The 72,089-nt window shown below is 35.8% G+C and overlaps 1 pseudogene across 1 annotated transcript; it reads right to left on the bottom strand.

Moving 5' to 3' along the window:
• Nucleotides 1–14,637: 14,637 nt before the first annotated feature.
• On the bottom strand, nucleotides 14,638–65,657 carry LOC143245324 (melatonin receptor pdcr-1-like; annotated as a pseudogene). The gene is made up of 3 exons (XR_013025570.1): nucleotides 65,453–65,657; nucleotides 44,403–45,444; nucleotides 14,638–20,195 (listed from the first exon to the last, which is right to left on the bottom strand). The product of XR_013025570.1 is annotated as a melatonin receptor pdcr-1-like (transcript).
• Between the last annotated feature and the right edge of the window lie 6,432 nt (nucleotides 65,658–72,089).

Here is a 72,089-nt window from a genome sequence, read left to right as displayed (position 1 = left end):
TCCATTGGTGAGTGAGTTCTTTCTTAGTGTTCAAGATAAGACTGTGGTGTTGTAACGGTTTCCATTGGTGAGTGAGTTTTTTCTTAGTGTTTAAGATAAGACTGTGGTGTTGTAACGGTTTCCATTGGTGAGTGAGTTCTTTCTTAGTGTTCAAGATAAGACTGTGGTGTTGTAACGGTTTCCATTGGTGAGTGAGTTCTTTCTTAGTGTTCAAGATAAGACTGTGGTGTTGTAACGGTTTCCATTGGTGAGTGAGTTCTTTCTTAGTGTTCAAATATGACTGTGGTGTTGTAACGGTTTCCATTGGTGAGTGAGTTTTTTCTTAGTGTTCAAGATAAGACTGTGGTGTTGTAACGGTTTCCATTGGTGAGTGAGTTCTTTCTTAGTGTTCAAGATAAGACTGTGGTGTTGTAACGGTTTCCATTGGTGAGTGAGTTCTTTCTTAGTGTTCAAGACAAGACTGGGGTGTTGTAACGGTTTCCATTGGTGACTGAGTTCTTTCTTAGTGTTCAAGATAAGACTGTGGTGTTGTAACGGTTTCCATTGGTGAGTGAGTTCTTTCTTAGTGTTCAAATATGACTGTGGTGTTGTAACGGTTTCCATTGGTGAGTTCTTTCTTTCTTAGTGTTCAAGACAAGACTGTGGTGTTGTAACGGTTTCCATTGGTGACTGAGTTCTTTCTTAGTGTTCAAGATAAGACTGTGGTGTTGTAACGGTTTCCATTGGTGAGTGAGTTCTTTCTTAGTGTTCAAGATAAGACTGTGGTGTTGTAACGGTTTCCATTGGTAAGTGAGTTCTTTTTAGTGTTCAAGATAAGACTGTGGTGTTGTAACGGTTTCCATTGGTGAGTGAGTTCTTTCTTAGTGTTCAAGATAAGACTGTGGTGTTGTAACGGTTTCCATTGGTAAGTGAGTTCTTTCTTAGTGTTCAAGATAAGACTGTGGAGTTGTAACGGTTTCCATTGGTGAGTTCTTTCTTTCTCAGTGTTCAAGGTAAGACTGTGGTGTTGTAACGGTTTCCATTGGTGAGTGAGTTCTTTCTTAGTGTTCAAGATAAGACTGTGGTGTTGTAACGGTTTCCATTGGTGAGTGAGTTCTTTCTTAGTGTTCAAGATAAGACTGTGGTGTTGTAACGGTTTCCATTGGTGAGTGAGTTTTTCTTAGTGTTTAAGATAAGACTGTGGTGTTGTAACGGTTTCCATTGGTGAGTGAGTTCTTTCTTAGTGTTCAAGATAAGACTGTGGTGTTGTAACGGTTTCCATTGGTGAGTGAGTTCTTTCTTAGTGTTCAAGATAAGACTGTGGTGTTGTAACGGTTTCCATTGGTGAGTGAGTTCTTTCTTAGTGTTCAAATATGACTGTGGTGTTGTAACGGTTTCCATTGGTGAGTGAGTTTTTTCTTAGTGTTCAAGATAAGACTGTGGTGTTGTAACGGTTTCCATTGGTGAGTGAGTTCTTTCTTAGTGTTCAAGATAAGACTGTGGTGTTGTAACGGTTTCCATTGGTGAGTGAGTTCTTTCTTAGTGTTCAAGACAAGACTGGGGTGTTGTAACGGTTTCCATTGGTGACTGAGTTCTTTCTTAGTGTTCAAGATAAGACTGTGGTGTTGTAACGGTTTCCATTGGTGAGTGAGTTCTTTCTTAGTGTTCAAGACAAGACTGTGGTGTTGTAACGGTTTCCATTGGTGAGTGAGTTCTTTTTTAGTGTTCAAGATAAAACTGTGGTGTTGTAACGGTTTCCATTGGTAAGTGAGTTCTTTTTTAGTGTTCAAGATAAGACTGTGTTGTTGTAACGGTTTCCATTGATAAGTGAGTTCTTTAGATTATTCGGTTAAAAATTCAATGTCTATTTCACTATGTTATAACAAACAACGTTTTATTTTATGAATTTCAAGTCTAGTAGTTTCAGTCTGTAAATCAAGGCCGAACTTTACAAGTAATCTAAACAGAAACCTAGAATTTACTGCAGTTAACTGATAAACTGATTAAATCATGCACTGATTACTGATTAAACATCTAAATGACTCACTCACTAACTATAAGCCTAACTGGCTCAAACTGTTTTAAAACTATTTACAAAATCCTGTACTTTAAACCGCGTTAAGTCAAATCTCTTTCTGGCTAAATAATAATATAAATGTATAAACTATTATAATAATAATTCCTTTTTATTTTTCTGTCCTGAAAACACGCGCCTAACTATGTAAATACGCGTGCGAAGGCACTTTATTTTAACGGATAACAGCAAGAGGTGAATGTAAATACACTTAAGTACAGTAAAACTTAGCCTTAGTTAAACTAAAGTGAAAAACGTAAACAAGTTACAGTCTTTATCGAACATAAGTCGTACTTAATAAAGGCTTAACTAATTTTAGGCCTAAGATTAGAGGACTTGGGCCTCTGCGATTGGAAGAATTTCTGTATTATTCTATATATCCTCTTTTAAAGAAGTTGCAATGAAGATAATAATTTGAAAAACAAACGTAGCCTACAATAGCCTACTTAATTTCATATAATACCACCAGGTGACACTACATTAACGATTTGACAATTTTTTATCCTTTTTGTTTGAACAGTTCAAGGAATCGAGAGATATTTTTGAGATATTTTCATAGGTGAGTTTCTCTTCAGTTCCTATTAACGGAATCTCTTTCCCGTAAATGAAATTCTTCTCACTTGGATGGTGTTTGTGGTATTGCTTGAAAGCAAGTCCACACCTCTAATTAAACATTGTCAACCATTGTAGTAACTTCGTCTGTTTATCTCGTAAATATTCTTATAATTCGTATACTTCTCTTTATCGCATATTTTTACCATAAAATATTCGTCATAAATTTCCACCTCTCATATAACAGGTTGTTTTTTACTTGTAAATGTCATAACTCTGAATACGATTATAGTCTAATGACCACGATACCACTCGGAGGCCCAGCGAAAAGTTGAGGGCTACTTACAACGTTAACAACTGAGTTTTGAAACCTGCAGTAAACACAGATATCCCATTATCTAGCCGTATATTCAATAACAAAAGAAACAATGACTATCTAATTAGCTGGAGAAATTTGATGACTTAAATATCACTTATATTTAACAACATACTAGAAGTAAAAAAGTATCTTGTTCTCCCAGTAAGGCCCCGGCATGGCCAGGTGGGTTAAGGCATTCAAGTCGTAATCCGAGGGTCGCGGGTTCGAATCCTCGTAACACCAAACATGCTCGCCCTTTCATCCGTGAGGGCGTTATAATATGACGGTCTATCCCACTATTCGTTGATAAAGAGTAGCTCAAGAGTTAGCGGTGGGTGGTGATGACTAGCTGCCTTCCCTCTAGTCTTACACTGCTAAATTAGGGACGACTAGCGCAGACAGCCCTCGAGTAGCTTTGCTCGAGTGTGTGTTTTCTTATAGCAAAGCCACATCGGGCTGTCTGTTGAGCCCACCGATGGGAATCGAACCCCAGATTTGTCTTTGCTCGAAATTCAAAAACAAACCCTCAATAGTGCAACGCGAACGTTTCTTTCTGCGGTAGAAATTGTTTTTCCTTTACGGCTATACAAGCAATGTACGAAATTATTGATTGTGTCAGGAAATAGAATTATTTTCTGCGTGAATAAAAGACGTTTCTATAAACACAGAATTACTTTTTTCAAACTGGTGTTCTCGCTTTGTTAACTTCGTATATTGGACGAGAACTGAAGGCGCGTGAATTAGTAGTTGTATATATATATTATTACGACAGTGAGTTATTTTTCAACGTTTAAAACTATCGTGTTCACAGGTTTATTACGTTTCATTTTGTTACTGGAATAAGAAACTATAACACTAATGATAAAGGTATAATAGTTTGAAACACTTAAAACATTGAAATTAAGTTCTGAAAGTCTAGAATATTATTCGAAAACTTTCTCAATATTACAAATATATATAATGTTGTTTTTTATTTAAACTTAAAAAGTAGGTTGAGAAAAGAATCAACACATTTCCGGTAGAGTCACTGGCCTTCAATATATTCACCGAGAGTTCTGTCAACGTTTTCACGAATCGGTTTCTAGCTTATGATTCTCTCTGAATAAAAAAAACTACGTTTCAATCTGTCCTGATACTAATTGACAATTTAAATGTTTTTTTATTATTCAATTTAAAGAATTTATTTTAGCAGGTCTATAATTTGTTTTAAACATAGTTATACAATCTGACGTTACATATAAATTTCTTTGTTTGTTTGTTTTTTTGAATTTCGCACAAAGCTACACGAGGGCTATCTGTGCTAGCTGTCCCTAATTTAGCAGTGTAAGACTAGAGGGAAGGCAGCTAGTCATCACCACCTACCGCCAACTCTTGGGCTACTCTTTTATCAACGAATAGCGGAATTGACCGTCACATTATAACGCCCTCACGGGTGAAAGGGCGGGCATGTTTGGTGCGACCGGGATTCGAACCCGCGACCCTCGGATTACGAGTCGAACGCCTTAACACGCTTGGCCGTGCCGGGCCCTCACCAGACGGAATGGAAAGAAAATGCAACGAGCGACTTACGAAGTCTGTAGATTTTATGGAACATTATGGGTGAAGTTAACCATCTAGAAACACCCGATATATTTACATTTGATTTTACTGTTACCTGGTAATTAACAAGAGGAAAGTAGGGGCACGAAAACATGAGTAGTTAAACAACTGTTATGGGCTTTCTGCTTTTATTCAAGAGGATTACTTAACTAATAAAGAAAGAGAATTGTTACTGTTGTTACAGAAGAACTGTGTAAGTAATGTGGAAGAAGAATTGTTACTGTTGTTACGGAAGAACTGTGTAAGTAATGTAGAAGAAGAATTGTTACTGTTGTTACAGAAGAACTGTGTAAGCAATGTTTTTGCTGCAGAAGTTAATAATAGTGTGACAGAATCGACTTTGTAACATTGTGGGAAAATCAAGTTTGTAATAGTGTGGCAGAAACATGTTAATAATAGTGTGACAGAATCAAGTTCGTAACAGTATGAGGTAAACTGGTTAGTAAGAGTTCGACAGAATCGTGTATTCATCTAACAAACGTTTAACACAGATAACAGTTTGACAGAATCGTGTATTCATCTATCAAACGTTTCACACAGATAACAGTTTGACAGAATCGTGTATTCATCTAACAAATATTTCACACAGATAACAGTTTGACAGAATCGTGTATTCATGTAACAAACGTTTCACACAGATAACAGTTTGACAGAATCGTGTATTCATGTAACAAACGTTTCACACAGATAACAGTTTGACAGAATCGTGTATTCATCTAACAAACGTTTCACACAGATAACAGTTTGACAGAATCGTGTATTCATCTAACAAACGTTTCACACAGATAACAGTTTGACAGAATCGTGTATTCGTCTAACAAACATTTCACACAGATAACAGTTTGACAGAATCGTGTATTCGTCTAACAAACGTTTCACACAGATGACAGTTTGACAGAATCGTGTATTCATCTAACAAACGTTTCACACAGATAACAGTTTGACAGAATCGTGTATTCGTCTGACAAACGTTTCACACAGAAAAACTGCCACACCTCTCTTTTACTTATCTCTTACTGCTCGCGAGAACTAGTTACATCAGTTAATAAAAATAAAGAGACCAGGGAGTTGTGGTATTCTGGTGTTATTTGATTGATAGCAGTAGTGGGAATTTCTTTTGACAAATGCATCCATGGTTTTCACGATAACGTACAAAGTTTTAATCTAACCAACCAATATGTACATTAGATAATATAATGTAACCGTTTTCCAATTACAATGACGAAATTTTAGCCGCCTGGGCAGATTTTCTGTTCTCGTGAAATAATAAACTATTAACCATATAAAAATATGAGAGGATAATAAACTAATAGTCATATAAAAATATGAGAGGGTAATAAACTAAGTGTCATATAAAAATATGAGAGGGTAATAAACTAATAACCATATAAAAATATGAGAGGGTAATAACCTAATAACCATATAAAAATATGAGAGGGTAATAAACTAATAGCCATATAAAAATATGAGAGGGTAGTAAACTAATAACCATATAAAAATATGTGAGGGTAATAAACTAATAACCATATAAAAATATGAGAGGGTAATAAACTAATAACCATATAAAAATATGATAGGGTAATAAACTTGCGGGAAATTATGTTAAGTGAGCACGTGTGAGCCAGTGGACTACGTTTTTTTGGTCCAGGACTGACCACAGGCCATAACTGAAAGCGCAAGCGCGGTTGTATCTATAGTCTTCAGCATGACGTTTCTCATAATATATCAAGGTTTGAAAAATATTTATTTAATAAATATTATAGAAGTTTGGTCTTTTATAACAAATATCACAGATAAACTAAAGAATACCACGAAGGTAACGGGTTTGAGTAATTGTATATATATATATTTTTTTTTGGTTTATTTCGGATATTTCTTTATAGCTACACAAGGAATATCTGCGCTAACTATTCCTTATTTTAAACTGATTAACATAGAGGCATGTCAACCACTTAACAACACTCTGGGGAATAGGGCGCTTGATTACCAATCTGCAGATTGTGGGATCGAAACCCGACGCCGAACATGTTCATTCTTTAAGCTATTAGGGCGTCATTAAGTGAGGTCAGCCACGCCTTCTTTGGCATTAAACAGCCAAATAGTTGGCAGTGGATGGTGGTGATGGTTAGATGTCGCTCGAATAGCTTTGAAAATAAACAATAATATTGGACTACTCAAACTCGTAAACTCGAAACACTCTCACCAAAATGGGAAGCCGTGATGGTTATCGAAATTATAGTCTGGTGCACTATCCACTATGCCTCAGCCGATCCGTTTTTTAAAACTTATTATTTTTGTAATTCAGGAAAGGAAATTTTGTTCTTTTTTTTTAACTTTGGTCCTCTTTGTTTCATTTTTAAGATTTTTATCACTGACAAAAAAAAAACTGCACATGTCTCTGACGTGTTGCTTATCTTAAAACTGTCCAAAGTTTTCAGGTAGAATAATTTTTGAGAGAAAGTCATAAGTATCCGAAATACAGTAGTTGTCGGCCATGTTAGGTAGCGAATAATGAAAAAAAAACCCACAAGAAAACGTAAATATACAAATAAAACAAAATACTATTTATAAAACCAATATTGCTGAGGTCATAATACATACGTATCATCTTTCGCTCAGGTACCGACTGCAACTGGCTGTTAGAGTAGCTCACAAATATGACAAAGACAAGAATACTCCACCTCCAAGTCAGACTAAAACACTTGTGCGGTATCCTACAATACAAGGTTACCGACGTCATATATACTAATTTCTCGTAGTTATGAAAGGTTAAATAAACAATTGTTGCAATTATAACATTTTCACCTTAGTTTATGGCAGATAAGCCAACTGAAACATAAACTCCAGTTATGACATTTTCACCTTAGTTTATGGCAGATAAGCCAACTGAAACATAAACTCCAGTTATGACATTTTCACCTTAGTTTATGGCAGACAAACCAACTGAAACATAAACTCCAATATTAATCTTTAATAATTCTTTCTTATGTATACATTTCTTATTCTTTACGTTTCAGGCGTGTATTTAGAACAACCAGTTTTATGAAAAGTCGTCTCCCGCTGGTGCAACTGTAACTTTACGGATTTACAACGCTAAAATTAGGAGCTCGATTCCCCTCCATGGACTCAGCAGATGTACCTGTATGAGACGTCTTATCACAATTATACACACCTATATATATCACATCATTAAAGAAATGATTCATTTTTATCCAACTTTCCTTTTATTTTCATCCCTTGCGTGATAAGGACCGGAATACAGTTTCTAACGTAGTAATTTTGTTATCACTAAAAGTTTTTCTTTTTTGTTGTTTTATGTGGTTGATGCAAACATAAAACCTAAAGTTTTCTAAGTACAACTCACCAGGACTTTACATAACAGTATATCCTGCTTTATTTTCTGAAAAAAACAACAGCAACTCGCAACAACGGATTTTACTGCGTTGTAGTTCAATGTTTCTTTCAACTTTGTAACTTAACAATGTGACACGACGTTTGTTCTCAGTATTGTAATAACCCAGCATGGCCAGATGGTTAAGGCACTCGACTCCTAATCTGAGGATCGCGGGTTCGAATCCCCTTCGCATTAAACATGCTCGTTCTTTGAGTCGTGAAGGCACTATAATGTGATGGTCCGCCCCACTATTCGTTGGTAAAAGAGTAGTCCAAGAGTTGGCAGTGGGTGGTGATGACTATCTGCCTTCCCTCTGGTCGTACACTGTTAAATTAGGGACGGGTAGCGCAGATAGCCCTCGTGTAGCTTTGCTCGAAATTCAAACAAACAGTACTGTAATTTATCTGCTTCATTCGTCATCTATAATGTAGAAGTGGCACCTCCTCTTAAATATGGCACTGGTGTGCATACAGGATTACACCCAAGTAACAGATCTCTGTGATATTTTTAAACCACTTTGGTTTGCTTTAAATCTGTTTGTTCCACCAACTCTTGCTTTTTGTATTAAAACTGGTTGGGAAATCATTAACCTTGAACCGAAAGTGGCCCTATTTTAACACCGTATCGTCATAGCAACGGTGCATTCGTTAAAGGCTGCACGAGCAGGACCTTTAAGAAAATTGATGATATGCGCAAATTTGTAATAATCGTACTATAGTAAATCAGCGCGAAAACTGGATATCCTCATAATAATATTAAACCACGAGGTTGCGCCTTTCCAAGATGAGTTAACTGTTGGTACCCGTTACAGACAGAGAGTATCTGTTTGGATAGCCTGTTCTGTTACATAGGTGAGAAGAACAAGGTCGTAGTTCTTAACGATACGTTGTCTTCAGAGGCTTACTTACATATACCCTATTTCTCTCTCTGTGTCTGTTTCTCTCCATATATGTGCAGCCCATGTTTCGCGTCTCTCTTATAACTGGTAAAAGTAACTTCACATTTTTTTTTTATGACTGGTAAAAGGTACTTCGCGCCTTTTTTATAACTTTGAAAAATTATTCCGCGTCTTTCTTATAATTCTAAATCAGTTCAGGTGCAAAAGATTAGTCACAAATATAGTGTAACGGTCTCTGTCTGTATGTAATCAAAGTTGTTTAACTTGACTTCTGAGTAAATGTATCTATTCAAGCCACAACTCACATAGTGATACAAGAAACCAGTCATGAAGACCAAGGAGCTTTTCTAAGCCAGGGATAAAGTGGTAGAGAAGCACAGATCAGAAGAGGTTACAAGAAAAAAGTCACACATTATCTCTTTATGTCAGTAAAGTCCATCATTAAGAAATGTACTTCATACCACCCAGTCACTATCCAGATCAGTCCACTCTTCCAAAGTAAGCAGGAAACTGGTTAGGGATCACTGGTCTGTATGGGTGAGTGGCACAATGTTCACATACTGACAATATCCCTGTCTGTATGGGTGAGTGGCACAATGTTCACATACTGACAATATCCCTGTCTGTATGGGTGAGTGGCACAATGTTCACATATTGACAATATCCCTGTCTGTATGGGTGAGTGGCACAATGTTCACATACTGACAATATCCCAGTCTGTATGGGTGAGTGGCACAATGTTCACATACTGACAATATCCCTGTCTGTATGGGTGAGTGGCACAATGTTCACATGCTGACAATATTCCAGTCTGTATGGGTGAGTGGCACAATGTTCACATATTGACAATATCCCTGTCTGTATGGGTGAGTGGCACAATGTTCACATACTGACAATATCCCTGTCTGTATGGGTGAGTGGCAAGAAATAAACATGTAACTTGTACTGGAGACGTGTAGCAGAATATTTTGTGGTGAGACAAAATAGAGTTGTTGTTGTTGTTGTCTTTTTTCTAAATTTTAAAGTCTTATGTGTGGCAGAAGTTTACCACAGTAGACCATCTAGTCATCACCATCCCAGCTATCAATCATGGTGACAGCAGCACCATGTTATGGTGATACTTCTTGTCATCAGGAACTGGATAGCTTATTAGGATTGAGGCGAAGATGGATGGTGCATAGTACAGGCGAACCCTTGAGGAAAACGTGCTTGAGTTAACCAAGGATCTAAAACTGGGTCGAATATTCACATTTCAATGGAACAATGAGCTGAAGCACAAAACCAAAACCACACTGGAGGGGTTTCAAAAGAGGAAAGTGGATATCCTAGAGTGGTCTAGTCAAGGTCCTAACAGTTTATTACATCATACCTTCAGTTGAGTTAGTTGTTAATAGTCAAGTTTATTACATTATAACTTTAGTTGGGTTAGTTGTCAATGGTCAAGTTTATTACATCATAACTTTAGTTGGGTTAGTTGTCAATGGTCAAGTTTATTACATTATAACTTTAGTTGGGTTAATTGTCAATGGCCAAGTTTATTACAACATACCTATAGTTGGGTTAGTTGTCAATGGTCAAGTTTATTACATCATAACTTTAGTTGGGTTAGTTGTCAGTGGTCAAATTTATTACAACATACCTATAGTTGGGTTAGTTGTCAATGGTCAAGTTTATTACATCATAACTTTAGTTGGGTTAGTTGTCAGTGGTCAAGTTTATTACATCACTAACTTTAGTTGGGTTAGTTGTCAATGGTAAAGTTTATTACAACATAACTTTAGTTGGGTTAGTTGTCAATGATCGCGTTTAGTACATCATGGTTTTCATTTTTAGCAAAACTACTCTTGAACTGTCTGTAGTAGTTGTTCCTAATTTTGAAACAACAGACTAAACTTGAGTGATGGCAACTAGTGAACAACACCAACCGCCAACATGTAGGTTACCTTAATCAAACATTATGATTTGACTGACAGTGCTGTAATGCACCATGGCCCCAAAGTGTGGAGCAAGAGTTTTTTTGGGGGGTGGGGCGCTAACGGGTAGTGAACAATAGAAACTCGGATCTATATCCGACACACTAACGCCCTCCACCGAAGTTATACAGCACGAGACACTAGTGTTGTCATTGTGAAACTTAAGGATTTTTTGTTGAAATAATACAAAGCACTGTTACCATTATAATTATGCTCATATAAACCGAATAAAATCGGGGAGTTCTTGTCTATGGTGAACAACAGGTTCGTGCTATTGTTTCCTCCAAGCAACAACAGAAAGAAAGAAAGAATTCCTTCTCTGCCGCACCGCAAGGATTCGGTCCTGATTTCTATCGATCCTTCTTGAGACTGAGATATTCTCTGTTACCCAGATGTTACGTACGTAGCTTGCTGGGGTCGAGTTTATCTCCTGAATGACATCGAATTTCACTAACTGTGAGTACGAATAAAGTAAATAAGTTACGTATCGTGCACTTCCCAATGACGAGCGAAACATCAGTTTGAACAGTATCTCATCTGACAAAAACGAATATTTGATTAAGAAACATTTGAGGCCTTTTTCCTATATTGGGTATCTTTAGTTTATGGCTTCTGAAACATTAGCTATGTCAGTTCTCAGTCGGTTGTAAAATTGATTTTATTGCGTCGTAACTTGAATAAACGTACCGTAAAATTATCCAAGAGCTATAAAACTAAAACATAAAGGTCGACTTGTTTGGAACACTTCTTGTTCTCTTAAAGCTACGTTTAGCAATATTTTAATTTATTTACACAAACTTTAATAACACACATTTTTTTCCAAAATAAATACTTTATTTTATCTACACCAGCAACATAATATTTTCCGATACAAACTATAATATATGTGTGTGTTACATCAGAGCTTTGGATGTGAGCTGGGTGACCATTTATTAACCTGTTGACTGCCAAGTATTTAAGCTGCTACGACAACTCTGAACCAAGTTCAAAATACAACTCTAATGCTTCTTCATTTTGTAACCTTTTTTTTCGTGACACCATTTTGGATCGAAAGTGAAACAATTTGTAAGTAGGTCAAATGCATGTCTTTAAAAACGCATTGAGAACGAATTAAATCGTCCGTGGCACTGTGTTACCGAATGGCTTGAACGAGTTATCTCGTCTACGGCACTGAACAGGTTAAATAACGGATTATTCGTTGACACAGCGTTTCATTCTCTGCTTAAACAGTGGGATATCTTAGACAAAATTAAATCTATGCCAAGCTTACCACGTAGGTAAAACAAACACCTCGTTTAGATTAAATATTTGATAAATTTGGGACATCTTACGCAAATTTAAATCAACCTGTTAAAAGGAACTCCTCATTTAGATAAGACGTTTAATGAGGTACTAACATATAACACTGATTTCGTTACAATTACAGATAATTATTAATAGTAATACACTTTCATATGTAAACGTTCTATAACTCTTTAATTTCTGTATCATCGTAAGTGTAATACGAGTTAAAATGGAAGTCTTGGAAATTAAAGCTGTAAAAGAGTCGCTGTGGACATGTCCTGTAAAGACACTGAGGGCCTTTGTAAACAAGGGGAAAAATTAAAAATATATTAACTATTTTTTATAAATAAAAACGTGAAATTATTTTAACAAACTTAGCACAATCACACTGCGATAAAACAGCTTATATCTGTCTATTTTTTCATTCTATCTGCATACAGTCATCTTTTACTGAATTTGAGTAGCTCATGTTTGAAAGATACCATTCGGTGAACGTCACACTTACAATGTTGGTTTACTTGGCTCTGATTGTTTGGATTCCTCAGATAAACAAAAAGTAAGCGTCGTAAATGATACTATTAATGTAAGATATTAACGAAACCAGATCATTTCTGTTCGGTTTCAATAAACCCAGGTTGATTTATTAAACTACATAACTACTATGTCCATGTACTTAACAGAGCATTCTGAAATTTCTGATCTGATCAGAAGTTGCCATTATATCCAAACACACTGTCGCAAAAAAATTACTTTTTATGCGCATGCTCTGGAAAGATATTAAAATGTGTTTGTTTTTTTCATTCTAAATTGTAACGTTTGAAAGTTCAACAAACAACCAAAAATTGAAATTTAATAGAGAGTGAAAAAACAACAACTTAATATTGGGTGTTGACTTGGGCTTATACACTACGATCTCACCCAACCACTTTGACGCGACTTCAAAATCTACGAACTGCGAGTTTGAACCTAAATACGTCTCTTGGTGAGAGAAAAGACAAAAATAACTATAAACTTGATTCCTATAGAACACATTTGATTTTTTTTATCTCTTACTCGGGAACAAAAGAATAATTAAACGTGTTTCAATTATCTTCAACTAATTCCTTTAACACCAACCGCGTAGTACTTATTGTCTGTTTGACTGTTTTGAAGTCCACACAAACTTACATGAATTCTATCTGCGCTAACCGTCCCTAACTTAATGCACTGTACGTTCATTATAGGTTTCCGTTAAATATTCAATATTAAAGCGAGGGGAATTATGTTTCGAAAACTTTTGTAGTCATAAATATTGGCAAACATAATAAAAACTGCTGAGAAGTTATATATAAAGTTGTAACATAAATAATCAGTTGGATAAGATTAATAACTTCTGAAGATCTGATATCCAAGTAGTTGGTGAAAATACATTTGGAGTTATTTGTTTACGTTATTTCATTAGTCAGTTTGTGAAAAATATGTGATTTAAAGAATATATTTATTGAAGTGAAGACTTTAGGGAAAAATTCTTATTTTGATGAAGCTAAAAAAGTGTGAAGCTAGTTGAGTGAACGAATAAGATGCAAACAATTCAACTAGTCTGTTGTCCTAACATTTTACAATGTTTTAAGATGCAAACAATTCAACTAGTCTGTTGTCCTAACACTTTACAATGTTTTAAAATGCAAACAATTCAACTAGTCTGTTGTCCTAACACTTTACAATGTTTTAAGATGCAAACAATTCAACTAGTCTGTTGTCCTAGCACTTTACAATGTTTTAAAATGCAAACAATTCAACTAGTCTGTTGTCCTAACACTTTACAATGTTTTAAGATGCAAACAATTCAACTAGTCCGTTGTCCTAACACTTTACAATGTTTTAAAATGCAAAATATTCAACTAGTCTGTTGTCCTAACACTTTACAATGTTTTAAGATGCAAACAATTCAACTAGTCTGTTGTCCTAACACTTTACAATGTTTTAAAATGCAAAATATTCAACTAGTCTGTTGTCCTAACACTTTACAATGTTTTAAAATGCAAAATATTCAACTAGTCTGTTGTCCTAACACTTTACAATGTTTTAAGATGCAAACAATTCAACTAGTCTGTTGTCCTAACACTTTACAATGTTTTAAGATGCAAACAATTCAACTAGTCTGTTGTCCTAACACTTTACAATGTTTTAAGATGCAAACAATTCAACTAGTCTGTTGTCCTAACACTTTACAACGTTTTAAGATGCAAACAATTCAACTAGTCTGTTGTCCTAACACTTTACAATGTTTTAAGATGCAAACAATTCAACTAGTCTGTTGTCCTAACACTTTACAATGTTTTAAGATGCAAACAATTCAACTAAGTCTGTTATCCTAGCTCTCTACAATATTTTAAGATGCAAACAATTCAATTAGTCTTCAGTGATGTCGAGAAACCCACTTGTTGAGAAATTTATATGCAAAAACGGCTCGTTTGGGTTGAGAAAATATTTTACATAGAAGAGCGAAGAAGGTCGAAACGTTGTTCGCTCTTCTATGTAAAATATTTTCTCAAACCCAAACGAGCCGTTTTTGCATATAAAATTCAATTAGTCTGTTATCCTAACTTTCTATAGTTGCTTGATGACCAGATACAAATATTTTGTTCAATGATTCAATTATGCCGGATCTTAATCAGTTTAATACAGCATCTTTAACTCTACCACCAATCAGATTCCAGTGTCGGTGGTTCACTTGTACCACGTGACACTACCTTACAACGAGAGTTCCTTTTTAAACTATTGGATGTTTTACTGTATTCAGTTATAATAGGTCAAGTTATCACAAACGAGTTTCTCTATTTTCTTAGTATCTTTTACATCAGAAACAGAAATAAGTTATACACTGATTACACATGATGTAAACGGATGTTACTGTTGTTGTTTTTTATCGAAATCACGATTAATATAGAATCACATGCAACTTTTAGAATAGAACTTGAAGAAAGGTTAGAATAACTTTAATATTATCCCATTCTTAAAGTATCATCACACGACTGCTCAAATGAAACAACAATGTTCTGATTTCTTTTACCGCCCTGGTGAAACGAAACGGTATTATTCTGGTTTAATTAAAACCTTACAAAAATGATCTAGTTAGAGAAGACTGATATGGTCTAGTTTCGTTTAAAAACTTACTTGTCTACCATGGTGAACAAAATGGTTTTTTTTTTTTGAAAACTCAAATCACTTTCATTATCTTTCTTAACTTCACTTTCCTTTTTTTTATACCAACTACTTTTTATCTCTTTGAAAACATTTGTAGATAACAAGACGTAACGAAATGTATTTGGTGCCCCAGCTTGCCAACAAGCACTTACTTATTGTAGCTTTGTTGTCCATTTTATCCAATAACACTAGATGATTTAAGAGCTTCACACCCCATCTATAGTTTAAAAAATATATAAAAATATCAAAGTTGATCGTTTACCAGCATAATTCATCTTTCGTTCTGGACTTTTAATTATGATGTTGAAAACAGTTCACATCCAACACGCAAATGTTCAAACATCTTGAAAGCTGACGATATTCAACAGTTACAACACTCAAGTATTGGTATTAAACCATCTAAATATTCTATATTCAACAGGCTACAAATCTCATATGTCGGTATTAAACCCTCTAAATATTCTATATTCAACAGGCTACAAATCTCATATGTCGGTATTAAACCCTCTAAATATTCTATATTCAACAGGCTACAAATCTCATATGTCGGTATTAAACCCTCTAAATATTCTATATTCAACAGGCTACAAATCTCATATGTCGGTATTAAACCCTCTAAATAATCTATATTTAACAGGCTACAAATCTCATATGTCGGTATTAAACCCTCTAAATAATCTATATTTAACAGGCTACAAATCTCATATGTCGGTATTAAACCCTCTAAATAATCTATATTCAACAGGTTACAAATCTCATATGTCGGTATTAAACCCTCTAAATAATCTATATTTAACAGGTTACAAATCTCATATGTCGGTATTAAACCCTCTAAATAATCTATATTTAACAGGCTACAAATCTTAAGTGTCAGTATTAAACCCTCCAAACAATCTATATTCAAGATGCTGAAAATCTCAAGTTTCGGTATTAAACCCTCTAAATATTCTATATACATCAGCCTACAAATCGCAAGACAGTCTGTATCCAATATTTTATACCTCTAAGGCATTTATAATTTATCTTGACAAGCTTTTCTCCAAGCGACTTACAACAATCACTTATTTCTACTGTAATCTTTAAAATGTCTAATCAATTAGAACATTTAAGTAATTGTATTCAACTCTCCAGAAAGACTATATTCGATAAGCTGCAACGTTCAAGCACTTGTTCGTTAGTTTGTGGTTCACATTTAGGGTTTTTGTGGGTTTCGTTGTAGGTTATTCTCAATAAAATGCAACGTTCAGAGATTTTTAAATTTTGTTTGGTAAATAGTATGTAGCTGATAGACGAACAGTTAAATGTTTCTAACAGCCATTTTAAGTGGGTTAAATTTAATAGCCTACAATATTTAGTACTTTTAAAGTGAAGGACTTAGTTACGGATACATTTGTGTCTCATTGGCTACATTAAGATAAATATTATCTCTCAGCGAAACCTTAATATGTGTTCCCATATTTACGAAAACAACCAGGAATTATTTACACGTTATATGTAATGTGGATAAAAACCAGATAATATTTCTTCACACTGATGTGATATTCAGTATAAAGTATCAGGCGGTGAGTAACATTTTACTTTACCTGTGTATCGAATATAAGGACTTTATTTAGAATCGTCTTCATTAATTTACTGGTTACTTTTGGTCATCTGAGTTAGCTTACTAATGTAAGGACTTTATTCAGAATCGTCTTCATTAAGTTACTGGTTACTTTTGGTCATCTGAGTTAGCTTACTAATATAAGGACTTTATTCAGAATCGTCTTCATTAATTTACTGGTTACTTTTGGTCATCTGAGTTAGCTTACTAATGTAAGGACTTTATTCAGAATCGTCTTCATTAATTTACTGGTTACTTTTGGTCATCTGAGTTAGCTTACTAATATGTAAGGACTTTATTCAGAATCGTCTTCATTAATTTACTGGTTACTTTTGGTCATCTGAGTTAGCTTACTTCCGATAAGATGTGCCGAATCTATTTTCACCGAAGGGAGTGATCAACGATTTTAAGAAATTGAAACCATTGGATGTGTGGAGAATTTTGCGTAATGGCAGAGTCTTTGCTAGTACACGCTTTCTGGTTACTTCTAGGACCTTCTAAGAGGTGAACTGAATTAACTGTTCTGACTTCAGACTGATAAGATAAGCCATTTGGCGCCTGAAACGACGGTAGTTGAAAGCTAATAATATACCTCAGAACAGCTGGTATGGGTATTAATCTTCTTAACCCGAAGATGACCTAGAAAGGTCGAAACGTTGTTCTCGCCTTAACAATAAAAGTGTTAATACCCATACCAGTCGTTCTGAGATACATTTGTATTTCAAGTTGGATTCTCGTTATCAAGAAACCGAATAATGTTTTGAAATATAATTGACTGTAGGCATCGTGATAATCCTGAGCATATCACACTTTATACAGGAAGCAAACCATGCACTTTACTCATGCACAGCGTGTAATATCACATCCAACTTCTAGATATGTTGTATCAACTGTATATTTCGATGTAATATTAATTAGTAATTTGTGTGTGTGTTTTTTAATTGTAGAATAATTATCTGCATTGAACTGGAAAGATATAAGCAATGTTAAAGGCCAAATTAATTTAATGATTTATAAATATTTTCAGTTAGGCTTAAGAGGTATTGTCTTTGTACACGATTATGGCGCTTCGCTAAGACGATATAAACCACGTATTTATTTATATTTAGACTTGTTAAAGACCCATACATATTAAAATATAACTGGATGGTCTTTACAAAAAAAAAGTTGCTGTGGGATACAGTTTTCTGTTGTTGTTTTGTTTTCTGGAATCTTTTCTACTAGAAGGTGTGTGTGTATGGATTAAACCAATCACAAACAAGAAAACAAATCCTCCCAAGGGACAAAAAAAAGCACCAGAATGGCTGTTATCTTTATTGAAAGCAGGGATTTTTTACTGATAGAAAATCGATTGGAATTCTACGTAAAGTCCTAGGCTTAGACTGAGTCAATAGTGCATAGCTAAATATCAGCCTTTAAAAAATATCTAGGCGTGTATATCTTCACATACGACAACAGGAGGGCTTCTTTGCGAGACATTATAAGATTGAGTATATGCCAAATCCTTTCATACGAACTGCATACGTAAGATAAATTCATGTTTACATTTCTTTTCAAGATATTGTAAGTATCACACGCGCATTTGCTACACGAACACATGGCAAAGTTTTCTTACGATTAGTTGGTTACATGCACTCAAACATTTATTACAAGACAAACACTGAAACAAACGGACTATATTCAATAATAATGCCCAAACGCTCACATAAACACAGTCGCACAAACTAATTCTATCTTATATAGTACAACCAATGTTATATATACATTACACAGAATCCTAGCATTATTCTACTAAATAATGTACCATAGATTGTGGTATAGTAAACATCACAGTCCAACATTTCTATTTTCAGCTATTTTTCACCAAAGCTCTCCAGTTTTAAATCACGGTTTTTTTATTTATTTATTGATAACATAGTAAACACATTAATTAACTTTCCACTTCGCTACGCTTCTTCCTTGTGGGTTTGTTGGGTTTTAGATACCCAGGAGGGTCAGGTACAAAAGACCTCTTCCTCCTATTTCTAGTGAAAGTTTCAGGACTGAGATCAGAGCCTTTCTGATCAGAAGCAACAATAACGCAACCTGAGAATAAGTAGCCATGATGCAACTTACACAATTACAAGCTATTAACTCTCAAGATACATGACTAACTGGATGATACCAAACTACAAAAACACAAGCGACATCATGACAAAAAACAAAATTCATAACTCCAGGATCACAAACAACAACTGTAAGCTATGATATAAAAAAAGTGATCAAAAGTTACGTTATCATTAGCTCCAGGATCACAAGCAACCATAGTAATCATGATTAAACTAAGAGATCAAAAGTTACGTTATCATTAGCTCCAGGATCACAAGCAACCATAGTAATCATGATTAAACTAAGAGATCAAAAGTTACGTTATCATTAGCTCCAGGATCACAAGCAACCATAGTAATCATGATTAAACTAAGAGATCAAAAGTTACGTTATCATTAGCTCCAGGATCACAAGCAACCATAGTAATCATGATTAAACTAAGAGATCAAAAGTTACGTTATCATTAGCTCCAGGATCACAAACAGCCATAGTAAGCCATAATCAAATTAAGTGCACACAGATGGCATAATAATTAACTTCAGAATTACAAGCCACACGAGCACTTTATATTATTTAGGCATTTTTTAATGGAGGTAAAACTCGTACCTCTTATAACTTAATTACGTGTGTGTGTGTATGCATGCAACTTTCAGCATACTTATTAATAGTTTAAAATAAGCATAAATAGAGTTTCTGGTGCTGTCTAACAAAAACTGACTTGCTATTAACAAAAAATGTTATATTTCCCTTATACAGATCAACCTAAAGGAATATTATGCACTGTTTTTTTTTTTCTTTATATGCTCACATAAAATGCGCAGATTTTTGGCGTTTTATAGAAACGTGAAGCACAAATCTCACTCACAAAAACCGATGAAAAATGAAATCACCAAAGTCAAATTATAACCACTCGCAACGAACGGAGAAAGCAGCACTCACTGTGTCATTATAATATTCACACTGTGGAATAACTTTAGGGTTAGACAATTTGAGTGGAATGAAATAAGAGATCGATACAGTTTCCCAGACAAAGTGACTAGTGACGAATCATACTCAGGATGTTGTTACAGCATCATGACCAGTCGCTTCTCCATCTTCTTCTACGGTGTTACTCTTCACAACTAAGAAAAAAAAAATCAATGTGCTCGAATATAAGTCGAGTGTTATCCAGCGAGTATGATTTCACAGCGTTTCAGTGTCGTCGTATCGACTGCAAAAAAAAGGTAGAAAAAAAAGTTTTAATATCACATATAAACACCAGGGATTTAAAATAAAGCGCCACAAACTACGTGTTATGGCAGAACAGAACCAGTATCGTCGTAAATCTTTAAAAAAAAATAAAGAAACTGATAAAAATAACATTTGGTGAGGAATTTATTGAACTGTGTAATTAATTCAGAAATACAGTAATATCGGTTCTTGTTGGTCTGTGTCTCGTGCATCCAGACGTCACTGGGCTGCCTATGCTGCAGTTGGATAACTTAGGAATCTAAATTTATGCATTTCTGATCGTATACGTTCCAGAAAAGAGTATTTTATTGGCTTCTTGAAATAATACTAGGGGCGCCACTGCTCAACGTTCCCACCACAGAATGTTTCACAAATTCTAACAAAGAATGCCATTCGCGTTTCTTGAAGTAATTTCAACAAAATGCGGGCCCAGCATGGCCTAGCGTGTTAAGGCGTTCGACTCGTAATCCGAGGGTCGCGGGTTCAAATCCCGGTCGAACCAAACATGCTCGCACTTTCAGCCGTGGGGGCGTTATAACGTGACAGTCAATCCCACTATTCGTTGATAAAAGAGTAGCCCAAGTGTCAGCGGTGGGTGATGATGACTAGTTGCCTTCACTCTAGTCTTACACTGCTAAATTAGGGACGGTTAGCGCAGATAGCCCTCGAGTAGCTTTGCGCGAAATTCAAAAAACTACAAAATGCAGTAGCTATATACAGAATAACGTAACTTTAGATCTACATGAGAATCGGAAATTAAATCAAAATCTAAATGAGGTCAATTATTCATCCATAATATAACAGTGAATAGAAAATATAAATAGACAATTTCAGTAACTTATTGATAAAAACGCTTCACTCTTAACAAATAGCTCACGACTATAAATGTAACATTACTTTCAGACGTAGATAGGTTTGTTTTGTATTTTGCGTAAAGCTACACGAGGGCTATCTGCGCTATCTGTCCCTACTTTATCAGTATAAGACTGGAGGGAAGGAAGCTAGTCATCACCACTCACCGCCAACTCTTGGGCTACTCTGTTACCAACGAATAGTATGACCGTAACATTATAACGCCCCCATGGCTGAAAGGGCGAGCATGTTTGGTACGACGGGGATGCGAACTCGCGACGCTCAGATTACGAGTCGCACGCCTTAACCCCCTGGCCATGCAGGGTCCTCTTGTTTAGAATTAAAAACAAAACTACACAATGGGCTATCTGTGCTCTGCCCACCACGAGCATCGAAACCTGTTTTTTAGCGAGTCCGTAGCCGCTGTGCCATTAGGGGACTAATTTTCCACGTTGACTATTTGAATGATATTATTATTATTATTATTATTTTCACCACCTTGTTAATTTACATCAAAACTTTAACAACAATTTGTTACATTGTGCTCAAAAACAACTATAAATATTGTCTGTTCTTCTACCACACAAGAACTCTTATTATCATATGTTTGAAACTTATATTATTTTTCATCTTCGCCATAAAATATTGAAAATACATTTCGGGCACTCGTTTCACCCATAGAACAAAGCATGCACTTCAGAAAATTCTAAGCCTAATAGAACATTGATATAGTAAGAACGCATGCACTTCTTAAACATGCATTTGGCCTCTCCGTCCGAGTGGCCTAGCATGGGCAAGTGGGTAGTGGCTCTCGACTCGCAATACTGCGGGTGCGTATTCGAATGTCCGTCATACCAAACATGATCGCCCTTTCAACCATTGGGGCGTTATAACGTGACGGTCAATACGACTATTTGTTTGTAAAAGAGTATCCCCAGAGCTGGCAGTGGGTGACAATGTCTACCTATCCTCCCTCTTGTCGTAAACCGATAAATTTGGGACGCCTAGATAGCCCTCGTGCGAAATTCAAAAAACAAAACAAGCTCCATACCAAAAGTTTTTTAACCTCGTATAAGTAATTGGCTACTGTAATTTATTTTTATTTTTATACACTTACTAATTTGATACGTATTATTTTTTCAGTGGACATGATTGTTGAAATTTTGTGCTTTTATTCCTAAGATATAAACAAACTTAGCGATTTTAAACCTCATCAGGCTGTAACCATTTTTAGAAATTCTAAGCCTATCATTACATTGATATAGTAAGCCGAACTATGATACATTTTAGTTACAAAGTTTCCGACTTTAAAAAAAAAGGCATTGTTAAAAATATGCTTCAATGCCCGGGACAACCACATTTCCACAAAGTTGAAAAATTAAATTATTTTATATAAGTTTCAAAAGAGGTCGCTCTGAACTAAATGTTAGCATTTTTTTCTTTCTTTCATACACATTATGGTAATGTCGGATAATCGCTGTGTTCAACAGAGTTACGCATATACTTAAAAATCTATATTTATACAAGGCTAGCTCGGGTTCATTAACATGCTACGAAATATTCTAATATGGGATTCTACAGTCTCTAAACTTTAACCAATAAACTCATTATAATCTATATTTCACTTTAAAGTATTTAATTTTCTCGAATTTTAAACTGTCTTTATTACCCTAAATCAGCCACTTAAGTTACACACTTAAATTCGAAACAGTTACTTCACTAATCTCTAAAAGTATACACGAACTTTTCGTTATATTTTTTTATTTGTGGGGTTTCGGTCCCCTTAACTGAACCTTCATCAGGTAATAATATAGGCCCAGCATGGCCAAGCGTGTTAAGGCGTGTGACTCGTAATCCGAGGGCGCGGGTTCGAATCCCCCTCGCACTAAACATGACCGCCCTCCCAGCCGTGGGGGCGTTATAATGTGACGGTCAATCCCACTATTCGTTGGTAAAAGAGTAGCCCAAGAGTTGGCAGTGGGTGTTGATGACTAGCTGCCTTCTCTCTAGTCTTACACTACTAAATTAGGGATGGCTAGCGCAGATAGCCCTCGAGTAGCTTTGCGCGAAATTCAAAAACAAAAGAAATGTAATAATATACACTGTGAACTGATGAAGGTTCCCGAAAGAGGGCCGAAAACTCATAAATTAAAGTAATTTAAAGTAGATAAAGGTTTGTGTATAATTTTACCTATTTCTTATGGGTTTATTTCTGGGGTATATTTTTAACATTATAACTTAAGTTTTATTGCTTGAACACTGTGATATGATTTGTTGTTATGACGAATATACCCAACTTTAATCAAGAAGGTAAAATTATAATGACCCAATCATATCACACATACTCAGTTAATTTCGTGCTTCTATGACTTGCTCATTCAATACTGCCACCCGCTAGTACAGTGGTAAGTCTATGGATTTATAACCCTAAAATCAGGGGTTATACAAGCGGAGGGGGGAGGCGTTCTTGATAAGAAAAATTACGAAGACTGGAAAAGTAAAAGAACTCTATATCTAAATTCGTGAGAAAAAATTACAAAACTAAAAAGATATATATAGCCAAAATACTAAGTAAAATATGATTAAACTGATCAAATATGAAGTAAAAAGTAATTAATATTTGAAGGGAGAATATGGGAAATGCGAAACAAGAAAATGAATGAAATGTGAACCACCATCACCAACAACAAGAAAAAACTACACAGTGCATTAGAAAATAGGGATTTGGTGGTACACGGTGCATTAGAAAATAAGGAATTGGTGGTACACAGTGCATTAGAAAATAAGGAATTGGTGGTACACAGTGCATTAGAAAATAAGGAATTGGTGGTACACGGTGCATTAGAAAATAAGGAATTGGTGGTACACAGTGCATTAGAAAATAAGGAATTGGTGGTACACAGTGCATTAGAACATAAGGAATTGGTGGTACACGGTGCATTAGAAAATAAGGAATTGGTGGTACACGGTGCATTAGAAAATAAGAATTGGTGGTACACAGTCCATTAGAAAATAAGGAATTGGTGGTACACAGTGCATTAGAAAATAAGGAATTGGTGGTACACAGTGCATTAGAAAATAAGGAATTGGTGGTACACAGTGCATTAGAAAATAAAGAAATGGTGGTACACGGTGCATTAGAAAATAAGGAATTGGTGGTACACAGTGCATTAGAAAATAAGGATTTGATGGTAAGATTTGTATTTGTTACCCGGTGGGACAGGGGGTAAGTTTACATATTTGCAACACTAACATCCGAGGTTCGATTTCCCGCGATGGTATGACTTTGTTAGAATACAACATACTGGAGATTTTCAAGTTCTCTTTCATAGGTTTGTTTCAGGGTGATTTATTGTCCTGTTATCCAAGTCCACCGCGTTTGTAAAATTCTAGCGATATTTGTATATCTTTCTTCTGGCTTGTGTAACTGTTCGTATTACAATCAATAATTAGTTGATTTTTAATACATAAAACGTGTCACAAAGTGTTACGAACAGTTCGAGTTAGAAAGGAATGTTATCGCGTGCTGTTGGTGAACTTCATCTCGTAAATTGACTTGTATCTGTTAGGAGAGCATAATACATATAGCGTTTGTTATGATACATTAACCTGAAGAACAAGTACAAATAGGCACAGACTAGCTGTCTGTTTTAACAGTTTTAGGACTTTCGAGTCACTTTAAAAACAATGCATCTACAACCTGAGAAGAAATCATTAACTGCTTGTTTGTTTTCTCTCTCAGGCAATCACTTCGATTATTCAGATTAATTTTACAACAGAATATCCAGGAAATTTGTTTTCTTTTTCGGTGATACAACTTTGGTAACGTGTGAGGAATTCCAATTACAATACGTTAGGAAAAGGATTCTTATTCGTGTCAGGCTTAACAATGAAAATTTTCACCTTCTTGAAGTTGTAACTACGGTAATATGATCGAATTATCATTTCGGTAACTATACATAAATACATTTTATTCAGGCAAGGGTTAACAATGAAACATCACTTTCTTGTAGTTGTAACTACGGTAATATGATCGAATTATCATTTCGGTAACTATGGTAACATGACATAATCAACTTCTCTTGTAGTTGTAACTATGGTAATATTAATCATCATTTCGATGATAACCGCTTTTTACTGAGGCTTGTTTGTGTTTAGAACAAAGCCACATTGGGCTATCTGCTACGTCCACCTTGGACTTATCGTTGTAAGTCCATTAACTTATAGTTGTTCTATCAGAGAACCTCAGTTATGCCAGAGATACGAGGAAAGCAGTCTTTCTCCTATAACTTTTACACATGTGGCCTCAAAAAGATGTTGACACACAGTTAGAGAAATCATACGTACAATCCCTGTTTAGTCTGCTACAGTAACAAACTTATAAATTAATAATACATTTATCTCTCTTTGAAAAACTCCTTTGAGCAAAAACAAAACACATTTTGGGGATGGATATGTATTGATGTAACATAAGTTTTAATGACTTAGTAATGCAACTCTAACTTAAGCTGTAGTGATATTATAATACAGCCGTAAGTTATAAAAACATCATAACACAAATCTAACGTAAGTTGTAATGACATTGTAATACAACTCTAACATAGTTGTAATGACATTGTAATAACTCTAATGTAATTTATAATTACGCCGTAATATGAGTCTAACATAAGTTATAGTGACATCGTAATATAATTTAACGTAATTTGAAATGACACTGTACTACAACTCAAATTTGTATGTAGAGTGCAATGATTTTTAGCTTTATTAGTGGGCCTACTTTGGTTTGGTTTGTTTTCAATTTCGTGCAAAGCTATTCGACGGCTATCTGCGCTAGCTGTCCCTTATTTAGCAGTGTAAGACTAGAGAGAAGGCAGCTAGTCACCACCACCCACCGCCAACTCTTGGGCTACTCTTTTACCAACGAATAGTGGTATCGACTGTGACATAATAACGCTTCCACGGCTGAAAGGGAGCATGTTTGGTGTGATGGGGATTCGAACTCGCGACCTTCGGATTGCGAGTCGAGCGCATTAACCACCTGGCCATGCCGGACCACCAAATACTGTTAGACAAAAACCAGCACGGACAATATCACAACAGCTCAATAATTCTTCACCGGATGCTAATATCCATTATCGCTCGATATTGTCAAGTGGTCAGGAAGCTCGACTGGTAATCTGAGGGTCACGGGTTGCAATCCCCGTCATGCAAAACATGGTCACCCTTTCAGCTATGTGGGGTTAATCAGTTACGATCAATCCCACCATTCATTGGTAAAAAGGTAGCCCAAAAAATGGCGGTGGGTGATGATGACCAGCTACCTTCCCTCTAGTCTTACACTACTAAATTACGGACGGCAAAGAAACTAATTGCTCTAATCCGTATGGATCTAAATCCAGATGAAGGATAAACAAAAACCGAATATGCTTTTGTTTTTTGATTTTATAAATCACATTTTTAAACTTGCTTAGTCGTTTTTCAGTATAGGAATTGACAAAAACTCGATAAACACGCAGGCTTTTGAAGAACCAATTTCGCGCCGTTTCATGAGAGGTAGGCGGCATGATGCGAAATAAAACTACATTAATCGATCGAACGGAATCGATTTGTCCATTCAGCGAAAATTTAAGATTAGAAAATGAAACAAAGAAATAATAAAACTGAATGTTCTAGAACAACAACCTGTGAACAGTAGTGTGTCTATATTTAGAAGACGTGATTGATTTTTGAAAATGAACCTTATCTTCCTGTACGACTGGTGATAGCACGTTTAATTAATATGAAAAAAGAAATACACACAGAATTATCCGGAAAACGTCTATTATTATTATAATGCAACTTTTAAACGACGTTCACTGAAGTTACGCCCCCCCCTCCTCTGTATGACAGCAGTAAATCTAAAGACGCTAAAATTCGGGATTCTATTCCTGCGATGGACAATGTACGTATATGTATATCGTTTTCTGTAGCTTGGATCAACATACTATGGATTTCTAGAGTAACTAAGTAAACCCACAAAGCTGGACATTTGTTTAGATTATTTAATATAATTTAGCTTATTGGTTAAACTTCCAAATATCGAGTTTTACAGCCCATCGCCGTGTTTAAGGGGACCGTCTTAACATCTAGAAAATATTGAATTACTTTTTACATAAATTCATATTTCTACTTCAGCTTGGTTGTGATTAAATTAAAATTCATATTTTGTAATAATATATTTACATATATTTAATTGTTTGCCATTAACGACAAAGGTACAAAAACAGGCCGTGTTGTGTCCATCATGGGTATTGACACCCGGTTTCCCTATCGTCATAAACACACATACATACTACTGAGCCAGTGGGAGCAATTACTAATGTTCTAATGCTTTAGGAAAGGGCTAAGGTCTCAAATGGTGCAAAAAACGCCAATGCTACAACAAGAAAATAGGGCTGACTTGACGTTTAAAATAGAACGAATTTTTTACTATTTTCCTAAAAATATCGCCATAGTATTTTTTGACATAAAGATAAAAACTGTTTTCATTGTTTAATTGTTTCGCACCAGATAAAAAGACTCCACTAATTTTGGCTTTATAGTTTATTTTTTGTTTTTTAAAACCATTATTTAAAAAAATTGATACTTACGCCATCTGGCGTTATTTAATAATTTGGCCCATTCCTAATGCAATATTATATCAAATGTATTTCTTTCTGTTATATATTTATGAGATTGCTCAGTTGCCAAAGGCCGTAATTTACACGCGTTATTATCCGCTGATGGCGAGAATTGCTTGACAGTTATATGTGCAGGGTGACGGAGAATGTTTTAGACAGTACAAAACAGTTAATAATATTGAACGTATGAGGTATAGTCGAATGTTATATAAAATATGGTCCAACAAAGTTAATTTAACTACATAGATTCAATATCATTTACATTTAGCTCGGCCGGCTAGGTGGGTTAAGGTGTTCGACTCGTAATCTGATGGTCGAGGGTTCTAATCCCCGTCGCACCAAACATGCTCACCCTTTCAGCCGTGGGAGCGTTACAATGTCACGATCAATCCTACTATTAGTTAGTAAAAGAGTAACCTAAAGAGATGCCTTCCCTCTAGTCTTACACTGCTAAATTAGGGACGGCTAGCGCAGATAGTCTTCGTGTAGCTTTGCGCAAAATTCAAAAATAAACAAACAAAAACAAATTGAATTAATAATGTTGTTTGTTGAATGTGTTTTTAGGCCAGTCCCCCGGTGGTACAGTAGTAGGTCTACGGATTTACAATGCTAAAATCAGGGGTTCGATTCCCCTTAGTAGACTCAGCAGATAACCTGATGTGGCTTTGCTATAAAAGAAATAACACACACACTGTTCGTACTTTTGTAGCATACAAAAACGCTGAGCCAATTAAAAATTAATTATTTGATTATTAGTTACTTCTGTATTTTGAGATGAAATTAACGTAGAAGACTTCTCTAAGTGCTATTTAGCCATCCTGTGTGCTTATGACGCTAAATAATCAGGCTTAGATACTGATGGTGGGCACAGCATTGAGCAGCTTTTCGCTTGACAACAGTGTTGTTGTTTTTTTTGCAATATGAGAGTCACGAGCTAGAATCACCGTCACACCAAACATGCCCACCCTTTCAGCCGTGGGGGCGTTATAATTTTACGGTCAATCACACTACTCGTCGGCAAATGAGTAGCCCAAAAGTTGGCGGTGGGTGGTGATGACTCGTTGCCTTCCCTCTAGTCTTTCACTGCTAAATTAGGGACGACTAGCGCAGATAGCCCTCGTGTAGTTTTGCGCGAAATTCAAAACAAACAAACAAGGCTCTTGTTTTCAAGCAGCTCAGTGGTAAGGGTTTATAATGCTTAAATTCAGGATTTGGTCCATATGGTGAGGACAGCACGCATATCACATCGTGTGATCTAAATTACTTATATGTAATGCTTTCTTTGTTCCACAGTTAAGTGCGTGAGTTGCCTCTTTTTGAGAAATTAATTTATTTAAAGTTTCAGTAACTTAAAAATTTGTTTATAACTTATGTCCATATTAACAAACAGTAAATGCTAGTTAAAATTATATTGTCTTTTGAGGCCGTCTTCCATAAGTTTGTACTCTCTTTTCCCATATGACCATCATTTTTGTTGTAAAATTATGTCATTGTCGATTTGTATGAAGTACATTTGGCGATCTGTTTTACTACTTAATACGTTCACGAACTTGCCCTACGATCATGAAATTACACAGGTGGGGAACCACTATGCATTAAGCCTTTGTGTTAATATTTATTACACTGATGATTAAACAATTGCCATAAACAATAACACCAATAATTGTTTCGCTTGATAAAGTGAAGCAGTTTTATTACATTCCATGTTGCATGAAGGTCATATAACTGGGTATAAACTGTGTACACATACTTCTGGGATAGTTATATGTTTGTATTTAATCAAAGTAAAAGCCCTTTTATAGAATTAAATGGGCAATAGCTATTAGCCTCAAGCGTCCTGCAACGACACAAAACGATATTTTATTCACGTGGCAAAAGTGTTACTCTAATTATAGAGTAAAAAGTGTTTTTTACCCCACCTACAGTTTAAATTACTCCGTGATAAACAATTCAAATTTAGTTTGGTGACTCGAAACGAAACACCAGCCGATCTCTGTACGTAACCTGAGATAATCGTTGTTAATTAGGCCTAAAGGCGGTGCAGTTTCCTTTCTTCAGTCAGGTCATTTCTCATTGGCTCCTTCTTTGCAGTATCGTCTGCAACCCTTGTTTAAAATTACTTCATTAACTAAATACTTCGAGCTTATACACTGCTCGCCAAAATCTTAAGGCCAATGAACATAAAAAAAAAATATGCATATTGCGTTGTTAGACTCAACCACTTATTTGAGTAGAGCTTCGAAGGATGAAAATAAGAAAAGGGAAAATAAAAATAAAAAACGTTTTAGCATTCAATAGGGAAAATGTGAACATTATGAAATTAACCTAAATACTAGCTGGTCAAAAGTTTAAAAAACCATACCAAAAATAACAAGAGGTCTGAGTACTGAGTTGCACGGCCGTCATTGCGAATAACTTTAAACATTCGCTTTGGCATGGTCGATAAAAGTGTTTGCAGAAGGCTGGCTGGAATGTTATTCTCAGTGGTGAAGATGACTCACGAAGATTATGCACTGTTTGGAATTGACGTTCATTTCTATAGACGTTTCTTGCCATCCACCCCCCATAACATTTTCAATGGGGTTCAGTTCAGGCGAACACGCTGGATGGTCCAAAAGAATCATGTTAATCGCCATGAAAAAGTCCTTTGTCCTACGGGCATTGTGGATTACAGCTTTGTCCTTCTGAAAGATCCAGTCATTTCCACACAAGCAAGGGCCTTCAGTCAATAAGGATGTTCTCTCCAACATGCAATGCAGCCATCTGCTGTTTGACGCTCCTGCATAACCTGAAGCTCCATTGTTCCATGGAAGGAGAAAGCACTCCAGATCATGATGGAACCTTCTTCACTGTGTCGTGTATAAAATGTCTCCGGTGGGATATCCTTATCGTGCCAGTAACGTTGAAAGCCATCTGAACCATCCAGGTTAAATTTTTTTCTCATCAGAGAACAAAACCTTTGTCCACTTTTCTACGTCCCATGTTTGGTGCTTCTCAGCAAAGTTTAACTGAGCTGTTTCGTGGTGTGGAAGGAGGCGTGGCCTTTGAAGACGTTTACGGTTTTTAAAGCTGTTCTTTAGTAGATGCCGTCTTATTGTTCTTGAGCTGCATTCTGCGTCCGTAAAGGCCTTAATCTGGTTCGACCATCGGCTGTTGCCTTGCCTGACAACCCGTCGAATCCTCCTACCCAACGCCGGTGAAATTTTCTCCGGCCGACCACTTGTAATTCTCGTGTCGTATCCCTCAGGGTATTTTAATAAATTTACAACATCAGTTTTACTACATCCAATCTCACCAGTGATGACACGTTGAGAGAGACCTTGCTATTGCAGCTCGACAATTCTGCCACGTTCAAACTCTGTCAACTTTTTAGCCTTGCCATGTTTTTACCCAATGTAACACAGGAGATGTTAGTGGGAGATGTTGAAAATGCTAATGCTTGAACACAAATGACTAATTTTCGTTACGTGTTTACCGATTAACGCTTCGTTTCAGTATGGTTTTAAACTTTTGACCAGCGAGTATTTAAGCTAATTTCAGTGTTCACATTTTTCCTATTAAATGCTAAAAAAGTTGCTTTTTTATTTTCCCTTTTCTTATTTTCATCTTTCGAAGCTCTACTCAATTAAGCGCTTGAGTCTAACAACGTAAAATGCATATTTTTTCTTTATGTTCATTGGCCTTAAGATTTTGGCCATCAGTGTACCTCGATCTTGAAAACCTTACTTAGTTGAAAGAATGTTAGGAAATATTTTAACAGTTGTTAAACTTTGTTAACGTTCCCAACTTTAAAAGAGGGAAAAGGTGAAAGTTAGCTGTCAACACCACTAACCGCCAACTCTTCATTGATTATTCTTTACCAATGAAAAGTGTAATTGAATGTTACTATATAACGCCTAAATAGCTGAAAGGACAACATGTTCAATAAAGAGATTAGAACCCGTTACCCGCATTTTGCGAATTGAACATCTTAACCACCAAAACATGCCAGAGTCTAATAGTTGTAAGCATTTTACAACAAGTGTTAAATTTAACGAAAGAGCGCGTATCATCAGGAATAGATTATTTGACCTCTTGCGTGAATTCTTTCGCGTGATTGGCCGATAGCGCATCATGTGATATGAAACATTTGGAATGTTTACTTGAAAAACTGGTCATCCCATCTCCCGGTTGTCAATATTGTTGCTAACTGTGCGTGACGTCGCAGTAGGACTTTGCAGACGACAGGTTTTGCAGCACATTGAAAACACGACGATTAATTTAGGCCTAATTACAAATAACTTGTTCAGTACCATACAGTGAATGCGTATATATCTTATGGCGTAATATTTCATTTACTAGCATATGAAGAGCTGTATGGTCATTTTGACAGCAGAATTTTGCAGGTGACAAATTTTTACAGTACAGTAAAAAAAACACGCTGCTTTTCCATGTTGGAATTACAACTCGCAGTCTAGACAAGTTTCATGCTGAATTTAGACAAGTGCGTACTTTAAAGGTGTGATGAGCTGCCATATTTGAAAACTAAACGATTTCTAGATGTTTCTGATTTATTATTGATTCTTACAATGAGATCATAATCTTTAGTACAATGTCAAGTTTTAAAGTTTACATAAAAGTCCCAGGGTTTTATACTAAATATATTCTAAGTATCTTCAATAAGCGGAAGTGAATAAAACTGAAAATAGAAGAGGGAAGTAAAACAATTGCTGACTGATGATTTGTTTTTGTCATCATAACTAGCCAACAAGTATTCACCGAGCTTTAGGCCAACGTGTTTTACCACTGAAAGAACATTTCAGATTTGAAAGTTTTATTCTCATTCTCCAGACACTCCCAGTGTTCACATATAGCCACCCCTCATTTTGAAATACTAATAGATAGGGGCACCGGATAGCAGCTCTCGCAGCGACAAGAATTTTGCCAATATGTCTAAATTAAATTATCAAATTTACTATTGCACGTCTACAATTGAAAGTAAGGAGCTTATTGAAAGTTAAGACACCTTAAACTTTGGACCTTCTGATTCGCAGCCCGCCTCCTAATACATATAAAATTACTGATGTGGTAAAATTGTTTGTTTTGGATTTCAAGCAAAGCTACACGAAGACTATTTGTTCTCGCCGTCCTTAATTTAACAATGTCAGACTCGATGGAAGGCAACTAGTCATCACCGCCCACCACTCTTGGGCTAGTCTTTTACCGACGAATAGTAGGATTGACTGTAAAGTTAGAACATCATCGCTGCTAGAAACGGCGAGCATGTTTCGGGTTTCGAACTCGTGACCCTCAGATTGCGAGTCAAGCGCTTTAACCATCTAAACAAAATATTGTGAAACCAGAACTTTCATGTTACTTTCTGGCTAACTGATAAAGCAACTGTCGCCAGTTCTGGCATGTACCTCAACATCCTGTTACCAATTCTGGCATGTACTCTTACAGTCGTGTTATCAGTTCTGCATGTATCCATGTATCCTTAGAGTCCTGTTACTAATTCTGACATGTACCCTTACAGTCTTGTCATAAATTCTGCATGTATCCTTCAGTCTCGACATGCCCTGTCACCAGTTCTGGCCTGTACCCTCATAGTCTTGTCATAAATTCTAACATGTACCTTTAGATAGAGTTCTGTCCCAAATTCTAGCATGTACCCTTACAATCTTGTTTTCAATTCTGACATGTACCCTTACAGTCTTGTTATCAATTCTGGCATGTACCCTTACAGTCTTGTTATCAGTTCTGAATGTATCCTTAGTGTCCTGTTATCAATGCTGACATGTACCCTTACAGCCTTGTTATCAATTCTGACATGTATCCTTACAGTCCTGTTATCAGTTCTGAATGTATCCTTAGTGTCCTGTTATCAATGCTGACATGTACCCTTACAGCCTTGTTATCAGTTCTGACATGTATCCTTACAGTCCTGTTATCAATTCTGACATGTATCCTTACAGTCTTGTTATCAGTTCTGACATGTATCCTTACAGTCTTGTTATCAACTCTGACATGTACCCTTACAGTCTTGTTATCAATTCTGACATGTACCCTTACAGTCTTGTTATCAATTCTGACATGTACCCTTACAGTCTTGTCATAAATTCTGCATGTATCCTTCAGTCTCGACATGCCCTGTCACCAGTTCTGGCCTGTACCCTCATAGTCTTGTCATAAATTCTAACATGTACCTTTAGATAGAGTTCTGTCCCAAATTCTAGCATGCACCATTACAATCTTGTTTTCAATTCTGACATGTACCCTTACAGTCTTGTTATCAATTCTGGCATGTACCCTTACAGTCTTGTTATCAATTCTGACATGTACCCTTACAGTCTTGTTATCAGTTCTGAATGTATCCTTAGTGTCCTGTTATCAATGCTGACATGTACCCTTACAGCCTTGTTATCAATTCTGACATGTATCCTTACAGTCCTGTTATCAGTTCTGACATGTACCCTTACCATATAAACTACCATGACAGGTAATAACGCATAATCACAATCTTCAAACATGGCATGATCGACGGCAAATATGCCAGTTATATCAGATAGGCCGACTATTACTAAAGGCATATTTTTACATAATTGTAACCACGATATCAGTTCCTGTAAACCTCGTTAACATTTGTTGTGGTACAAGCATTAGAAACAAGTACCAGTACCCATAAATTTTAAATGGTAATTATTTGTTAAAGACCATTTCCGCAATACGTATCGTCAAATCAGCTATTTACTCGCTAAGCCTTATTTATTCAAGGCTATTAATATCTTACTATAGCGTCAGAAGGAGAGAAGTGCCAAGTTAGCATAAGACTTTCTCCTCACACAAACAACATGGCTTGATTTAGAAAAAAAACACACAAACTGGATGTTTGTCAATTTTTCCATACCTTGCAAAGCAAAAATCAACATGGTCATAGTAAAAACACACACAGAAAAAAACAACAACTATTTCTACATTGAAACTATCATTCAGTTCTCTACATTTTAAATAAAACGTGTTACACTTATAGTGTATCAAGTTATTACTATTACCAAAGTTTTATTAATGTATGTATGAAACGCACTTTATATCTAGGATATTAAAAACAATATGATCTCTAGTTTAGTTTTTGACAAATTTTTTGTTAATATTTGGTGAATACGCCACCTAACATTAATCAGTAAATATGCCATAAATATGTTTATGAAAGTAATAGGCCTAACACTCAGGGTTTATGAAAGTAATAGGCCTAACACACAGTGTTTATGAAAGTAATAGGCCTAACACTCATATCTTTTGACACATTTTTAATTAGAACATTATTCGATTAACATCACAAAATTTATCTATTTATTTAACAATAAAAGTTTTCCTTATTTAATGTAACCAGTTTCTAACAGCAAGAAAACTGATATCAAATAATCACGATAAACTGGATCTTTCCCTCCATTTTTCATTTATAATATCTACAAATTTTAAACCTATTGGACGTTGTATATAAGACTCTTTCATGAGGTACTTTTAGTTTCACTAAATGCTAAACAAGTGAGACTGACAAAACCGCGTTTCATTTAACGGTATTAATGGTGGTTAGTCAAGAGTCTTTTGATGTGTGTTACTATAACAACAAAGGCTAGTCAAGACTAACCTGTTATATAGTGGTACAAACATACAAGCTAATAGAACGTCACTAAACGTCTTTTGGTACAACAATACAGGCTAGTCAACACTAACCAGTTATACGATTGTGAAAAGACAGACTAACAAAGCGCCGCTAAATGTGTATTGGTACACCGTCTAGTGATGACTCACTAGTTATATAATTGTGCAAAAACACAGGCTAACTAAATGTGTTTTGTTATAACAATACAGACGAGTCAAGCTTAGCGAGACAAAATGTTTAAGCACTTAAACTACAAACATGTGTAAAATTGGGGATTTAGAATTTTCAAGAAGAGCATGTCCTTTGTACCTAATATGTATTAGAAAACAAAGGAATACGAAACGACTAGGGCATAAGGGCCATCTAGAAACGGGCCTAAAACAAGTGCTCCAGTCGTGGTAGGCAAAGAGAGACAAGTAGCAACATCTATCCACATGCATCAGGTAACAACAGTTCGTAACATAATCAAGAAGAATATTCATCTGGGAGAGACGCCACCAGAGCATCGATTCCCCAAGATAAGTCACACCTCTTCAACCATCACATCACCATGTGGCTGAACAATGCAACGACTGTTATGTTATTTGATATTGATGACGTCACGTGACTCTGCACCCACGGATTTTCGACCTAAAAAAAATTACACTTCGAAACTGTCATCCTTGTGTGCCATATAAATTATGGAGAGCAAGCATATACGGGTTGTGTGACTTGGCCATGACAACCTCACAATCGAGTCGTGAAACATACGTTGCAGAGCTATTGTTAAGGTGCACTGTCGTCAGATAAGAAATTACGGGACGTAAAGGATTTCCAACATCATCTTAATTTAACGTACTCAACTATATAATACAGCCTGATTGGATATATACTTATGTAAAAATAAAAATTAGCAAAGGGTCTCGTAATCTATGCTCCTATAACAAGAATACAGGTTCGCCAAACACCAGTTGGATACCTTAAGCTCTAGCCAGACATCGCTGTATCAGTTTTACAAATCAAACGAGACCCAAAAGATACACAACAAACTAGCTAACCTTTAATAGATTATATACTAATAAAAATATGCATTTGACAAACAGAAAGACACGAGTTGATTGAACTTTATTAATCGTAAGCAGTCACACAACAATGAAAAGTTAGAAATCATGTGGTAGCTTAATTAAATCTATTAAACATAGTTCTGATGACCACATATTTGTTTATTTTCTGTCTGGCAATCCAATAAGAACTTTGTGTCGTGTCAGTGTAGTATACTTTAGTATAAATTCTTGAATCAGGAACTTTCAGACAGTATAACCAATAAAGCACATGTTTCAAAATAAATATGTTTTATAATATTCAAGTAACCAATAAAGCACATGTTACAACACAGATTTATAATACCCAAGAAGTAACGGATAAAGCACATGTTTAAAAATAGATAGGTTTATAATATTCAAGTGACGCATAAGTCACATGCTTGAAAATAGATTTCTAATATTGAAACCATGAATCATGCGTCCGATATGCTATCACTTAAGAAAATCATATATTTCCTTTGAGCTTTGAACTAATTGCATATAAGTATATACGTGCGAGTAATTGAGACAGAGAGGGAGTAGAAACCTTCATGAAAGGTGGGGCCCGAGGGAGGATACCCCAAGTATTACTTGATGAAGGTTTGTTTGGTTGGTTTTTAATTTTGCGCAAAGCTGCACGAGGACTATCTACGCTAGCCGTCCCTAATTTAGCAGTGTAAGACTAGAGGGAAGGCAGCTAATCATCGCCATCCATCACCAAGCATGTTTGATGTGAGGGAGGGTTCTCCCCCGTGACCCTCAGATTACAATTTGAGTGGTCTGGCCATGCCACTTGATGAAGTAGTAATGTCAGTAGTTCCAGAGTATTCCAAGTCATAACTGGAATAAAACTAATACTTACACCTGTTTCATCTCTGTTACCATTTATATTCTAAGTGAAGGAACGAGGCTTAATGACCAATCTTACACGAGTTGAACTGTGACATATACATCCGTGTTCACATGTGCAAATAATGTCTATTTGTTTGTTTGTTTTTGAATTTCGCACAGCTACTCGAGGGCTATCTGTGATAGCCGTCCGTAATTTAGTAGTGTAAGACCAGAGGGAAGGCAGCTAGTCATCACCACCCACCGCCAACTCTTGGGCTACTCTTTTACCAACGAATAGTGGGATTGACCGTCACATTATAATGCCCCCACGGCTGAAGGGCGAGCATGTTTGGCGCGACAGGGATGCGAACCCGCGACCCTCAGATTATGAGTCGCACGCCTTAACACGCTTGGCCATGCCGGGCCTTAAATAATATTTAAATTCTACACGAACGTCCTCTGTTGCTCTTTTCGTTAAATTTTCCTGGCTATATTTCTTATTCTCGGGAATGTAGTCTAGTGCGATAACATATCTAAAGGAAGCATTAATAAAATGGGAAAGTTTAAACAAGAAGTTACAAAATAGCAATGAATAGCAAGAAATAGGAAACAAATGTGAAAAGTGTGTGACGTTGGAGCAGATTGACGTAATTTTATAATACACCAATTTCTAACACTCGTTGACCTTCCAATTACCGATTTGTTTTTAATACCCTTTACTAATCATAGGATTCAGGTGTCTTATCTTACTGGTTAATTTTATGTGTTTGTCCAACTGGTTAATTTTATGTTTGTCTGATAAAATTTTCAATATAAAAAATGAGAGAAAACTATTTGGGTCAAATTACTCGCTTTTTGTGTAAGACAGTCACAATAATTACGATATTTCTGTTAATATATTGTGTTTTTTTTTACTTCAATGAGGAAGTCAATAAGTTACACTTAAAAAATAATATACTTATAAGCTGATGGGGCTGGACCCTAGTCAGTAATTTTAAATTATATTAGCCGTTTAAGTGCTATTTTCCAACACCCATGAAAGTTTCTAAAATAAAATATATTTCGTGAATTCACAAAACCATACCATTATAAAGCAGAATACAAACAAAAACTAGTAGTTTTAATAAAGATATCTCATGATAGTTCGTTATTTACTTTCTCGAAAGAAACTGTCTTGCAAAGCTTCTCCGTAAAAGTAAACAAACAGTTGAATGCAATTAATATAAAATATCGAATTTGTTAAAAATATAATTTTAATATGCTACTAGTACTTTCGCATTTTTTAAGGTAATGCAAATATGGAAACTTTTCTGATTGAAAATAAATATTTTATGCTGTCCCAGAATATCTGTGTGATGGAATTTATCACAAAGGATATATAGGGTTTCATTGCACAACTCTTACAATATTGAACGCATTTCATTAAAAATAAAATGTTTGACCCTTTGACATTTTAAAGTCTGAGAAATATACTCTCGGTTCCAACGGTTTCATCACTTATATTCACACGTCACAATCTTGTTTTTCGTTCTCATACACTTTCATTTTTAGCCTATTTTACTAGCAACGACATTTTAAAGTGAACTTATACTTCCACCTGTAAAAGAGGATCTCTCCATGTAATATACAAAAAACGTGTATGATTAAATTTTGAATATAACGTTTAATATACAAATACACTTCAGTCAAGTCTTGATTGATGATAATATGTTTTTGGCCCAGTTACAAAAATGGTCTGAATATACGTTTTTGGGCCAGATATAAAAATGGTCTCAATATACGTTTTTGGTCTAATAAAAAAAATGATCTGAATATATTTTGGCCTAGTTACAAAAATTATTTGAATAGACGTTTTTGGTCTAGTTACAAAAATGGTCTGAATATACTTTTTTAGCCAAGTTACAAATTGGTCTGAATATACTTTTTGGTCTAGTTACAAAAATGATCTGAATATCCTTTTTTAGCCTAGTTACAAAAATGGTCTGAATATACATTTTTTTGCCTAGTTATAAAAATAATCTGAATATATATACCTTTTCGGCCTACTTATAAAAATAATCTGAATATACGCTTTGGGCCTAATTATAAAAAAAATAATATGAACAAAAGATTTAAAACGATAAACCTGAGATTCACAACATCAAAGCATTTATGTATCACAAACTACAGTGACTTAGAATGAAAACTATAGATTACAGTAGTTAACTTGTGTTAAACAACTGGTGGTAGCACGTTGCCTTAAATTTATAACCGTACATAACAACAGCTAGACTGCTGTGTGACGGAAATTAGTACCTTGCCTTAGAGTGAAAACTAGAGATTACAGTAGCTCTTAAATTTCAAAGGTTACAATAACTCTAGTTATTCAGCAGCTAGACTGTTGTTTAACTCATAGCTTATGAAGCCTTCTATTTCTCTCGTAACGTGTAAACTAATATTTTAACGGAATTATGTGTCACAAACAACACTAAACAAAGTACAGTTAGAATATAGAAACCGAAGAAATCATTAGATTTTTTTTTTTTTTTTGTAATATAAACGAAATAGATATTCATTTCTGAGTTCGTGTAACGTTTCAGAACGGAAACTATACATGAATCGTTAAATCTGGCGTTTAAAATATTTTCTGAATAGTCAGATTAAAACCAGTTTTTTTAACTATATAAAGTGTTTTGATTTAATATCGTCAGTAAACAAGTATGCAAACACCACTTGGAATAACTTTCCAAGACAAAAGATCTGGTTGGCTTTCCTGCATGTTAGGCCTGTCGATTCATAAGCTCGTTCAATGTATTTTTGCGTTAATAAATCTTACCTAAGAGAATTAATGGTGCGGCGTTGTAATACGTTATAATATGAACAAAGACGTGTATCAGAAACGGGAATCTTAATATTGTAACGTTATATGAGAACGTCTGGTTAAAAATAATATATATAGAAAACAGTACTAAAGACTTCGATATTTAAAGGAAAAAAGTAAATTTACGGAACCCGAAAATAAAATCGATTTTATGATAGTTGAAGTCCTTACGGAGGGCAATATATCGAAGTAATAAATTACAGTTTAGATAGCCATCCAACTGAATTAGTTATTTTCGATACAAAATAATGTATACCTTATCTAAACTTGAAATGTGGCCATTCATAGAGTTATTGTAATTCATTAAATTCGGTATTCATGGCATTAATGAAGGTAGATAGATAGGCTTAGCTTTCTATACAATTTCTATGATTTTCATGGTATAAATTCTGAATGATACTGATACCTCGTGAATTAAAGTATCGAATATATACATGTATTTTGAAGTCTTGCTATTTTCTATTGCCTCTAATGTCGTGCATAACTTTATTTTTACCTTTGCTTTCGTTAGCTCTATATTTTATTGCGTAGTTTTTTTTTAATTCGTGTTTCCTTTGTTCTGGAGTGAATTGTCAAGCGATTTCGAATTTCGTGGCCTTAGCCGTAATCTCGTCCAGAATGTATAGGGTAAAGTTTTTTGTTTTTTTTAGAAGAGCAAGATTATTCACATTGAAAAAAATTACTATAATCGATACTTTATTTACACATAAAATAGCTTGTAAAGTCCTATCACTCGACTTTGTCTTTGGTTTTGGAGTTAAAACATTTTGTCTCAGTGTGAAAAATCTGGAGTTGCTTAAGTGTAAAACTATTGTATTCGTACTTGAATAAAGTTTGTCGTGGTAATAAATAAAATAAAGACGGCTTTATGTTTTGAATGTCCTGTTCTCGAACATTGTCCACGTAAAATAGTTAATTTTTTTAAACTTTAGCTCTCAGCGTCGTTACCGTAACTGATACTTAAACCTTTTTAAAATAGGTTTTGAATTTTTCTTTTCTTTTCAAACATGTAACCACCTCTCAGTTGAGTTAGGTGTTACGTGTTAGAGTGAAACAAACGTTAAATGTTTTAGAACTAGTGTAAAATAGCTATGTTTCGTTTTACCACTCACTCAAAGGATTTATTTTAAGATTAATCCCAGAGACATACGAGTTGTAGAAGCCTTTTTTATGGTGTTATAAAAGCCTACTTAGCGGATAAAGGCAAGAATCTTTTGAAAACTTTTCACATATTCGTACTGATAAATGACTTTGAATGGGTAAGGCTTAGCAAGAACTCAACATGCAAGACTATTATTTTTTCTATTTGTATAGAAAAGTGTAATAAATCACAACGGAATGTTTTATGGCCAGCTGTGTAAACTTTATTGGATAAACTTACGGGGAGCACACGACGCATTGCTCAGTCCGTGAATTAACCTGTTCACGTGGTTGGACTTTATAATAATAGACTTCCAATTATTGGCCAGCTCACGTGTAGTCTTATTGACCAAAAAGGAACAAAACAACATACTAACTGACTGGGGGTTACGTACACTTCAACCATGCATTTATTTAATTGTATTGCCCACTCTAATCATCAGGTCTACCAAATAGTTTCACTGTACGACCTAGAAATAAGACCTACTACATCCTCATTGCACTGCATCACCTAAAAACCAGGCCTACTACATTCTCATTGTATTGTACTACCTAAACAACAGGCCTGCCAAGTAGTTTCACTACACTCTACTACCTTCAACATTAGGCCTACCAAGTGGTCCCACTATACTGTAGTACATAAACATCAGGACTACCAAGTAGTTTCATTACACTGTATTACCTAAACGTTAGGCCTATCAAGCAGTGCCACTACACAGCAGTACCTAAACATTAGGCCTGTCAAATAGTACCACCACACAGCAATACCTAAACATTAGGCCTAGCAAATAGTACCACTACACTGTAATACCTAAACATCAAAGGTTCTAAAGAACACATAAGATTTGTTGTGTGTACATACCGTTTATCTTTGTGATATTCCTACATATTCCATTTTTCTTAATTTATAGAGAAATAATCATTTTTGTTTTTATGTGTGGAACTATATCGCTTTGGAAAATTCTACTGCGTATTGGTATTACTTTATTTCAAACATATTAAGCTACCTTTCTGCTATCACAGTTCAAATTCACATTTCCTCCAGTTATACCTTACTTGTTTAAACAAAATCTCCCTGATATATTGTGTAACGTTTGCATTCATCTTATTGATATAATTAGTCACTATTTCTACTCACTGAAATACTTAATTACATGCTTCTGTAACACCTTCTCTTCAGTCGCGCCTTCCTAAAATCATTTCAATTTCAGGTTAGTCAGACAGAGAGCCTGATAAGTAATAAAAATGAAAGGAGTATACGCGCGCCCCACGCTCGGTGTTGCTGGAGCAAAAATATACCTAATTAAAGAGGGAAAAAAAAGGTTTTATTGATTAATTTACTCTAATTCTGCCTAAAAAATAAATTTAAGATACGCGGCTATTAAAGATTCTCTCTTGTTTTTAACTATGGAAAGAAAAATAATAAAATAAGAGAACGAGTTGTTTATATCACTATAAAATTAACATGCGTGGTCATCAAAGGGTCATTGTTAGACAATATGCTGACAAATGGCATTACTCTTTTTACAAGGGGCCCGGCATAGCCAGGTGGGTTAAGGGGTGCGACTCGCAATCTGAGGGTGGCGGGTTCGAATCTCAGTCATGTCAAACATGCTCGCCCTTTTAGCCGTGGAGGCGTTATAATGTGACGGGCAATTCCACTATTCGGTGGTAAAAGAGTAGCCCAAGAGTTGGTGGTGGGTAGTGATGACTAGCTGCCTTCCCTCCAGTCTTACACTGCTAAATTAGGGACGGCTAGCGAAGATAGTCCTCGTGTAGCTTTGCGCGAAATTCAAAACAAACTTTTTATGAGAAACGGTCAACATAAACATCAAGTGCACCCACACTCAAACAAACATAGACTCAAACTTTAGAAAGACAAAGGTGATTAACTAATCTTCGCTTCTACGGTATTTAGAATCAAATAATATTTAGAAGTTAAGCCTAGCTGCATTAAACTGGGAGTTTAATAGCCCTAGACTAAATTATACCTTAGAGTTTCTCATATTTACAAACTACAGACAGATCAACAGGTTGTGGCGGTTTATGTTATCTTTATTATCTTAGGTACTGTTTGTGAGAACAAAAAAAAATAAATTACCATTTCAAGATCACATTATGCGAGGGAAAATACCGTTTTTTTTTTCTTTTGCAAATCAATTGAAATATTTCTGAAGCGTTGAAACAGCAGTTTGGTATGGGTTTTTGAATTTCGCGCAAAGCTACGCGAGGGCTATCTGCGCTTGCAGACCCTAACTTAGCAGTGTACGACTAGAGAGAATGCAGCTAATAATTATTACCCAACGCCAGCTTTTGGGCTACTCTTTTATCAATGAATAATGGGATTTACCGTCACATTATAACGCTCCCACGGCTGAAAGGGCGAGCATGTTTGGTGTGACGGGGATTCAAACCAGCGACCCTCGGTTTACGAGTCGAGTGCCTTAACCACCTGGCTATGCCGGGCCTTGTTTCAATCTTGTTTGTAAAAGTAAACCTAGCGTCAGGATATTTATAAACATAGCATTGAAAGAGCCAATACAAGTTTATTTCGGAACTATTTAAATACAGTAGCAATCAACAATATTAAGAGAAAATAAGAGGGAATCCTCAATAGCTGCGACACCTGAAATTCTTTTAAGCAGGATTGGAGAAAATGAATCTATCTTCTAGCTGGTTGGTTAAGGCGCTTGTTTTAACGTTCCTATCCAAGTAGAAGTTTTAAAGAAACGCGTGACTAAAGCCGTGAAAACAATAGGCTATAAAGCTGTATTGTGTTCAGTCAAAGTGTGAGAAACAACAGTTTTGTCTATTAAGCACGCCTCAATTGACAAATGATATCCTTCGTGTTAACTAGACCGTATAGCTATTGTAATTTAAAAAAAAAAAGTCATTTATGTAAAATATTCCTAAATATAGAAATCTGGTGAGGCATAACTTTGGTATATCCAAAGCTTTACATAAACTCCAAATAGAATTGCAAGATTTTCAAAATATTTTGTTCCATGAAATACACTGATGTTATTTTATGCACAATTGTTTTTCTGGTTTTTGTGTGTAATACCAACAGTTTGTTTTCTCTGTAAAGTTGGCTAAAAAAAACCTAATAAGTTTTCACTTGAATATTTCAAGCACTTCTTACCGACTAGATTATAAGCTGTGGTTGAGCTTTCCACCGACAGCAGAGAGAAGCACAGAGCAGCTTCAGGCTATACCTAAACTTCGGGCTCATCAGGGCGTAGATGATAGGCTTCCAGATGCTGTTCAAGACACCTAGCCACAAAAGGCAGAAGTGTAAATAGTGGGAATTCACAGGTTCTTCTGCCACTTGTTCGTAAATCCTCATTGAGAACCAAGGAATCCAGGAAACTGCGAAGACCAAAATCAGCACGAAGGCCATCATGTGGTCTGGATTTGAAAGGTTCTCGCTCATAGCGGTGGCGTACTCTTTCTCCTCTTCGGTCATGCTCTGTCGCAGTTTGTGCATGGTAGAGAAGATATAGAAGTAAGAGTAAAAAATGGTGGCGATACTGGGCACCAACACCAAAACACCTAGAGTGGTGCTGTAGGGCAGCATGTTACCGAGCCCAAGAAGACACACAAATCCATCGCGATAGAAAAGGCCTTTGGAGAATCCCAGAAGCGGTGGACAGCACAAAAAAGATGGATGTTAGCCAAGTGAATACCATCCAACATTGGCATCGTGTCCTTGTCTGAATGGTGTCGTAGCGAAGTGGTTTGCGAATGGCCAAGTACCGATCTACAGCAATCCACATATAAGTGTACATGGTAACACTCCATAATGTCAGTTCTACGAAGCCAGCTATCCTGCACAAGAGATCTCCGTATATCCACTCTCTCTCGTGATGGCCGGGTATACAGACAATGGAAGGATGAGCACTCCACAGAGAAAGTCAGCAGTGACCAAGGACAGAATATAGTAGTCCATAGCTTCCTTCTGCACAGATGAGGTCAATATGGTGGCAAGAGCCAGTACGTTGGTCCCAATCACCAACACACATATGAGCAAGATGACCACTGCCTCTACAATTCTACCAGGTGTCACCACAGTTGTTTCATCACTGAAACCATCTGACCTTACAATCATCGTTGTGGCGGTCGTCGAGAATGACAATACGAGAATGGACTAACTGGATGGTTGGAATGTTGGGAGATGTATCATGCTTGAAAGAAAAAAAATAAAATTGAAATCAGATAATTTTCTGTTTAATAACAAGATATTTTTACTACATATGATAGTATGTTTGGGCTTTAACAAACTTAAATAATTTATGCTAACAGTTTCACCGGTCTTTTCGTCTGATTAACCATAATATTTGGTAACATGTTCTTGCAAAATCATTTCTTTACAAAATATCAACATTTCAAAACCAGCTGAATAACCGACTAATTTATATTTAATTATGTTACCTGTTCTTGTTTGTTTGTTTCTGATAAAGCTACACAAGGGCTATCTGTGCTACCTATCCCTAATTTAGCAGCGTAAGACTAGAGGGAAGGCGACGAGTCATCACCACCCACCACCAATTCTTGGGGTACTTTTTTACCAACAAATAGTGAGATTGATCATACATAATAACGCCCCCCACGATTGAAAAGGTAAATATGTTTAGTGTAATACGAATTCGAACCCACGATTTCCATCTTGCGAGTTGAGCGCCCTAATCACCACTCCATACCGGACATCTTGGTATAGAAACCCGTTTTAAGTGTTACAAACCCAGCAACTTTGGGCTAAGCTATTGTAGGAAAGGGTAGTGTAAGAGACTTGAATGCAGAGAACATTTTATCAGTAAAGGTTTGACATCTGTAGTAGCAGTCAAAGTTCAGTATGTCTAAAAATCATACTGTGATTAAAATGTCTCAACTGAACTCTAGAAAAATGTGCCAGTTATAAATCGACAACACTGAAACAACGAGTGGAGGTAAATCGAAAAAATTCAATTTTTTTAAAGTTTTATCTGGTGTTATAAACATCAGAATTTTACGTATCGATTCCTTCAACACAACACTTGTTACTTGTGCTGAAGTTAATTCATGGTGTATAAATTTTTTGAAAACTTAAGACAACTGAATATTCTGTGTGAAACTGTAAAAAATACAACCCGTTGTTAACTGGACGATAGTACTTGTTTCTCTGGTGGTTTACCTAGTAACAAAAAATGAACCTAATATTTGATGCACCTACAATCGGAGAAATTACAAGACATGTATTTAAGATCATCCGTAACGTTAAAATAATGTTAGATTAATTAGTACACATATTAATAATTTAAACAGTTTGTTTGTTATTAAGCACAAAGCTACAAAGAGCTATCTGTGCTCTGCCCACCACGGGTATCGAAACCATGTTTCTGGCAGTATAAGTCCGCAGATATATCGCTGTGCTTCTGAGGGGCATTCAGACCGTTAGATACGTAACTGAGCTCTGACTAGCTAACAGTGACAAAGAGTTTAGAGCACAGCATGGACAGGTGTGTTAAGGCGTTCAACTCGTAACCTGAGGATTGCGGGTTCGAATCCCCGTCGTACCAAACATGCTCGTCCTTTCAGCAGTGGGGGTTTTATAATGTGCGGTCAGTCCCACTATTCGTTGGTAAAAGAGTAGCCCAAGAGTTGGCGGTGGGTGGTGATGACTAGCTGCCTTCCCTCTAGTCTTACACTGCTGAATTAGGGACGGGTAATTAGAATCTTCAGAAATAGAAATACTCCCGTTTTGTTAATTTATAGTGAAAACTGCTGTGTTCAATTCATAAGAAGCTAAAATCGATTATTGCGAAATGACACACTATAATTGTTGCGTTACAACAACAGGTTATTTTGTTTTTTGTTAGAGTATAATATAAACTTCGGAATCTATTTCATATGAAGGTAAAACCGGATATAGTGAAGCGATACTGTATGTGTTTGATACGACAGTAGCCTTGAGCCGGATATGATCCAGTCGAAGTCTATTAAAACCTTGTTTCTACGTCATCTTTCGTCTATCTATAAAACACGTATCATCGAAACCCCAGGTGACAGGATTACTGCACAGTGCCTGGATAACATGAGTCATCAGTGGAAAATCAACCTTGACACCACGTGCCAAGAAGTATATCGCATGTCTGTAGTATTAGAGATAGAAGAGACAAAAAACAATCTTGATAAAGGCTGAATTGTACGAAAAAAAGAGTCGTAAGTACGTGCAGATTAATAATGAAGTGTTAGATTAACCTTTAATTCAAACAAACAAAAAACAACGTATCTGAATGTCTATTTTGCTTTGCTGCAAAGTAACGCAGAGAAAACATTTTTACAGGCGACTTTAAATTTCACAAAGTGGTGTGATACTCATTGAAAATAAATGTTTCTAAATAAAAAACAAAAGTTAAGTAAAAATTTTATTTCTCAAAATAAATTACGTATATATTGATAAAAATTTATTAACATAATTATGGTTTAAAGTGAGTGAGTGATTTGGTGAGATACAAAAAGGGACGCGATAATTATAACTTGAAAATAGAGTGTTATGTTTTATAGTTGAATATAATACACGTATTATATTCTAATGAAAGTGATTTCATCCTCATAAGTTCTCTAACACCTGCAGAGAAAATTGTCGTTAAGGCTATTTGCATTTCTATAGGGCACTCAATAACCAATTTAAATTATAATATAACTGATGTACTATAGTTGCCCTAGCGGTGTATATTAAAGTTACATGTTAAGCCAAATTAATTAGGCTTTATTGGTGAATGTGCAAAATAATTTCATTGGTTTGGTTTCAGAAACTCCCTACCAGTTTATAAGAAGCTGCGCATATGACGATTTCTTTCCTTTAAGATCAATTATTTTTGTGCAAAATCGTTATAATTATCACCAGAGGGAGCTATCACAAACAGTTATCTTACACATTTTTTATTCCATTCTTGGCTCTAAACGAAGCTTTTCAAATATTTGGTACAGGCTTGAAGTATTTGCTTTCACGAGTCGCCAAGATCCTGGAAAAAGTAAATATTACTCAGTTTCTTGAAATTTCGGGATAGTAGTAAAAATAAATACTGTAATTTTTTCGCGAATCTCTGAGATTCTAGAAGAAGAAAATATTGCAACTGTTTCACAATTCGCTGGAATCCCAAATCCAGTAAATGATGCGATGGAAACTGTTTCAAGTAACTTTGTTAAAGTGTTGAATTATTATGTTCACGGTTACGTAACCACTGACACTACAGACAGAGAACCTTATCAATTCCTAAGTACCTAGAATATTTAGACTTAGTGAACAGTTTCGTTTGAAAGTACCTTCGCTTGATCATGCATCCTATAATTTGTTGGTTTGGTTATTGTTAATCCCAAGGCTACTTAATGAGCTGTCCGTGTACTGCTCCCCACAGGTATCGAAACTCAATTTTTAGCGTTTTTTGTATGTCCTTAGATTTACCAAAAATTATAAAACCTTTATTAACTAAGTACAAGCTACCGTAATCAGATAGAATATTGTTACAAAATTGGAATCTTCGTTAAATGTTAAAATTACATATTAATGAGCAAATTAAATACATGGAAATGTAATTAATGTTTAATATTAAAACATATCAAACTCTTTTATTAATTCAAGGAAATAAAAGCGTTTGATATGTGTTTCTTTAAGTTTATGTATAAACTTGGTTTATATTCGGCACTAGACAGCCTTTCAATACACTACTAACTTCATATTAAGTCTCACGCACAGTGATTAGTTTAAAGTTATATGAACATTTCAGTAGTCCTTCAAGTAACCACACGAAGGTGTAATGAAAGTCATTAGATATCACGTGCGTGTCGTATCCCACAACATACTGCACGGGCTTTTGATAATAATAATGAATGGTCTGTGGGCTTTAACAGGACGCTGGTTGTATTTGTTTTCCAGAATAAACCTTATAAAATATTCAGTTAGTGATTTTAGACACACCTCGGAAATAAAGTCACCGGACTGTTAACAAAAATAGGCTTAATGTTCAATGGTATGTTAATATTGTTTTCTCATCTCATTTTAAATTCCCAGTTTACTTGCACGAAAACCTAGTTTCATGAAAAATCGACGGTTATTGAGTTATTTATAATTTCTTATAGTTTGTCTTTGAACTTTTGGTAACAATTACGGACTGTCAGTATTTAAATGTACAGGTACTGGTCACCATTATATTATGTAATAGAAGAAGATTTTAGCAGCGGCATATCGGTTCATGTAAAGTTTCTGAGTTTGTATGCTCCCCTCCCCATATCTACAAGTCACAACTCTACCTCTTGACCATTTTTAGATCTTATTACAACCGTAGCTATTGAAGATTCCCCCCTTTATTTACAATAATAACGTAACATACCCAAACCATTTTAAAACATCCACTCGTTCTTACTACTACAGAGCAAACCACAATACTTAATATGTTTTATCTTAAAAACTAATTCTGTCAGAGAGAGCTCGTTCTGGAAGATATTGATATGGTTCCTGGAGTCTCAAGCATGTGATAAAACTTTCCTTATTTTTAAGCAACATATCAGTCTCGTCTTTAAGTATGCTCTGAACAGTGATTACTGACCCTCGCAATATCTCACATTATGTGAAACAATCAACCTTGCGTTGGTATGGTTTAATACGGACCTGGCATGGCCTGTTCGTTAGGGGCAATCGACTCGCAATTCCCAGATTGCGAGATCTAATCTCACTACAGAACATATTTGTCCTTCTAGTCAAAGGGATTTAATAATGTAACACTCAATCTCACTATCCCTTGCTAAAGTGTAACTCGAGAATTGACGGTAGGTTGTGCTGCCTTCCATCTAGTCTGTCTGTTCAAAATCAGATATTATTAACGCAGATAGACCTCGAAGAGAGTTGGATTATTCTCGGTCACAACATTTAGTTACACGCGATAACAAAAGCATTATTCTCGGTCACAACATTTAGTTACACGCGATAACAAAAGCATTATTCTCAGTCACAATATTTTGTTACACACGTTCACTAAAGCATTATTCTCGGTCACAACATTTTGTTACACACGTTAACTAGAGCATTATTCTCGGTCACAACATTTAGTTACACACGTTAATTAGAGCATTATTCTCGGTCACAACATTTTGTTACACACGTTCACTAAAGCATTATTCTCGGTCACAACATTTTGTTACACACGTTAACTAGAACATTATTCTCGGTCACAACATTTAGTTACACACGTTAACTAAAGCATTATTCTCGGTCACAACATTTAGTTACACACGTTAACTAAAGCATTTTTCTCGGTCACAACATTTAGTTACACACGTTAACTAGAGCATTATTCTCGGTCACAACATTTAGTTACACACGTTAACTAGAGCATTATTCTCGGTCACAACATTTAGTTACACACTTAACTAGAGCATTATTCTCGGTCACAACATTTAGTTACACACGTTAACTAAAGCATTATTCTCGGTCACAACATTTAGTTACACACGTTAACTAGAGCATTATTCTCGGTTAGAACATTTAGTTACACACGTTAACTAGAGCATTATTCTCGGTCACAACATTTAGTTACACACGTTAACTAGAGCATTATTCTCGGTTAGAACATTTAGTTACACACGTTAACTAGAGCATTATTCTCGGTCACAACATTTAGTTACACACGTTAACTAAAGCATTTTTCTCGGTCACAACATTTAGTTACACACGTTAACTAGAGCATTATTCTCGGTCACAACATTTAGTTACATACGTTAACTAGAGAATTATTCTCGGTCACAACATTTAGTTACACACTTAACTAGAGCATTATTCTCGGTCACAACATTTAGTTACACACGTTAACTAAAGCATTATTCTCGGTCACAACATTTAGTTACACACGTTAACTAGAGCATTATTCTTACTCACAACATTTAGTTACACACGTTAACTAAAGCATTTTTCTCGGTCACAACATTTAGTTACACACGTTAACTAGAGCATTATTCTCGGTCACAACATTTAGTTACACACGTTAACTAGAGCATTATTCTCGGTCACAACATTTAGTTACATACGTTAACTAGAGAATTATTCTCGGTCACAACATTTAGTTACACACTTAACTAGAGCATTATTCTCGGTCACAACATTTAGTTACACACGTTAACTAAAGCATTATTCTCGGTCACAACATTTAGTTACACACGTTAACTAGAGCATTATTCTCGGTTAGAACATTTAGTTACACACGTTAACTAGAGCATTATTCTCGGTCACAACATTTAGTTACACACGTTAACTAGAGCATTATTCTCGGTTAGAACATTTAGTTACACACGTTAACTAGAGCATTATTCTTAGTCACAACATTTAGTTACACACGTTAACTAAAGCATTATTCTCGGTCACAACATTTAGTTACACACGTTAACTAAAGCATTATTCTCAGTCACAACATTTAGTTACACACGTTAAGTAAAGCATTATTCTCGGTCATAACATTTAGTTACACACGTTAACTAGAGAATTATTCTCGGTCACAACATTTAGTTACACACGTTAACTAGAGCATTATTCTCGGTCACAACATTTAGTTACACACGTTAACTAAAGCATTATTCTCGGTCACAACATTTAGTTACACACGTTAACTAGAGCATTATTCTCGGTTAGAACATTTAGTTACACACGTTAACTAGAGCATTATTCTCGGTCACAACATTTAGTTACACACGTTAACTAAAGCATTTTTCTCGGTCACAACATTTAGTTACACACGTTAACTAAAGCATTATTCTCGGTCACAACATTTAGTTACACACGTTAACTAGAGCATTATTCTCGGTTAGAACATTTAGTTACACACGTTAACTAGAGCATTATTCTCGGTCACAACATTTAGTTACACACGTTAACTAAAGCATTTTTCTCGGTCACAACATTTAGTTACACACGTTAACTAGAGCATTATTCTCGGTCACAACATTTAGTTACACACGTTAACTAAAGCATTATTCTCGGTCACAACATTTAGTTACACACGTTAACTAAAGCATTATTCTCGGTCACAACATTTAGTTACACACGTTAACTAGAGCATTATTCTCGGTTAGAACATTTAGTTACACACGTTAACTAGAGCATTATTCTCGGTCACAACATTTAGTTACACACGTTAACTAAAGCATTTTTCTCGGTCACAACATTTAGTTACACACGTTAACTAAAGCATTATTCTCGGTCACAACATTTAGTTACACACGTTAACTAAAGCATTTTTCTCGGTCACAACATTTAGTTACACACTGATGCTGTTTATTGAACGTCATTGATTCGTTCAAAAGTTTTTATATAAATAAACATTTTGCCATACTTTAACATCCGAGGTTAGTTCAATCACATTTAATTTTCTAGATAAACCTTTTAAGCCGTTACTAATAGAAAGAGGAGTTGATAATGGAAACATCATACATTTAGAACAAGTATATTTTATTATTCTGTTTGTAATAGCTAACAATCCCTATTTTTATATCTTCCTTATTCTCCACGAAGTGTAACGCCATGAATTTAGTTTACCATCATAAGGCACAAACCTCTTTTGCAATTTAACATTTTTTCAGGTTAAAAATAATTGATCTAAAAGGAAATGTAGTGACATGTCTATTTGTAAGAACACTTCGGACAACCTCCGAAGGAAAGCAATGATAGATAGAATTTCTCGAAACTGGTCTATTTCAGCACTGTGCGACTAATCCAAGAATAGACTGGGGTGCAACGGTGTCATTTTCTGAGCGCAAATGCTTTTTGTTGTTGTTGTTTTTTTACACCGGAAGGTCTCTAGAGAGCTAGGGAAGTAAAACATATAATACCTAATTACGGGCAAGAAACCAAACATCATATACCGAGTACTTTTCAATGAGTTTCTAGCACGTGGTGTATAAATAGAATGTTTTCTTTGTTTTTGGAATTTCGCACAAAGCTACACGAGGGCTATCTGTGCTAACCGTCCCTAATTTAGCAGTGTAAGACCAGAGGGAAGGCAGCTCGTCATCACCACCCACCGCCAACTCTTAGGCTACTCTTTTACCAACGAATAGTGAGATTGACCGTCAAATTATAACGCCCACACGGCTGAAAGGGCGAGCATGTTTGGCGCGACGGGGATGCGAACCCGCGACTCTCAGATTACGAGTCGCACGCCTTAACACGCTTGGCCATGCCGGGCCAAAATAGAATGGAAATTGACACTTGATTTCTGGATATTTCTCTGCACTCGAAGCTGCACGTGAAATATTACGGTACAACATAAAAACAATAACTTCCCCTCAAAAAAGGACGTTTCTACAAAAGCTAAGTGCTCAGTAACCTAGAGTTTCAAAACCTGTAAAATTTATGTGTCACATCAATCGGACAAAATCAACCAATGAAACAACATGGTTGAAGTAACATTTAAACTACCTAGAGTGAGATAGCACTCCCACTTCGTAGTCTACATGTAATTTCAATTAGATTATCTGAGTTAATACGAGCATATTAGTTGCTTATAGAATTTCACTTTGCACTGGGAGATACGAGAAAATGAAATCACGAATTTTGTTTCGGGAGAGTTATCGTAGTTGAAAATAGAGAGGGGAAATCTCATTATGAGCAAAACACTTTGAAATATGATTGATATTTACACGCTCGTTCAACGGACGGAACAACAAAACAAATATTCATGCCTTGCCTGGTACCATGTGACACTAAATCCATACCTGTACGCGCTATACTGATGAGAAATCACGCGCGATTAGTCTTAATGACGGTTTGGTATTTTAAAACTCCAAAGACAAAGATGAGCTTACAATAGATTTTTCTCTGCATAAAAATAAAAATACTCATAAATCCCAGTAGCGACAGAAAATTCCCGTTAACACTAATTAAGAATCGCGTGGGTACACAATAAAAATATATTTATTTTAAAACTGTTATTCCCTAGAAATTTACGAGAGTTATGTTAAATATATACATTAAAATAATGTAACGAGAGTATAGAAATGTTGTTATTAAACAAACATTTTGTCTATACTTTAAAACCTAGTTTAAAAAAAAATTTTTTTTTTGTTATTTAAGTTTTGATAACTTGTTAGTTTCTTTTTCTGCATGATCGCACGCCATTGTTTGTTTTTTGTTGTTACGCACACAGTTATACAATAGACTGTCTATATTGTACTCAACGGGTATCGAAACACGGATTTTGACTTCATGCATTATTAGAAATCCATTACAAACGCTAGCTCTTAACTAAACTAACGAATGGGTGCGTTGACTAACATAATATCACAGTTTTAAAACTAGCAACAGCTGTCTGGTATCTAAAGGATGTTGATTTTAGCGCAGAATTACGTGTAGAGTGCAGACGAAGATAAACGTGATTTGTATCTAGTTGCTCGTACTCGTTGGAACGAGGGGGAACTTACAGAGCACGTGACCAGTGAAAATATTCTGTTACTTGAAGGTTTTTAACGTTTGTTCACGTTCAAACTAAATGTATATTAGTTTTGAAAAATACATGTGGAACTCAATCTATCGTTCGTTCTCCCATTTGTAACCGAGTTATATCGGTTTCGGACAATATCAGTCGCTAATCAGTAACCATGGAAAAGGGCAGATTGGAAGAAATAGAACTGAGTTTCTTATAGAGTGTATATTAATTTAACACAACACTCGTGTTTTTCAGAACGACATTAACTAACGTCTTCTGTTTACATTCATGTTTTCTGTTTATATTAATGCTTTTTATTGATACAGAAGTTTTCTGTTATACTTATTTTTATTCATGTTTCCTGTTTTTATTGATATTTTGTGTTTATATTAACGTTTTCGATTCATATTCATATTTTCCCTTTATAATTCTGATTGTTGCATGTTTATGGTTACAACCTTCTAGCATTATCTAAACACTAGACTGGAAATGGACATATATATTCACAAGGTAAATTAGCAATACTTTCTAAAAATATTAAAACATTGTCTTTTTTAACCCAGGTTTTGATAAACATAAGAACAAATGAAGGGTTGAAAAACAACAAAAATGACCTCAGACCGCATCTGACCTAAAGCCTGCATGACTCGTTCTATTAGAGGGCCCCCAGCTAAGTACAGCGGTATGTCCAAAGATTTACAATGCTAAAATCAGGGGCTCGAGTCCCCTCGGTGGGCTCAGCAGACAGCCCGATGCGGCTTTGCTATAAGAAAACACAAACTCTGTCAGTGGTGACCTCTGATGGCAAATGAAGGATCTTTAAAACCTATCGTTACTATAGATCGTGGATGGCCCCTGTAGCAAGTTCATCTGACTAACTTTATTAACAGAAAGAAAAAAACAACATTTTAATACAAACTAGACTAGCTAGTTTTTAATTAATTAAATTTAAATTGCTCGTGTTTTGATAATGCATGCGTGGGTATATTATTATTGTTTTAATAATGCATGCGTGGGTATATTATTATTGTTTTAATAATGCATGCGTGGGTATATTATTATTGTTTCCAACTGTTTTTCAGGTAAAGTTTCCATTGTAATGTTACCGAAAGTTATACTCCAGTGCTTTACCTCCAGTATCTTACATCTCGACAAAATGTCTTCTCCTAGGGTTAAACAAAATGATTGGTGTTAAAGCCCGCATCTTTAGTGGGCGCATTCTGGTTGTTTGCTCTAAACATCTTTAGTCCACGCCCACTCTTGTTTGAGTGACAGTCTTTCCTTTCGGAGCGAGATGTTGTTACTTAGTAACGATGAATCAGTTATATTTGGTGAACACACAAATATATAAACAGATGCATTTTACTTTAAGTTTCCTTATTTAATTTCTATATTGTGGAACTCACTTTGTTTGTTTGTTTTGTTTTTTTTTTGTCGCCTAATAGCACTACGCTACTTTAACGTGATAATTTATATATTTTTTTCGTTAGAGGGAAGCCGATCAATAAATATATCGATTTGTTATCCGGTGAACGAAGAAATCGATCACTTTATAGACCTTTAATGAAAATGTCTTGAGAAACACCGCCTTTTCTAAGGAAGTTTAAAATTCATGAAACGTAGAAATGAAGTTAAACACCAGTTAGTGAAATCTGTTTATGTATATATTGTTGTTTATTGATGTGGATCGGATATTTGTTGGGCTTCGCTGTACGTGGATAATTTGATGTCTACTCCAATAAACAGATATCCACGTAGTGAAATACAACGGTGGAGCAGTAGACAAGTAAATCGACTGTTAGACAGACATGTTAACAGAGACGTAAACTGAATGACGGATAGAAAACGGTAGATAGTTAAATGTCAGAAGCAACAGTGCGGATGTAAATATAACATAATTACACGAGTTCCTACAACACTTCTGGTGCGTCAGGCTCATAGTGTGAATCAATACAGAAATGCCAAAGGTGTGGGGCAAAAAAAAATGAAAGAATGGTATAGCCTAGCTGGATGCGTGTGTTCAGTCTTATCGGTATACATGTTACGTGAATAGATCAGTTACCACTATAGAAATATCAGAGTTCTACAAGTTAAATCATCCATACCATATAGGCTTATATGAACAACCCGGATATGGCTGTGTTGTAAGCATGGTTTTCATAAATTTACACACTTACATTTCAGAGAGACAGATATATAATTACTTAAAAATCAAACGTATGTCTCTGGGTACGAGGAGTTTTGTATGTCACAGAACACTGACAGAACACCAATAACACTGCACAACAAAGTTTTTGTTTCTTGAACACTGTTGGGTGTTCCTTATTGATTTTTGGCTGCTAATCACGAAAATCACATCCAAATTTGCCCATCACGTACCGTTTCATCGAAATCTTCAGTTTCACCAGGACATTACTACAATGGAAAAACGATATCAGGGCAACTGGAATCCGTCAATGCTTGCTGACTATTGTTGGACACTGCAACGTGATGCACCGGACATTGAATACAAACAAAAATCAGGAGCAAAACACTTTTAATTATGTTGAACTTAATAGCGTATTAGAAACATAAGTGCAATTAAATACGTTATTGCCGGTAAACAGTTAACTGTCTATTTCTCAGAGTTCCTACGTGATGAAGCAAAACCAAAACTATATTTGTACATACCTACCAGGTACCTGTCACAATCAGCAAAAACTTTTCAAAACAATTGTTGTGCAGTGTAGTCTACAGTTGGATTACAATGAAACAAACATGAGGTTTAAAGACAAGAGGTGGCAGAGATTAACAGAACAGTAGTCTTAAGTCAAATGCCAAGCAGTTGGTAAAACGTCGGAGATGGATCAGTGAAAAGAAATGGATCTTAAACCAAAGATCAAATCGTGACGAAGGTTTGATGGAATGGGAACCTTCATATAAAGTTAAGTGGTGGGCGTTCAACAAAACCGTAGTCCTAAGAAAATCAAGTTGCGTCGCAGATCCATTAGAATAAGACAATTCCATGGGGTAATGACGGACAATTGTGGCTTTGTAAAAATGTTTGAAGTTAGATATAATAGGATTACATAACGGCATTGATATATACTTTTCGAATGGTAATGTAAACAGCACAGTCTTCTTGGATACCTATTGTTTTCACTGTATTGCAACAAAAGGACCTTCCTTTGTATGTTTTTATTTTTTTAATAATTCTTAGGCCCGGCATGGCCAAGCGTGTTAAGGCGTGCGACTCGTAATCCGAGGGTCGCGGGTTCGAATCCCCGTCGCGCCAAACATGCTCGCCCTTTCAGCCGTGGGGGGCGTTATAATGTGACGCTCAATCCCACAATTCGTTGGTAAAAGAGTAGCCCAAGAGTTGGCGGTGGGTGGTGATGACTAGCTGCCTTCCCTCTAGTCTTACACTGCTAAACAAGGGAGGGCTAGCGCAGAGAGCCCTCGAGTAGCTTTGTGCGAAATTCAAAAACAAACAAACAAAAAGGAACATTATCGTTCGGTATCGAATACAATAATCAATGTAATATATTAATAAGCAGTAGTGACGTCATTGGTATACATGTAAAGACTGACTGAAGTTAAGCACAAAGTTACACAATGGGCTATCTGTATTCTGCCCACCACGGGTATCAATACCCGGTTTTTTGAGTTGTGTATTTACTGATATAACGCTGTGCCACTAGGGGGCTGTGAAGACAATAAAAACATAGTTTGACAGAGAGACGTTCAACAGAATATAAAAACAAATATTTATTAATAGAAAAATAATAATAAAATGGTTTGGTTACGTTTTAATGCAATATGTTTAAGAACCTTATTATGCAAATCTAATACTCATGAAAGTTTAGTTCGAAATTAAAACAAAACAATTGTTTACAAAAAACGAATTTATAGTTACGCTACATAAATATAACAGTACTGTTTGTATATGTCCATAACGGGACCCGGCATGGCCAGGTGGTTCAGGCACTAGACTCGTAATCCGAGGGTCTTGAGTTTAAATCCCCATCGCACCAATCATGCTCGCCCTTTCAGCCGTGGGGGCGTTATAATGTGACGGTCAATCCCACTTTCATTTGTAAAAGAGTAACCCAAGAGTTGGCGGTGGGTGGTGATGGCTAGCTGCCTTCCCTCTATTCTTACACTGCTAAATTAGGGACGACTAGTGCAGATAGCCCAGGTGTAGCTTTGCGCGAAATTAAAAAACAAAAAATAAACAAACAACCCATAACGGGTTCTTTAAGCAGCAATTACTATTTTAACAGCTAGGGGGCGAATTCTTTAACTAGTAAATAATATTTTAACAGCTTGCTGGATATGCGGGTATAATGTGGACTGAGAAATAAAAAAACAGCCGGTTATCCGTTAATAAAATATTTCAAAATTATTAAATTATTTTTGAATTTTGATATAATATTGCTCCATATACATGGTCTGTAACTTCAAACCAATATATATATATATGTTATATTAACATGAACAGACCAAACTGTTTTCCTGTTGACTTACGTTACTTATGTTTAAATAATATCAGTATCAGGGATACTTATTACTATATCACATCTAATAACAATATTTAGCGAAAATAATACCCTCAACCTGGCGTCAATAGTCTTAATAAGTTCTCAGAGATGTACTGTTTGATTGTTGTCTATGTCAGACAGAGGAACCCAGAGGCATGCTGTTCGATTGTTGTCTATATCAGACAGAGGAACCCAGAGGCATGCTGTTCGATTGTTGTCTATATCAGATAGAGGAACCCAGAGGCATGCTGTTCAATTTTTGTCTATATCAGACAGAGGAACCCAGAGGCATGCTGTTCGATTGTTGTCTATATCAGATAGAGGAACCCAGAGGCATGCTGTTTGACTGTTGTCTATATCAGACAGTGGAACCCAGAGGCGTGCTGTTTGACTGTTTTCTATACCAGAGAATGGAACCTAGAGATGTACTGTTTGACTGTCGTCTATGTCATATAGCGGAACCAAAGGCGTACCTTTTGATTGTTATGTATATCAGACAATGGAACAAGAGACGTACCGTTTGATTGTTGTCTAAACCAGACGATAGAACTAGAGACGTACCGTTTGATTGTTATCTATATCAGACAATGGAAAAAGAGACGTACCGTTTGATTATTGTATATACCGGAGTGTGGAACCAGAGACGTGCCGTTTGATTGTTGTCAATGTCATATAGCGGAACCAGACACATATCGCTTGATTGTTGTCTATGTCATATAGCCGAGCCAGACGCAAACCGTTTGATTGTTGTCTATACCAGATAGAGGAACCAGACACGTATTGTTTGATTGTTGTCTGTGTCATATAACGTAACCAGAAGCATAACGTTTCATTGTTGTGAAACCTGAGGCGCACTGTTTGATTGCTGTCTATGTCAGACAGTGGATTTAATTGTTCATTTGAAACAATAATTGTAACAAAGTGAAATAACCGTAAACAAAAAAGGAATTCACGTTATTAGCAAAATCGCCCCCACTGTCAAGCACACCACGCAGAATTCAACGGTTTGGTCTGATGTTATAAAATTATTAGATTAACAAGTTAACCAATGTCGTAATCGTACATACAAACGTGTGAAATACAAAGGTGATCGAGTCCTCAAAAAAGAAATCAGTGTGCAGGTAAATTAGTAGATTAGCACAAAAATGTGTCTCAAAATACTTTGTAACTATCATTCATAAAGTTCCAAACTGACTCTCTGATAGCGAAGTACATCAACTGAACATCATTTGTCAATATATATAAATATGCGTGGTCGTCTGAGATAGCCAACATAAACAAAATATATTGACTGATTTATTTTTATTTTTATATCGCGCAAAGCTACACGAGGGCTATCTGCACTAGCCGTCCCTAATTTAGTAGTGTTAGACTAGAGGGAAGGCAACTAGTCATCATCACCCACCGCCAACTCTTTTACCAACGAATAGTGGGATTGACTGTAACATTATAACGCCCCCACGGCTGAAAGTGCAAGCATGTTTGGTGCGACCTGGATTCGAACCCGCGACCCTCGGATTACGAGTCGCACGCCTTAACACGTTTGGCCATGCCGGGCCATATTGATTTAGCAGCATATGATAAAACACGTTCGTTAAATTCGGTGACCACTAGAGTTTCAATTGAAGAATACAATTGTTTTCATCCAGTACCTTGGTCAACTAATTCGTAGATAATTCATTTTTTACCATCAAAATTGAAAAAAAAGAAACTAAAAACACTACAATAAATTTTATAACAAATAAGTATTTTCAATTACAAACAAACTTTAATGGAATGATACCGTTTCGGAAGGGAACTTTGTTGTCCGAATCTGCCCATTGGATAAGTGTTTAAAAAGCTTGTTCAAGTTATTAGTGAAGAGAATTACTCTGTAAGCAGTTTTTATGACTCTATAGTTTGTGAAGGTTTATTTATTTTTAATTTTACTCAAAGCTACTCAAAGGCTATATGCGCTAGCCGTCTTTTACTTTTAATTAAAATTATACTTTATCTTATGGATATCTTAAACAACCAAGATGGAGAGATACCATAAGTTTCACGATGACGAGAAACCCACTTGAAGTCAAAATGTATCTGAGGACGACTGGTATGGGTATTAACACTATTACTAATGAAGCAGAGAACAACGTTTCGACTTTCTTAGATCATCTGCAGATTAACCTGAAGTTTTGTTAACCTGAAGATGACCTCAGAAGGTCGAAACGTTGTTCTCTGCTTTATTATTAAAAATGTTAATATTCACACCAGTCGTCCTCAGATTCAGTGTAATATTCAACCGTAGCTATTCTTTGAGTGCAACAACCAGCAACAGCCACTAGTTACGTAGGTAACTTCAGCCAAATAGTTGAAATCGACCATTCTTTTATATTGTACAGCTGAAGGTGTGTCCACTGAAGAATGACGACTCGCACATTAGATTTATCTGTTCACAGACCGTCCATAATTTTTTTAACACTGTAGTTTATAGTCTTTACGTGTATTGTACAGAAAGAAAGAAAAACAGTTATGTTTTGTGACGATGACTGAGGACCGGAGTGTGTCTTGGTGGTTAACATTTCGAGATGCAGATCAGAAATTCCAAGGTTCGAACTGTGATGCACCTCTGATTATGATCCACACTTTTGGCTGTGGGAAAACAATATTTTAAACAGTAAATCCCGTTATTTGGTTAAAAACAACTGAGGGTGCTGCCGATTGGTTATTACATTTTTGGTTAACAGTCCTGATTGGTTCGTTTACGGCAAAGCTAAAGCTATTAATCGTCGTTCCTAATTTTTTGTTGTCGACCAGAGCTAACGAAAATGAGCCCACAGTATCTACTATAAGCTCTTTAAAATCTAACAATGAGACTGACAGTGACGTTCCAACAACTCAACGGCTAAACGGATGAGGATGTTCGGCGCTGGGTTTCAGTCCCGTGACTCGTAGATTGTGAGCTGAGCGCTCTAATCGCCAGGACATTCTAGGTTATTAGCAATACTAAACTAAGGATGGTTCTTATCTACGTCTCTATCTTCGCTGCTTGGCCCACGTGCTGCCTAATTTGGGGTTCCAGTCGTTGTTTTGAATTAAGCACAAAGCTACACAACGGGCGATATGTGTGCTGCCCACCACAGGTACCGAAACCTAGTTTTTAGCGTTGTAAGACCGCAAACGTGCCGTTGTGCCCCTGGGGAGATGACTTTCCACTTGGAAACACCAAAGATAATAACGGCTTCCTTACATGAACGAATCAACGAACTTTTGGAACTAATGCATAACTTTTCGTGTTTTTTAGTAACATTCTACAGGGTGGCCCGTAAGTCTCTACCCATCCATATATCTTATGTATCTGTGTGCTGTCCCTCATTCTCGCTGCATAATATTATGAGACGCCATGTTCTGTGAGACATTTTCCTCAACATAACAGGGGTTATTGTTCCAAATGCCGCGGTAACAGCTGCCTTCAACTCATCATTAGTATTATAACGTTGTTTAGACACAGTATATGGATGGATAGGGATTTACGGGCCACCCTGTATATCTCTTATTAAATCAACAAATTAATTTATGCAATGTTACATTCTAAAACAGTTTCAATGTTCATTAAAAATAATTTCCAAAACCATAGTTGAAAAATCATGGAGTTTACCAGATTAATATGGCAGGTATTGGTTCAGAACACTAAAAGATCTAACAAAAAATAAAAATAAGATATAAAAAATATAGAATGCACGTGAGAACACAGTGGAATACACACACGCATCATTCACGATACTTGTTTGTAAGACAAACAGATACAATGTATTAGACAACCAGTAGGCACTGCACAGTTTTCAATATTAATAAGCAAAGCTCACCCAATACGACGTATCAGACATCAAACTCTTAGAAGTCAACACATTTCTACGTTTAAACAGAACTGGCATTCTTAACTCTTAATGGGTTTTATTGACGCTACCAGTGCACTGGCAGCTGGTGGAAAAAACTTTCCACGCCGTGTTGCTAATATTGTCAGTTTCTCTGTTAAGGTTTGAACGCTGCGGTTCAGGTTTTAGCTTGAAATAAATTTCTTAGAAGAGTTGCTTAAATTCGCCCCTGAGGCGTGTCATGGACTGTTTGATGTTATGAGTTTATTCCAGGACAAAGAGCTGACGTGTTTTCATTATTCGAAGCAAATATGAGTTGAAACAATTTGCTAGCGATGTGGAATGGTAAGTAAAGATGGCATGTGGTTAGAGAGATTAACCCGCAATATGTGGGTCGTGGGTTCGAGACCCCTCGCTCTCTTTTAATCGTGGGGCTTTATAAAGATATGGTTTATCCCACTGTTAGTTGGTAAAATATCACCTCAAATGATGTAGGTGGGTGGTGTTGGTTTGCTGCCTTTCCCTAGTGTTTTACTGTTGGGTTAAGGAACGCTACCTGGTGAGAAGACCATCGTAACCAGGTTTTAGCTGCTCCAGAGTCACTGATGACACATTAGCGCCTAAAGTGTCCCCTACTCTCATAACGATCTCAGGACTAAAAGTGAAAATAACAAAAAATAGTCTTTAGATGAGAGTAAGTTTTATTAATTTGTTATATATGTAAACTTAAGTTGTTGTGTTAAGAAGGTATTTTGTTAGTTTAGTATACAAATTTAGCATACTAATGGAATAACAGCAGGGAATATTTGTAACAGCGCATGTACACAAGTGCCAAAGCTGCGTATTTTGATCATAACACGTTTTTCTTGTAAAGTGTTTTATAACATCGCATTCTCTTATGAAGTCTCTTATATGAAATGTTATACATCATGTTTGAAGCTGTTTTGTACATTTGATTAGAAGATATGGGATATTTCTCGATAGGTAATACTAAACGTTCTATTATTTTACAAAGTTCTTCAAATAGTTAAAGTTTTCCAATACTTCGAAGTTAAATGTTAAAACTTAACTCGATAATTCTACTATGTTGTTGGTTTAAACAGCTGTTTTATTTGGTGTTATTATATTAACGATGGCACGGAACAATTATATTAGGCTTAGCATTGCCTGGTGATTAGAGCACTCGACTCGCAAGCTCGCGAGTTGACAGTTCGAATCCCACCTCTGAAATCCTTTAAAATGGTAGAGAGGATTATAACGTGACAGTCAATCCCACTTTCGTTGATATAAGAACATTCCAAGAGTTGGTGATGACTAGGTGCCTTCCCTCTTTTCTTACACTTCTAGCGCAGATAGCCCTTGTGTAGCTTTGCTTGAAATTCAAAAACAAACGATCAGTACTTTTGTGCTTGCTCGCCCTCAGTTTTGAACTCACAGACTAGAGCAGAAAATGGACGATGAATAACACCCATCGCCAGCTCTTCGGCTGCTACTTCTTTGACCAAATTGCGGAATTTGACTGTCACTCTTATGGTACATCCAGCTGGATTTGTATGACATTCGACAAATAAAGAGACAAAAATATTAACACTATTAATTTGAAATCTCCATTAGATGTGAATGTTATTGAACAAAGGTATCAGTAAAACATCAATCTACGTAAAATATGGAAAATAATTTTACCACATCGGTAATCTTTAACTGGAATATGGTAAACATTTTATCTGGCTTTGTTAACTTTCTGACATATCAGCCGCCTCTACTTTGGCATTGGAATTATTTTGTTAGCGTCGTAGAATATCTCTTTGAAGGCCCGGCATGGCCAAGAGTGTTAAGGCGTTCGACTCGTAATCCGAGGGTTGCGTGTTCGAATCCCGGTCGCACCAAACATGCTCGCCCTTTCAGCCGTGGGGACGTTATAATGTGACGGTCAATCCCACTATTCGTTGGTAAAAGAGTAGCCCAAGAGTTGGCGGTGGGTGGTGATGACTAGCTGCCTTCCCTCTAGTCTTACACTGCTAAATTAGGGACGGTTAGCGCAGATAGCCCTCGTGTAGCTTTGCGAGAAATCAAAACAAAAACGAAACAAAATCTCTTTCAAAATAACAGAAACAAAATGTAAAAGCTGCTCATGTGGAAAACAGATAAGTCAACATATCTCGTCTAACATATATTAGATTCATTAAGTTTCCTTCTTTCTTCTCCGAGTTGTATAATACCTATTCTACAAGCATAGAAAAAAGTCGTTTCTTACTAGGGAGCGAGTTTACAAAATCTCCTTAACATAAATGAACTCTACGATCGTATATCCCTTATCTCACCTTCTGTACCTGTCATGTGGTACTAAATTAATTGTGTTCTATGAGCTCTTACCACATTGTTGCTTCCTGTCTTGGTGCCTCCTGTGTCAGAAGCGCAAGAGACTGTCTGCCGCTAACAGCTAGAACCTCCAGCCTTGCCGGATGGCACTCTGCCAAAATACAACTGTCAAATTGCAGGAGTGCCACGGCGTACAGCAAGTAAGCAGTAGGTTGTAACTCACGTGACGTCCTAACAACGACAAGTACTTACTCTAGTGGTGCATGCGTTCACAAAAGCTTGTCAGATGATAACCAAGACTGGTTCAAACCAGCTCACGGCCAGGATTTAAGCCTTGTTTTCTCTTACACTGTAAACAAGCGTCCTCTATAGTTTATTTCTAAAATTACTCTATCGTCTGTTGATTATAGAATGTGTTAGTACATGCAGTCAAAGCAACAGATAGCGAAAAGTTCGTAGAATATTCTATCTAACACTAAAATAATGCTGATTAATGTATCGACAAACTAAACAAATCAATTAACAGAAGAAAGTTAAACAAAACGACTTGAACTACTTTTGAAAAGCTGTCTGAAGATTTTTGGAATGTTTTAGTGAATTCTCTGTGCTTTAAAATAAATAACATTCTAATTATTTCCACAGTTATGATTGGTTCCTAATAAACAAATTTTACAGATAAGTAACTGAAATTACCTAGTATATATGACATAACTTTTCACCCCTATAATTTATACTGGTTTCAAAAACTGGCACTGAGAAATTAGTAATAAAAAAGTAGTTTAATACATTGTGTGTGTGTGTATGTGTGTGTGATTGAGATTTTTAAATAACTTAACTAGTAAAACCTGGCTTATTTATTTTAATATTAGGCCCTGTTGGTTTTAGACCTTTCGCTACGGTTAGAATCTCAGTAAATAAATAATATCAAATTTTGAAACCCTGACATTTGCAGACAAGGAAAGAAGTTTCACCATAACAAAATACGGGGGGGTGACTTCAAGGAAAGATGTTTCACCATAAAAAAATACGGGGAGTGACTTCATTTACATGAACCTATCTTTACAGCTTGAACTTTTAGAAGCTCAATTTTCTCAGTGTCTGTAAAAACCAAAATTTGTTTATTTTCTTCCCTCTATGTTTATTCAAAGTTAGCCAAATTTATCTCGATTTAAAGTTTTCCAAGTGACCAACTTTTCAGTCGGGAAGAAGGTTTAACTCGTCACTAGGAAGTAAAAATATATTTTTATAAATCCCTACATCATCTTGAAAGTAAAGTCCAGAGAGCAATGTCTGTGATGTTAGTTTAAAACTTCTTACACGTTGTGGGTTTAGAAGCAGACTTTATATATATATATATATTGGGTTTAGAAGCACACTCTCTCTCTATATATATATATATATATTGGGTTTAGAAGCAGACTCTCTCTCTCTATATATATATATTGGGTTTAGAAGCAGACTCTCTCTCTCTATATATATATATATATTGGTTTTAGAAGCAGACTCTCTCTCTATATATATATATATATTGGGTTTAGAAGCAGACTCTCTCTATATATATATATATATTGGGTTTAGAAGCAGACTCTCTCTCTATATATATATATATATATATTGGTTTTAGAAGCAGACTCTCTCTCTATATATATATATATATTGGGTTTAGAAGCAGACTCTCTCTATATATATATAAGGTTTAAAAAATTATGTCTTTAAATGTTAAGACTAACGCATTGAGTGAAAAATATTTTTTTTCATAAAGAAATAAGTTATGGCTACTGAAACAGTACCTGAAGAATTAGTGAATCTAGGCTTAAATCTCATCGTCATTGCGCTAAGTTTTACGTTAGTCCTAACAATAACTTAACGAAAACGTAAATAGTTTTCAAAATATCGCATCTCTCTCTGAGTGTATCGTGGTTAAAAAATTTTGTTTGTTTTGTGTGCGTAACTATTTGTTTTCGAAACTGAACTACAGTTAAAGTAACTCCTGGTGTCACGACGATCCTTACAAATCCCATTCAAGGTTTAAAAATGCTCTTTACACGAATAAAAATCGATTAAATTATTTTGCTTGATATTAAGTTTGTATGTTTTGAATTTCGCGCAAAGCGACACGAGAGCTATCTGCGCTAGCCGTCCCTAATTCAGCAGCGTAAGGCTAGAGGGAAGGCAGCTAGTCATCACCATCCACTGCCAACTCTTTTACCAACCCATGGCTGAAAGGAACATGTTTGGTGTAACCGGGATTCGAACCCTCGGCCCTCAGATTACGAGTTGAATGCCTGAACCCACCTGGCCATGCCGGGCCCTTTGATGTCAAGATATCAGTAAGAAGTCTAAAAGGACTGTTTTTCATTTTGAGAAACTGGTGTATTCTATTTGTTGTAATATGGAACCAGTTCGAGATCCGGTAAGAGCTACCCAGTACAGAAACAACAACCTTTGATCAGCGTTACTGCCAGAGTATTAATTCTGTCGAAGCACTTTATAACTCTTATTCTGGAAATAACCCTTCTAACCACCCACTTTATCATCGAATATTAATATCCACGTCATAGAATATTATACAGTCCAGTACGGTCAACGTTTATTAGTTCCTTTACTTTAGCTATAAACGTCAGAGAGTTAAAAAACGAAGAATTTTCTAATAACCGAACTTGACAGTACAAAGTCAAATTGAGGGAACATCCTGTACTAATCTTGCCAAATTTTCTCCCTATTTGTTTTTTTTTTTAGCGTAATGCTACACAAATGGATCATCTCGGCTCTGTACACCACCTAGATTCGAACTACTGATTCTAGCATTGCATGTCCGTCAAATTACTGCTGCTATGTCTGCGGACTTATACCACTAAAATCCATGTTTCGATACCTGTAGTGGGCAGAACACAAACAGTCCATTGTATAGCTTTGTGCTTAACTACAAACAAACAAACCCTAATTTGGAACTGCCGCTAGAGGGAGGGCAACCCTAGACAGCATCCACCGGCAAATCTTCAATTACTCGTTTTTCAACAACATTGTGATTAATCATAACATTATAACGTCTCCTCAGCTGTAAGGAAGAGAATGATTGGCGCCGGGTTTCGAACCCGATACACCCACAGAATATCTGACATTACTGATAATCTAAATACTTTACTTCAAATAATAATCGCATTAAGCTCTGACGATAAATCATACATGATATAAAAACTTCCGTGATTAGTGGATCCTGTTCTATTTGTACAAATCAAATCTGAGTCGACGTTAGTTTGTTTTTCAAACTGGTTAACAGCTACGACAGTTCCCTCTTAGACACAATATACTTACCGTCACTAAACTAGCTGTCACACCGGGAAACAACGCGCGCCAGATTGGTAAGTTTAATCTGTTTTAAACAACATATTAACTTATTTATTCAGCATCTTTACAAAGTTCCCGTACGTTTATTTAAGTCTCGCAATATGACGTTTTATCTGTGAGAACTACGAGATCCGATTGATTAGAGTTGTTTTACAGTTAGCTAGCCTGTTGTAGTTTACTCCATTAGAACTATAACTGAAACGAACTCTCGTGTCTTCACTATTTCCTCTCCTGTTGATACGTGTGACAGTTTGTACCTTGGCTGGTTTACGCCCTCCCCTTCTCTATTCATTCTTCCGCAGAGGATCACCTTTTAGCAGTTATTTATTTCCCACGAAGGTAAGACAACTGGATGACATTTATCGGTGCTAGAGAATCAAGGATATTGAAATGCCAGAGGTAACAAAACTACGGGCTGTTGTCGAAAGTTTGATTTCAGTATCAAAATGTCACAATGAATCATAATTGGATTCTGGGATTTTGAACTACAACACACGACGTTAAATAATTTTCACGATATTCTATAACTATGGGGCCTGGCATGGCCTAGCGCGTTAAGGCGTGCGCTTCGTACTCTGAGGGTCGCGGGTTCGCGCCCGAGTCGCGCCAAACATGCTTGCCCTCCCAGCCGTGGGGGCGTTATAATGTGACGGTCAATCCCACTTTTCGTTGGTAAAAGAGTAGCCCAAGAGTTGGCGGTGGGTGGTGATGACTAGCTGCCTTCCCTCTGGTCTTACACTGCTAAATTAGGGACGGCTAGCACAGATAGCCCTCGAGTAGCTTTGTGCGAAATTCCAAAACAAACTATAACTATTACACAGACGCATACGAATAAATAAAAATACTAAACACCTGAAAAGAAACATAGGCGTTTTTATACGTTAACGTAACATTTCCACTTCGTAACAAGCACGCCGACTAAACAGTGAAGAAAATATACCAAAGCAACGTTTTTTTTAAAATTAGAATGAATTAATACTGATTTTTAGTTGTCATCCTGCCTCCCGCTAGTACAGCGTTACGTTTACGGATTTACAACGCAAAAATCAGAGGTTCGATTCCCTTCGGTGGGCTCAGCAGATAGTCAGATATTAGAATGAATTAATACTGATTTTTTACTTGTCATCCTGGTAGTACAGCGGAAAGTCTACGGATTTACAACGCTAAAATCAGAGGTTCGGTTTCCCTCGGTAGGCTCAGCAAATAGTCCGATATGGCTTTGGTATAAGAAAATCCCACACACATGTAATTATATTTATTGCTCGGATTATTTGTACTAAGTTATCCCCATTTTATGTTATAAAATATAATATTTTGATCATGAGTTCACCTCCAGTGGATCTATGGAAGTTTGTAGGGTATGTACTGCTAAAAATCAGGTTTCAATACTCGTGGTTGGGATAGCCCATTATGTAGCTTTGTCCTTAACAATAAGCACAAAATTTGGCTTGATTCTTGCCTCAGAAATGTATAAATACGCAGGAGAGATGGTGGTGTACAAGTTCTCTCATGTTAGTTACGATATGTCCAATTTAAACGTAAGACAGCAAGTAACCTAATTTGTCAATTACGTTTTTTTCTGACGATTTTGTTTTGAGGCTTTTGACAGCAAGGAGCGCGTTTATTTTTTTACCAAATAATAGACGAGAGTGAACTCTCTCATTTTTCCAAAATATTACTAAAGTCTCATGTAGAGTTGAATATCCAGGAATATCCGATGTAGTTGAAAAATAAATTGAATATCCAAGAATATTTGAATTATTTGGCAAAAAAAAGAGTTCAACATCTGAATTAGTTGAAAACAATTTGAATACCCAAGAACATCTGAGTTAGTTGAAAGAAAAGAGTTGAACATCCACGAACATCTGAAGTAGTTGGCAAAAAAAGAGTTGAACATCCAGGAACATCTGAATTAGTTGGCAAAAAAAGAGTTGAACATCCAGGAACATCTGAATTAGTTGGCAAAAAAAAGAGTTGAACATCCAGGAACATCTGAATTAGTTGGTAAAAAAAGAGTTGAACATCCAGGAACATCTGAAGTAGTTGGCAAAAAAAGAGTTGAACATCCAGGAACATCTGAAGTAGTTGGCAAAAAAAGAGTTGGACATCCAGGAACATCTGAAGTAGTTAGCAAAAAAGAATTGAACATCCAGGAACATCTGAATTAGTTGGCAAAAAAAGAGTTGAACATCCAGGAACATCTAAATTAGTTAGCAAAAAAAGAGTTGAACATCCAGAAATATCTAAATTAGTTAGCAAAAAAAAAGAGTTGAACATCCAGAAATATCTAAATTAGTTAGCAAAAAAAAAGTTGAACATCCAGAAATATCTAAATTAGTTAGCAAAAAAAAAAGAGTTGAACATCCAGAAATATCTAAATTAGTTAGCAAAAAAAGAGTTGAACATCCAGAAACATCTGAAGTAGTTGGCAAAAAACAAACTAAGCATCTTTGAACATTTGGATTTGTGGATAAAACACAAATTAAGTATTATGTGCAATTTATATAGTTGACGAAAAACAAGTTAAATATCTTCTAAATGACGAGAAACAATAACAATGCATCTCAGAACATCTGGTGTGGGTATTAACATTTTTATTGATAAGCAGAGAACGACGTTAGATATCTGAATTAGTGTTGAAAATCTTCCATTGGCTAACACTAAAACATTCGGTAGAGTTTTTAAGAATATCCCTTCAAAACTAACTTTTCTAACGGTGGTCATTTTCATTATTCGAATAATGTAGCCTTAAACTGACACTAATCACTATTCTAAACTATAATTACAATGATTGTTGATTCTTTTATTAAACTTTCAAAGTTCTTGTATTGTTAATACAATTATAAATTTTAGTCAAAACGTCTAATATTATTTTCAAAGGCCTTATTTGTGTCTTTAACTGAGAGATTTCTGAAGAAACAAACGTTCCAATTTCAAACGTTATAGAGACATAATTTAGTTGCATAATTATGAATAGTTGGACACAGGATGCAAACGCCTCAATTAAGTTGGAGTTGCGTAGTTGAAAAGTTTCATACAAAGTGATAAACAAATTATATCTATAATAGATATACAAAAAGTCCCTCTTATTGGTAGTCCTGCAAGCTTTAACTTTCAAAGTCCTAACGTTCCTTGGGCCACCAGTTTATTGTATTATATAATATTTAGATTTTGAATAATGGAATAATTTTCAGCAGTATTTATTCTGCTACAACCTACATTTGTATCAATATTTAATATCACGAGTTTTTCCTCAATATTAGTTTAAAAACACTTCGTTTTTGTTTGTTTTTTTACATCATGATGGAACTTATCTGTAGCAAGTTAAAGTTTGTGGAATTTT

This window comes from Tachypleus tridentatus, chromosome 2 (assembly GCF_004210375.1).
Source record: "Tachypleus tridentatus isolate NWPU-2018 chromosome 2, ASM421037v1, whole genome shotgun sequence".
In the NCBI taxonomy this organism is placed as follows: Eukaryota; Metazoa; Arthropoda; class Merostomata; order Xiphosura; family Limulidae; genus Tachypleus; species Tachypleus tridentatus.
Note: the sequence above shows the minus strand (reverse complement) of the source record. Positions and strands in the feature narration are given on the sequence as shown.